The sequence below is a fragment of the Cryptomeria japonica genome, chromosome 6, assembly GCF_030272615.1.
Source record: "Cryptomeria japonica chromosome 6, Sugi_1.0, whole genome shotgun sequence".
Lineage (NCBI taxonomy): Eukaryota > Viridiplantae > Streptophyta > Pinopsida > Cupressales > Cupressaceae > Cryptomeria > Cryptomeria japonica.
This window is the reverse complement of record NC_081410.1, coordinates 19,782,156-19,854,244: the sequence shown is the minus strand read 5'-3', so window position 1 is coordinate 19,854,244 and position 72,089 is coordinate 19,782,156. Positions and strand designations below refer to the sequence as shown.

The window sequence follows — 72,089 nt, the reverse complement described above, 5'->3', positions numbered from 1 at the left end:
TAACTTGAAGCTACTGAGTTATTGATAGCCTTTAGCTATTGAGTTCTTGAAATCCTCTAACAAGGTACCCTTAACAGGGTTTAACCCTTAACCTGGTATTGTAGCCATCCCTTAACCAGGTGATCCCTAACAGGATCGGTTCCTAACAGAACCTATTGTATCTGTCTTTAACCGGACAAGGCTTCTAACAGAGCGGACTTCTAAAGAGTTCAAAAACAGCTTGTGGGTATTCATCTCCACCGTGGTTTTTCCCAGTTGGGTTTCCACATGAAAAATGTGTGTGTCATGTGTGATGCTTTCTTCATGTGATGTTATGATTGTTTTTTGATTAAGTGGTGATGCATGTTGATCTTGTTGTAATATGTACATCTTTGATGGTAGATTGTCTGTTCATGCATTAGGGTGAAATGGGAATGAAGAGTTAGATTATATGAGAAGATAAGTGTCAACCGATCTTTGCTTGTCTCAGTTATACTGGGTTTTGCCGGTTGAACTCTGTTGAAGGACCAGTGCTACTGTTTGTCTGTCAATGCATAAGTGTTAGTTGACAAACCGGTTTAAGGTTGAGTTTTTGCTTGTACTGATTCACTCCCCCCCCCCCCTCTCAGTACTGGTTTGGTACTATTCGTTCATCATTAAGTTATCATTGACTAGCCTTGTTTGGAATTGGGACATGTTAATGTAATGGCCTTTAGTCATCCTAGATGGTTTGGAGGAGAAAACAAAGCATGTAAGGAAAAAATACATTTTTTGGCAAAAGTTGTCAAAGTTGTTTGACAACTTTTTGCATTTTTGAGCAAAGGATTGGTTAGGAAACCGATGGAGAGTTAGTTAGGCCAAAAATGGCATATAAATGCTCTGAGAATGAATGTAATGAGGTTGTTGAACGACTGGAGTAGATTGCAATACAAATTGGAGACCATTTTTTTTTAGTTTTACCTTGCATTTTTCAAGAATTAGAGCAACAATCCGTACTTAATGGATTGATTGCATTGTTGTTCTTTGCTTGTTGTTTTGTACATGTTTTTGTAGTGCTCATGAAGCATTTTGGTTAGTTGTATTGCAGGCTTGAATTGAGTTTTCAATTTTGCAAGCTCTCGGCCTAAGCAAGGGTTTGAGAGGCCCAAACATGGTTCCAACTTGAAGTCCTTTGAGTTTTTCTCAATAACCCTTGGGACTCGAGCCATGGAACCTTTGTATAGTGTACATAGCTTTTATTTTCCTTTGGAGGTTGTTGAAAGGCCAATGAGCATCATTTCCTAGGTGAGCTCAGTCATAGCTCGGTTAGGAAATAAATGAGATTATGCAAGTGTTTGTAGGGATGAGCAGGGTTGGAGTTGCAGAGTGTTTGGATTAAACAAGTGGGGTGTGGCAGAGAATATGTGTGAGTTTGGAGGTGAGGCAGATCAAGGAAGACACCTAACCCTAGGAAAAAGACCAAAACAAGCCTAAAACCCTCTAAAACAAGCATTTCTCGGGTTTCGTACCTGTATGGTCAGACTAAGATTCCTGACTTCATAAATTGGAAAGTACTTCCAAAAGGGTATTTTGATCTTCAAAGAGTTTGTGTGGGTCTTTGGGGAAATTGTGAGTAAATCCACAAAAAACGGTTAGGTAGGGCTAATTGGGGCTCTAGGGCTATTAGGCCTAGAAAACAGGGAAAGGAAGGAGAGATGGGGAAGTAAATCAAACCCATGCTCAAAATAAGATGATTACCTTTGGATAACATCACAAACACCTAATATAAACTCTGCAAGCATTTGTTAGGAGTTTGAGACAGTGAGGTTGGATTTACCCTTGTGAATCTCAACCAAGCCCGAGTAGCCAGTGAGCACATCTTGATTAGGAGCACTCCTAGAGATTTGAGATGTCTAAAATGATTAGTAGACCAGATGAATAATGAAGGGAGCCCACTAGGACAACACTTGACTGCCCTTAGACAAGGAATTAACTCTCTTTGAGTATACCTCCCCATCACATAGTTTGGTCCCATTCAGGAACCCCTGAAGCTTCCCGAAATGTTCGTGGATCAGAAGTGGTAGCAATGTATGCATGTGGAAGGTCCTGATGCTGTGATCGAGTTCTCTGTGTATCTGAAAGATCCCCAACAAGAGAACCTGATGAATCAAGTGTCCGTCGAGCCCAACGAGGTCTAGGTGGAGGTGGAGAATGAGGCTCCTGAATTGCAAGGGGACCCTACAGAGGTGTAACCTTGCGAGTCAGAGTTGAAAGAGTCTCGTCATCTGAATCACTGGCATCACTATCCACAAAGGAGGGAGGTGAAGCAGGTAGAGAGGCTAAGCTAGGAGAGCTTTCCTTAAAATGAACACTCCTCTCAATGAACACCTCATGTGTCTCACGATCCATCAATCGATATGCCTTAACACCCTCAGGATATCCAACAAAAAGACAAGGCCTACTTTGAGGTTCCAATGCCTTGTGTTTCTGCGAAGGAATGCGAGCCCATGTTGGGCACCCAAAGACTCTAAAATGTCTCACAATCGGTTTCCTACCAGCCCAAGCCTCAAAAGGAGTAATACCTATCAAAGCTTTGTGAGGAACCCAATTTTGGATGTGTTTGGCACAACTGATAGCCTCTGCCCAAAAGGCGGGATCAAGAGAACATGCATGTATCATACAACTAGCCATTTCTTTGAGAGTTCTATTCTTGGGCTCTGCAACTCCGTTCTACTGTGGAGTGTAAGCAACGAAATATTGAAGATCAATCCCCTCAAATGTACAAAAATCCTCAAGTCTTTTGTTCACACATTCCCTTCCATTATCTGTGCGAAGAATCTTGACCACTTTCTCGAATTGCTTCTCCACATGAGCCTTGAAGTCTAGAAATTTGTCAAACAGTTCACTCTTATGAATAAGAAAGTAGACCCAAGTGAAGCGGGAGTAGTCATCAATGAAGGTGATGGAAATGGACCTGCTACATCGTCGTGAACAAGTTGAAGAACTTACAAAGCTCTCCAAGCTTTCCCCTTATCAAACTTATGTGCGGGATGCTTGCCCATGGAACACCCTGAACATACACCCTTTGAAAAACTGATTCGAGGTAGACTCGTGACCATATCTTTAGTGCTGAGCTGTTGAAGATAGCGGTAGTTGAGGTGACCAAATCGCTCATGCCATAGCTTACTTTTTGAATTTGAATGAGTAAGAAAGGCCCTAGAAGGGGAACTTGGCACAAATTGGGAGAATGAGTAAAGCCTTGAGTTGTCATTGATTTGTCCCACTGCTACCAAGGCATCATTATCAATTTCCTTTACCACAACTGAATCGGGTGTAAACTCAAATTTTTCCCATTCCCATAGAGAGTGATTTGGTAGATAGAGAGAAGATTGGTAGACAAGTTAGGAACATAAAGAACATTCTCAAATGCTCCATCATCCATGTCAATCAAACCTTTCCCTTCAACCTCAACTTTTTTATCATCTCTTATGTAAATGTGAGGTACCTTTGATGGCTTCAATGAAGAAAACTGCTCCTTTGTAGAACCCATGTGATAAGAGGCACCCAAGTCAAGTATCCATTGCTGTGAAGAACTTGTTGTAGCCACAAATGCTTTTCCTTTTCCCTTAGACTGTAAGGAAGAGGAAGGAGTTGAATCCTTCTTGTTGTAGGCAGATGACAAGTTGATGTTATTTTTCTTAAGAAGATTTGTCAACTCATCAACATGCTTGGCGTGGCATCAATGCTCATCATGACCATACTTCTTGCAATAAGCACAAGTTGGTCTATCCTTCTTAGGTGGATTCCCCTTTTTGGAAGAGGATGAAAAATCGCCTTGTGATGGAGAGGATGATTGTCCTTTTTCCTGCTCTGGCTTTGACTTAGATTGCTTCTTCTTCTTATTGGAATCTTTGCCTTGACTCCCTTGATTAGCCACCAAAGCCTTGGACTTTGAAGACTTGAGAAGCCCCATGTTCAACGACTTAGATTGTTCCAATATCAACATTTCTGTGAAAGCATCAAATGTAGGCATAGTGTAGGAATCCCCCCACTGCCAAATGATGAGATTGGAAGCTAGAAACAAATGTTGCATATTCAGGTGCAAGCTTGTCCAACAAGTTGAATATCAACTGAGCATCCTTTTTGTCAATTCCACAATCCTTAAGCTTAGCTCTTAGCTAATTGTCAATCTTGTAACCTCTGATTTCATCAACTTGACCATACAATTTCTGAAACATTTCCCAAGCCTCTTTGATTGTAGAACACTTCTCAATGTGAAAAATGAGGTCATCTGATACATACTTATGCAAAGTTCCAAGAGCCATGCAATTATTAGTGAGTCATTCTAACCGAGCATTAAGACCAGCCTTAGGGTCAGGTGGTGTTGCTATTGTTCCATCTATGTAATGCGTGAGTCCTTTTTCCCTTAATTTGCTCCATGTTTTAATTTTCCAAGATGCATAATTATGTGGAGTTTGAGGTAGAAATTTATGAGGACTCATAGCAACAAAAATGAAAGAGCACAAGGAAAGAGAGGCACAATCACACAAGACACCCCCCGAAAATTCATTCAATCAAAGAACCCCCCCCCCCCAAAAAAAAAGATGATTTGGCACTTTATACTTAGTGCATGTACAATGGGCCACTTGCAAAAAATGGCAAAGTGGACTTTTGATTTCATCTTTACAACTGCCTCAAAGAGGCCAAAGGAAACTCAAACTGACAATGCAAGAGATCTAAACTAAGATCCAAGCAAATTACAAGTACCAAGTAGGCCAAAGAAGACCAATATCTGAAAGTACAATATCCACTCAAAATATCTGAAAAATGATCATAGATTATGAAAGTAGAGAAAAAAATATGCACTTTAAAAAAAATGGCACCTGAAAAGGATGTCATATGAGCTCAAACGAAATCTTTGAAGTTGCAAAATCAAGGATTGGACAGGTACAACTAAGAGAATCTGAAAATCCTGAAAAAATTGTGCACCAAAATTAGAAAATAACCACACCACTATGGAGAGCACAAAAAATTAGGCCAAATAAAAAAAAAATTGCACCCAAAAAGGATCAAAATTGAGCAAGTTATGAGCCTTCAAAGTTGACCCAAAAAACCAAACTACTCAACGAAGAAGGGTCTAAAATTTTCAAAAAGATGTTGACGCAAGTTGACGTCAACAAAACACTGTGTTAAATTTGACGGCCATCTAACCGTCAAAATGGTTGTCGCACCCCCAAGTTGACCATACGGAAAAGGCTGACTGAGCGGATGACGTGTCAGTTTTTCCACGGGCCAGTGGCCTCTTGCCATGTGGCGGGCGTGGATTCATCGAGGGAATTCATTGATGGGGCCGATGGGAGGCCAATTACCGAGGGGTTGTGTTGGAGCCGGTTGTCGGGGAAGGCTCGATCACCCGTGGCTGGTCAGGCTGCGGGTCTGACGACGCGGTCTGGTGCCGGGCTCACGACGGGTCCCTATGGATGAAGCTGGTTGGTTGACGGGAGAGTTCGTCGGTGATAGAGGAGTCAACGCCGCCTGCTGGGGACGGTACTCTGCTTGCTAGAGGACGACGCTGCCTGCCATGGACGGTACCGTAATGCCCAAATTGGGCAAAATTTTTCTCCAACACCCAAAATCCGACTTTCGCCAAAATAGGTCGAGTTTATATTCGATTTTTATGGAAATGACCTCCCGGACGCAATGGTGAGGTCGAAAACACTCTAGGATGCATCCAAAATGCACATTACCTATTAAATTTATATATTTACTTTTAAATATAATTATTATTTAATAAACTACATCAATAAAATCTCCTTTCATATCTTATTAAAATCATTATAGTTTCCCTATACTTTCTTTCCAAATACTATACAACACTCAATAACCATGAACCATGTAGTGAGGTCCACTTGCACCATTATATTGTGAATATGTATTAATCACATGGTGTAGCGAAGTACCCCTCCCCCCACCCCCCCCCCCCCCCCCCCCCCTCTCTCTCTCTCTCTCTCTCTATTGCAGTATCTTTGCATTGACATCTATGTTAGTTTTTTTAATGATAATCCTAACCTTGAAGTTTGCCTTACATGACACAAAATCACAAAGGTATTTCATTTGCCACATATAAATATATGCTCCATGTCATAATATATATCACATATACAATTTTTTTAATAAGTGCTTGGCAAACTTTTTAAAGTGTCCAACGACATTAGCATGACACACCCTCTGGCCCCACGTGAAACAATTTTGACTAGGAGCTATAAACTAGCGAGGTCACAAACTGGAGACCTCATCCCCATTTATCAAAGCTTAGGCTCAAACTTGTGAGCACCATGGATCGACAAAGGCAAAGGCCTACGATCACAATGACCCAATGGGGGTTTAGACCTTGGTGGCCACAAAAACACCACCACTTAACCAATACATTATGGGAAGAATCCCATATATCACACATACATTAACCATTATGTGAATTCTATATATTTTACATTTCATTTACATAACACACATTTCACCATCACAACTTTCCCTAATCATTCTATTTTCCAATATAATATGAACACATATATGCATTATTTTTTTAATAATATAAATTTTATATATTAATTATAAAATATAAAAGTTATACACTTTAAATTATGATATAGCAAATGCCAGTAAAATTCTAATTCTATCAAGAAAACATATTACAATTTCTTTATCCATATAAAACCTACTCTCATGTTATACCAATTTTTTTATTTTGTTGCACACAATATTATGTGAATGATTTTGAAGGGCATTGAAGGAAGTTAATTCATTACATGTTCACCCCTCTTCTCCATTTACGTGGACACAAAACATCATTCCAAAATGTTTTAGGTTAGAAAATCTAATTTTCTCTAATACACAAAAATAACCCTAAAAAATGTAAATAGATAAGGGAGGGGCCTAATTACAACCCATATTCCATTAATGGTTTACTCCATGTTCACCTAATTGCCCTGTAGTGTCCCTCCTCGATTCATCTTTTGATTTATGCATCGATAGACTTATTTAGACTCTTTGATGTTGTTTTGTTTGATACTTATGACTCTATTAGCATCTCAGATGTTTATCGATGATGCTAGACATTTCATATGAATATTTGACATATGATGATCTATGTGGATGATGACATATCCTAGACTATTATGATGGATGGATTTGTAGTTGATGATTCATATTCACTCATTATTCATGGATGGACTATATTGGTTATGTGATTTTGATGGCATCTTGATTATGCTAACTATGATTGATTGTGACTATCTTATTACTGTATTCATGATAGAGACGATGTCATATCACTCATTGCAAGCATGATATGACATTGCGATTCTCTATCACTTGCTTGATCATTTATAATGTATATTATTGTATATGTTATTTCATGGTTACTGGTGGTTGCAGGATTGCAGGTACTAGACATCGACTCCACCTAGTATCGCAGGTCTAAGCATGTCTTTATCCCAATGGCAAGTTGATTGGAGATGGCATGAGTTCCTTCTACACACTCTAGGCTTGACTTGTCATCCTTGTCAGTTTGAGAGTCTTGTCGTGGGTTGTCATGTTGGTATCTTGTTATGTGATGTTCGACCCTATGATGGCTTGCCTTGTGGCGTCGTGAGTATTTAATTATTCAATTAATTAATATTTGATTCACATAGTTTGTTAATGCTAAATTAAATTGATTTATAGTTTTATTGGATGATTTATTAATATTTATTATGTTATTGCGATTAATGTTTATTAAGCCTTGATTTATTGGTTTATATTTATTTATCGATTTAATGATTTATTATTTATTGTTTAATTATCATTTCTAATGTTGCTATTTATGGTTTTTCATTTCATTGTGGCATTTATTTATAATGCCTTTGATTTATTTTATTGGGCTTTTGATTTATTATTTATTAATTATCGAGTATCTATATTATTATATATTCCCTTGTTACCTTGTGGGGTTAATTAAATATTATAAATCTTACCTACCCTATCATGCTATTGGTTGGAAGATTTGGAGTAAGTAAATAATATTGTATTTTTGGATTATTTTTCCTAAGCTGACATATTCTATGGTTTTGAATGAAATATATTTATTGAGTTTTCTAGGCATTTTGTCGGGTTAGCCTTTCTAGAAAAAAAAATTCCTGCATGATTGAAGATTTCATTTGTGCTTGGAGCATGGATTGATTCAGCTTGGTTGGATTTTGGATTTGGGCTTGCTCTTCTTCGAATTTGCATTACCATAACTTCTAGTTCCAAGTTGGTTGTATTTTTACCTTCTAAAATTTGTTTCTGGAAAGAATTGTTTTCCCATGTCTGCAAAAGTTTGTCTGTGGGGGTGTTGGGAAATGGTTGTGATACATTATTTATTAGTGCATATAATTTTTTTGGGGGAAATATGATATAGTTATATGAAATTTATTTGCTAAGTGTTGCCGTAAATGGTTGAATTAAAGTTGTGTTGCTACGAGTTCCTGTGCGCCTGACTATGACTACTTTTGGGGTTTTTGGGTTTTGTTGGTCCCTACTGTCTATATATCTTGACTTGAATATCATATCATTATAGCCTTGATGTTGCTGTGAGCATCAAAATTTCTTGGCCATTGCTATTGTGAGTTGTTGTTCTCTGTGTGTCATCAAGCTGGGAGTAGCATAATTGTATGCTTGATCAAATCTTTGTTTTTGTGTTATTAGTTCTCCTTGAGTTTATGTTGGTATTGCACCTCTTTTTGGGTTGATTGGTGTCAGGAAGGAGATCTTAAACTCTTTTAAATCGAATCGTAAGTTATCCTTTTTGTTTTCAGAGTCTTTACCTTGTATGCGCTAATTCGTTGTGTGAAAGCGCTAAAACAATGAATGCATTGATCTGCTTTAGGTAAGCGCTAATTTTTCTTGTAAAAGCGCCATGGTATCATGCATATGCGCTAATACAATCTGTAAAGGCATTGTTAAAACCATCATATGCACTATTTCACCAGGCAAGAGCGTTGCAGGAATTAATGGAGGCGTTGTAGGATTAGCTATATGCACTAAACAGTTCGTCAAAAGCATTGTACTGCTCTACATAAGCACTAAATTGCACTGCTTTCATGTCTGTGATCATTTTGAGAATAATGAGTTGATTTTTCAAGTTTGTTTTTTTTACCAGAGGCATTTGTTGATATTCTTGTGTTTCTCAAATATGATTATTGATTAGTATTGGCTATTTTATTGTTGTTTTAGCTCTGACAAGGTGGGTAATACCTTGCTATTGAGGGATGTTTATATATGTTGTTATAGCTCCAACAAGAAGGGGAATGCCTTGTTGTAGAGGATGGATACATGATGTCTCCAGTGAGAAGGTTGTGCCTCGCTATTGAGGATTGCTATTGTTCATGGCAGAGTAAGAGGGATATATACCTTACTCTTGTTTATTAATGTCATGTTTTTTTGTAGAGGCTCTCGATTTACTTTGTTGGCTTTGTTGCATTGGCCCTGCTAATGTTACTTATGCATATGTGGATACTTTCATGATGCTATTTTTGAGCCTCCTTGTTATCTTTATGTATTGTTATGTTCACCCTAAGGTCTCAGAACATGGTTAGGGAGAGTGGGCTTCCATGTGAGGGTTGGGGTCATGAGAGAATAGGCTTTCAAGAGGATTCTTGTAAGGATGCTTGGAGTTTAGACCATTAGGAATCACATTGGAGGTTTTCATGATTTTTAAACAAATGATAACCATAATAATTAATTAATTGGGATGGGTAATTAGGACTCACTTAAATAAGATAATTAAATGGATTTGTTGCCCCACCTCATAGCCCTTGAGTGGAGACTCGGGATGAGCTTGGGAAGACTGTGGAGATGGTAAGTCGAACTCCCTTGACTCTCTCATAGGTTGAGACGGCTCCACATGTCTATCAAAGGAGTGAGTGGAGATCCCACAGTGCCAGGTGGAGATCTCAATGTTATATATATGTGCCCTTCTTTGTGAGGATAACATGTGATGACACTTTTCCCTACATGTGCCCGTGTTCCTTATTCCATGGTTGTTGATACACCTCTGAGAGTTTATGCTTTCAATTTAGCCATGTGATGTGATTTGGCATATTGTTTATGTGGATGCTTTTCAATTGAGATTTTGGCATTGTTGTATCTCTTTGGTTGTTAGGTGTCACCCTAGGTCTAAAGTGTGTGTGGGACCTTGTGTCATCTCCTAGCACGAATGTTGGTTCCTTTGGTTCCACATGGTTGGGTGGTTTGATGCCTTCTTCCATTGGGATGTTCATCGTTGGATGCTTTCATGCGTGGACATGGATTCTTATCTCTTCATCTTATGGATGGATCTTTGTAGTAGATTGATGTATATGATTCATATGGCATGTGTATTTGTAGAATTCATGATATATTTGTATTTGTAGATGAGAGCTATGCTCCTTGATGTAAAATGGAAAATGTATTCATATGTAATGGTAGATGATGTATTAGGTTATGGTTATAATTCTTGTTGTATCATGGACATTGTTTACTTATAGAAACGAGGAGTTAGAGTATATGTTGTGGTTGGAAAGAAGTTATTTCCTATTTGAGTTTACTTCATGGAATGGATGTGTATTTAGAGCTATGTGAATGTCCTTTGTGTTAAAGGAAATGAATTAGTTATGTGATAGATAATATTGGAATGGAGTAATGATGTTAATATAATGAATAAGAGATTTGGGATTAGGAATATTTAGATTGATGTTATTAAAATGAACTTTAAGGGGGGTTTAATGGCGTTGCATGAATGTATTCATGATAGTTAGATTAGTGAATGATCTTATATATATGCATGGAAAGAGGAAATGTTAGATGTGTTAGAACGCATTGGATTATGGTAGTAATCTTGTTGTTATGTTTATGCTGATATGTTATTGGTGATGTTATAAGTAATGACATTGAGATACCCTAGGGAAGGATAATTGTTGAGTTGTATTTATTTCTGCTTGCGTAATTTGTTCTTAAGATTATGTTTAATTGATTAGATGTGTATGTAGAAGATAAATGTTTATTGTATTTGGATATGGAATTATATATATGTGTTACATGAGTAGATGATTTGTTTTTATCTCTATTTGTGTATTAGATGGTTAATTTCTCTAGGGTATTTTGGCGGGCATTACATGACCAATCACTATCTTTAAAAAAAGCTAATACATGATAATTAAAAAGCCAACAAAATATTTTGCATATACCAATGGCTACTTGCTTGTACCCTTAATAGTTAAAATTTTAATATTTAATTGGAGGAGTTGTCTAGCTTTATTGGTACCCATAGTGCATGATTATTGGGACATTTGTGCATAAGTTTTGGTCAAAACAATTTCTAGAAGAATATGTATTAGATTAATTGTGCAAGTTTTTGAGGTGGTTGTAGCACACGATTATTGGAGAGTCTATAAATACATATCAGATGTCACCTCTACATGACTACTTGTTGACCTTTGTGCACATAATGAACCCTCATGCATTCTTCGTAACTACCCAAAAGCTGAAACAATAGTTTTAAGCTCTTAAGTCAAATATGAAGAAACATAAAAAAAATCATCAAAATTTGATGCCATGTTTAGGAGCTTAGGGAGTGCAAAATTAAGGTGGGTGGCTACTTGTACCCTTCTCCCAGGCATGAATTGAGTGTTTTTTCTAGCTATTCTCTTCCTATTGAATCACATTTGCCCTTCATGTCTTAACCATTAATTTCACAAGTTACCTCCTTGTTGCATACTCAAAAGAAGCAAAAAAGAAAATTTGCCATGTGAAATGGAAAAAAAATGACAAAAATAATAACATACGAACATCCATAAAATAAATAAATAAATACATAAACAAATTAGATGTTTCCAATCGTCTTGCATCTTTCTAACCATTGATTTCATAAGTAGGGGATGCGTACTAGTAGCCGTTATAGCTAACTTCATGTACCCACAAATTCTAAACGGTACATCAGATTTCAATGATTATTTTTGGTTGTCTTCGCATGTAACTTAACTCTTATAGCTATTGTTTTGGCTTCTAAGTAGTGACGATGCACGCCGTGGTATTCGTTATGTGCGCAAGGGTCAAAAAGTACACTTTTCAAAGTGTCACCCGATACCTGCTTAAAGATGCCCCAATAACTGTGCACTTAAAATCACCAATACTAATGAACAAGTGCTCTAGTAGTCGTGTGGTATGGGTACCAATACAAGTGCAGAAATGGGCCAATTATGGTCCAAAAAGGCTAAAAAATGAGCAACGATTGATACACGTGTAATTTATTAACGAACTTTTAGTTATTTGTTTTTTGGTTTTTTTGAAAGTTAGTAATTGGGGGGTTGGGTTTGCAAGGAGTGAACGGTAACTGGTGCTCTTCCCTTAGCTCTCTTTTCACATAGTATCATAATGGTTTTGACTATGGGACCGAAAGAATGCATTGACCCCTTAGTGTATTTATAAGTCTAGACTTATAAATACACTATGAAGCCGATGCATACTTATAAACACACTATGGAACTAGTGCATTCTTTCGGCCCCGCTTACGCCGCCTATTGTAACAACCAACCACAATTATATATGCAAAAATGAAAAATCTAAAGTTGAATCTCCATTTCCTTAAAAAAGAATTTAGGTAACCATTTCCCAAGAACAACTCACCCTAACACAGAGAGATCTTAACTACCAATAATGGAGTTGTTGGGCAAAAGCATATGTTATTTACATTCAACAACTTCAAACCTTCACCCAGCCCCAAAATATTTGCTTGAATCACCCCTACATTCCCAACATATGTACCTAGATGCCCAAAAGTACAGACCCAATATGTACAATTGGGGCCCTCACAAATATAGTTTTATTTTTTGCTCTTTCGGGGTCCGGTCCACGCTCACGATCCCATATTTTAACATTACACCATACGAAAGCAAACACGCAACATCGATCCAAGATACGTGTAAAGACAGCATTGGCCCGCCGTCCCACAACTTTTATTCGATGCTTTTGTCTTTAATTTTACTAAAGCCTGGGAAATAAAACCAGACAAATCGATAATAATTTTTTCTCAAAGCGTTATTGCAGAATTTGTGCAAAGCTTGCGCAGCCTGGGCTCCTGAATAATTTCCGAGGATAAAATTTGTGCGGTTTTAGTTTTAAAAGCTGAATTCTGAGCTATCAAAGAGACATTTATTTATTTATTTTATTCGGTCACGGAGGGTTTCGATCCACAGACGTCTGGTTGATTAATTGAGTTTTCAGACAGGGTTTGCTTTTTTCGTTTCAAGGGAGAGGGTTTAATTTTCTGTTGGAGGAAGTACAGATCTTTTGTTATTTGTTCTGTAAATATACAGAAAGAATTATGGCGGCCGCTCTCGTTGATAGAGCGACGAATGATATGTTGATTGGCCCGGATTGGGCGATGAATATTGAGATCTGCGACATCATTAACCACGATCCAGGGTACGTACAATATTATTTGTTTTTCTTTTTCGTTTTGAAAATTTGTCATATTCATCTCGATGTAATTTTAATCATGATATTGACATTTATTTAGTTTGTTTACTAAATGAATTCACCCGTCTTTAGATTTTTTTAAATTGTGTACGTGAATCACACTTGCCGCTTTACACCATGGAATGGTTGACCTTGTTTATTTAAATTTGTTTCTTAAATCATCCCTGCCTCTCTGACACCTTGAATTTGGAGTTTTCAAATCCGTGTTTCAGCCTTTCTGTATTTCCATTACATATTTGCTTCACATGTGTTACTTATATGTATGGACGATAATGTTTGTATTGGCCTTAATTAAATGGAAAATTCCCTTATGGATAGTCAGCCGACTTAGAAGCGACCACCAAGGTCCATCAATTTCTTTTTAATTGGTCAAATCCTTCTTACTTGGATCCCTTCGCTTAGATGCCACAATTGAGCCTCCTTAAATTCTCACAATGCTTGTACCTGGTTTCCTGTGGTGTGGTTAGCCACACCTGGAGTTGGATGTGGTATTTTTATCTAGTTTAAACACTCGATAGCAATTGCATCCAGCATTGCCTGTTGGCTTTGTCACATCCACACTTGGATGCAGTAGTTTACCCAATTTATGATTCAACAACACTTACACCTGTCCTTGTCTGTTGTGATTTGCCACACGAAGAATTGGATTTGGTATTTAACAAATTTTAAACGCTCCTTCTCCTTAATTGGATGCAGTATTATACATAATTTAAACACTCCTCCTCCCTTGGTAAACTCCACACCTAGAATTGGATGTGATAGTTAGCTGTTTCAAACACTGAACACCACTTGCAGTTATCCTCGTCCTCTGGGGTTCACCACACCCAGAACTGTATATTGCAGTCTACTGATTTGTTCATTCCACAGCACTCTTACCTGGTCTTGACTGTCGGGGTTTGCTTATCAAATGTTGTAGTTTACTTGATTTAAGCAGATAACAGCACTTGCACTTGGCCTTGTTCATCAGGATTTGCCACACCCAAAATTGGATGTAGTCGTTTACCTCATTTATACACTCAACAGAGCTTGCACCTGTATTTTTTGTTTGGGTGGGCCACTTTAAGAATTGAGTGTGTTATTTAATCTGATTCAAATTTTAATCATTCAACATTTGTACGTATTAGCTTCTAACATGTTTTGAACTTCTGTGTGAATTTGAACACGGTTCTTGTCAACGAAACCCTGATGTTCTACCATTTGGGTTTATCCCATTCGGGCTCAACCCATTTGACTTTGTTTTGGCCTGATATAATTGAATATGTTACATTTGAATTGCCTGGCACCTGCCCTTGTCTATTTGACCCAGCGTACTATCTTTTGATCAATTTTGAATACTATACATTGTCTTGTTGGAATTTGAAGCCAGGGTTGACTTTGAAAGTTCCAATACTTTTACCACTTGAGCTCAACTTGTCTGACTTAGAATGATACAGTAAGCATTAGAGCAGAGCCTATAAAGAACATTGGGGTAGGCTTGGGCTTTAGTGCGTAGTTATTAGTTCTTGATAAAATGTTCTGTGAATAAAAGCTGAGTTAATTACTTTTTGTAATGATTTTTGATGGCTGTTACTTTTAAACTATAGGTTCTCAATATTTCATACAAATTGTGCTTGCTCTCGGCTATATATTTAGTAAATCTAAAATTTATGCAAGTTTCTAATTTTTAACAAAATTTACATCCATCATCTATAAGTTTCAGAAATTTTGTTGAATAAATTCTGCCTCGTTAAATAGTTTTTCTTCTTAAAATTTATGCATATATTTAAATTTTATTCCTTTAAAAAAAAAAAAGGATTCCAATGACCTTGTCTGTTGGGATAGGCTTGGGTTACATTAATTAGTTCTTGATAAAATGTTTTCCAAGTAAAATTTAAAACTGAGTTATTTTTTTTTATTTACTTATTGTAATGATTTTTGATGGCTATTACCTTTAAAGTTTAGTTTTTTCAATATTTTATATGACCGGTGCTTGCTTCCTGGTTATATATTTAGTAAATCTAAAATATGCTAATTTGACCCCGTGCCTGCTTCTTGGTTATATATATTTAGTAAATCTAGAATATGCCCCCTTTTATAATTTTTATTAAATTTCAATCTGTTGTTACTCTCTTGAATCATGGCTGACTCATGGGTAAATATTTGTTCAAATTAAAATTTATGCCTGTTTCTAGTCCTATTTCAAATGATTCCAATGGTCCATTATCTTAAATTCTGGATATTTGATTTTTGGTTTGGAATCATCGCTTCCTTAAATTATATATCTAACATGTAATTCATTTAATTTTTTTGACAGAATATCCACTGACCAATAGCTAATTTAGGCTCCTGCAAGTGTTTCTAGGCTTACTTCATTGCCTTAAAAAATATTAATGAATGCAATTTATGGAAAAAATTTGAATTATCATAATTTTTAAAATTTTTATCTGGTCATACTAGATCCTCTTGATCATATATACTTAATATGCTGAAAATAAATACAAAATTTTGAGATTTGAATGTTTTGTTTGAATCATTCCTGCATCTTATTTATATGTAAAATTTTGAAGCCTATATGTTTGTTTTGATTTTGGTAACCTTCAACTTTGTTGCCAAGATCAAGGGGTATCTCATCTTGTCTGTTAAATTCACCTAGGACTTGCACCTGGCCCCTTCTGTCTCCTTCCTTCAGGGAATGCAATACCTTTGAAGTTGCATGTGACATTTACTGAATTTTAGCACTTTATTATATCTCCCCTGTTTTTGACATGGGACTTTACTGGGGAATACCCATGATTCCTAATGCGTAAACTCATCGTATTTGACACCCATTGGTTAAGCTTTTATGAATTCTAAATGTCGGAGAATTTGTATCCATCAATACCTTAACACTTGGATCTTTAAATTTGCACTCGAATCAAACTGCTTTTAGGCTATTATTATATTACCATTCACTCTAAAAAGTTTTTTATGGCTTTGGTGCTTAGCTTTTGCTGCTTTAAATGTTAATAATCAAAGCTTTTATTTTCTTCTAGTTAATTGAATATTTTTATTCAAACATTTTTGGATTTTGCCAAGAGTTGTTTTTAGAATTTGTTGTTTTCATGATCAGAATTAAATTAAGCAGAAATCGATCAATTATTGAACAATTGACACAGCAATATACCCTGGGAAAACCCTCCCACTTGAAGGGAATAACCCAGCAACGATATTTCTTATATATATTGAAACAATTTGATTACAATGTGGCCAAACACAAGGCCAATAATGAGATCAGTTACCAGATTGATCTGCAACTAATACAAGAGCACCTCTTTATTAACCAGAGCAAGTATTAATCTCCTTGAACAGGTATTCAAACTGCTGTGTATGAAGCGAACTGAAGAATGTATGTGTGTGTTCGATGCAAGTGAATGAGCCAGCCTTATGTATAAATATGTGGATCGTACCCCTTCTTGAATAGTTGGCCTCCAATAGAGGCAATCATTCAAATGTGAAGAGAGACGTCTCTTTAATAAATTAATAGAGGTGACTCCTCCTTGAGTCAACATTAAGAGATACGTCTTCTTAATAACAGAATAAACATTATTTAAAGTGGGTGGCGATTCTTAATGAGCATCAGCCTCTCAAGGAAATTAGGAATATATCTCCCGCCGCTACATACTTCAACAGAATTAAGGTTCAAACTACTATTATCTTAATTCTTATTGAAGTCTACATAACCTCGCCCATCTCAACTTTCTACTAAAGTTTATGCAAGATCTTATTTCTCTGAATTTACTTTAGTTGAAAATTGGAGATTGGAGAAATTACTTTTAATATGACTGAGATGATTCATATGGTGGACATTATGAATTATACCTTTATATTTCCTTTGAAGGTATCGTGATTATTTATCAATAGTTTTACATGATCATGTGCTGATATATTGTTGTTACTTAACAAATAGTTAGACAGCACATGAATGCACATACAGGTCCTATTGATTAATGCTATGGTTAAATGCAAATTATGATTACATTTCTTCCTTCATGTTTTTTTTTCTCATTTCTTGATCATGGTTTACTGGTAGAAATTCGTAAGCTACTGTTTCTTGAATTTTATCTTGTTTTGCCCAAATTTTTGATTGAAATAGGTTGGAGAAATTTTTTGGCACATGACATTTTGACAATATATGTGTGTTGCATGGAACCCTACCTATACTTGAAGGCATGACTATCGGACATAGCCCAATGCAATTTTTTATGTTTTGCTTTTTAGAAGTTGAGTATGGATTTGGGTATGGCAGCTCCTATTAGGTTCAGAGGACCTTCATGGTACATGCTGTTTTTCATAATTTACCACTTTTAACCAAGCTCTAAATCTTTCAAAAAATGGACTTTTAGGGTTAGCTTTTATTTCATTTTTTGTTTGAAACAAAAATGCAATTTATAGTTAGTAATTTTTCTTCTCTCTTAAAAATTCTTTTTTATTGAAAGTTTGCAGGTTCTCCCCAAGCATGGCCCCATCTTGAACATTCTGTCTTGGTATGTTGAATGGACAGGCCAGGGCCATACATGGATTGGAATTAAAACCTGGCCTGGACCAGTCTGGGTTCATTCATGATACATGGTAATCCCGGTAGTAGAGCTAATTTATAACACAGAAGTGTTGTAGAGACAAATGATGCTACACAAATGGCCCCATCTTGAACATTCTGTCTTGGTATGTTGAATGGACAGGCCAGTGCCATACATGTATTGGAATTAAAACCTGGCCTGGACCAGTCTGGGTTCATCCAGGATACATGGTAATCCCAGTAGTAGAGCTAATTTATAACACAGAAGTGTTGTAGAGACAAATGATGCTACACAAATGTAACAAATCAACAAGATGCTTGCTCAAACCCTCATCAGGATCTACTCTAAACAGTTTTAATGCCTTGCACCTCGGGGTAGCAGGACTCATGGAAACTCGAGAAACAATCACTACCTTCTTGCAGCATCTTATATGTTCTTCCAATGCTACTCTGCATTTCAAACTTTTCTTATTTATGAATGGACAATTTATATCAATTTGTGCCCTATCGTCACATTGTTTTCCTCTAAGATTTTCACCACTGCGTGCACTTTTTAATGGGCACTCTATCTCTTCCACATGGAGGTTGATGCAAGACAGAAAATACTCCCCGTCTGATAACCTTAAAACTCAAAACATAAATGCAGAAACGGAGATTCTCTGTTCTTTAACAGCACATAGTTTACAACAAGAAACAACTTTTATTCCATCAAATACTTCAACAACATACAACAAAATTAGCTTTCTCTGCGCACTCTCTTAATGCTCTTCTTCTCTGCAATTTAATTTGTTTTTGGTTTCAATCTGCAAACCAAGGTAATCCCAATCTGCGAACCCTGGTATTCTTCTTACACGCACACACACTTTGTAATCTTCTACTCAACAAACAGTACCTTCTCCCCTGCATAGCCTCCTTTTTGCAGGCCCCACACTTCTCTGTTATGTTCTACACAGCCGTCGTCTTTCTCTGTATTTGGCCGACTCCACCGTCTTGATCGATTCCCAACTCCCTTACTTGGTCGACTCCCCCTTTGTTTGCCTGCATGCTCTCTTTCTTATATTCTCTTTGCCACAGGCTTTTCAACTTCTTTTACTAATGCTTCACTTTTATTTATTAGTTTATAATTTACAATGCAGCCTTCTTGCGCAGGTGTTTTCTTACATTCTTGTTGCCTTTTCATCTGCAAAGGTTTTCCTTGTTTCATATTGCCCTTCGATGCCTATTCATATTCTTCATGGTTTGATTGTGCCATTTGTTTCATTTGTGGCGTTTTTAAAACCTCTGTTATTTTATTCACCGCCTCTTGCATTTTAGTTTCTCTTGATTTACTTTTGCCATCGACCCTGAGCCTTTTGTCTTCTCATCTTATGCACCCCCTTAGTCTTCAAATCACAGCCAATTCACATTACTATGCAATAGCTTGAAGCCCAATTTGGTTTCTCTCCTACACACATGATCAAAATCTTACACAACATATTTCCTTGTCCATGCTATCTTCTCTGTTTTGTTTGTGCAGGGCTGTTTCTGTTCCACCGTTTACACTTCACATTCCAATCTTTTTGTTTGGTTTTTCCCATGATGCCTCCACACGCTCCACTTATCCCTTCATCACATGAGAAAAGGAAGCTGATCAGTACCTGTCATTTGTATTTGAACAAAAATTTCTGAGCTTTTCCAACAAATACATTTTAGTTTTACACCTGTTATTTGTCTGGAAGTTTCTAAGGCTTGGTTCCAAGGCTCCCATTTTGGCACATGTTTGATGGATGCTGGCAAAGGTTGCTGTGTTTGGCTTTGATGGATGCTGGTTGTATTTGTTTGAACCAGCCAATTGTATTTGTTTGAAAGTAATTAAAACCTTGTCAAACAGTTCACGTACCAAGTTTTTGCTTCCACATTTCATATACATGTCTACCAAGGCAGTCACAACTACAACTTGTGGTAAAATTCTTTATGAATTGATGCATGTCCATGCACTTGTTAAATTTTGGATCAGAATTCAATTTTCAGAATTTCAGAATAATATTTCTTTGAAATATATCAATTCTGAAGTAATATGTTTTATATTCTGAGGATGTAGATTGGTTTGAAAGTTTTTTTTTAGTCTGTTGACTTCTAGCAAAAAAAAACCTCAGTGTATATATTCAAGTTATATCTGAATGTGCACAGCATATATACATATATATATATATATATATCAATGATCCACACATTAGATCTGTTTCGACAGTATTACATGAATGTGCACAGCAAGGGATACACAGGGATCGCAGCATATGAACAGCAAATAACCCCTGAAGATAATACAGAATATTCACAGCTATATCTCCACGAACATCACACATATATACAACAAATTCCTATCAAGTATTATATGAATCTTTATGCAGTATATACTTCGACCATGATATATCTTCTAAAGCTTGGATCGAACACATGATATACCCGTCCAAGACAAATGAAGGGACATGACCCCAATTGGGGTACCCTGTCAACCAAAGGGTGCAATAAGGATAGATAAATCCGATCAACACTCTTTCAATACTAATTAAATATTAGTTAAAGAAGTTAATACTAACTAATACATTAACATGAGGAAAAACAAATAGAAAAGAAATCGTAGATGAAGGTCAGCAATAAGGAGGTTATTAAACAAAGTATTATTGATGATGAATGCGGCAGTCAGGAGAAAGATATCTCTTGCTGCTAATATGAACAACACTGTTCCAAGCTTCCACTTCAGAGAGTAGTGGTTTTATTTTAACTTGCTTATCACAGCTAGCCAAATAGAGAGATGCCGACCAGAACTGAAAACCAAACCAAACCAAATCAAATGAACATGAAATGTTTTTGGTTGGTGCTGATTGCCAGTCTGCCTGCATGCTCCTGCACCAGAGGTCTTTTTCAATGGGCAGGCTCTTTTTACCAACCACTGGGGAAGCAACTGTAGAATTGAGATTCTCTGCATAGTGTATCTTCAGAAGCAGAACCTTCTCAAAGACCTAAATTCTGACCTTAACTCTTACTTCGGTGAAATCTTCTCATCTTAAACTCTTCATTATCAAACCCAAATTCATTACATGGAGATTTTGTGCATGGTGAATCTTCACTAGCATGAGAACCCTCTCATGGCTTAAATCCCAACCTTGACTCTTTCTTCAGTGAAATCTCCTCCTTTATCAAACCCAAATTCATTTAAAAATTCTCCATGGAGTTTCTCTGGTCAAAGGTAAACACATTATAAGAAATTCCATGCTGAGCTAATCTACAACAGCAGAAGTTAGAAACCTCTCAAGAGACTTAGACCCCACTCCTGACCCTGTGGCTTGCAAAATCCCCTCATCTGAAACTCCTATTCATCAAACCCAGATCCATTTCACAAATTCTCCAGAAAGATTTTCTGCTCAAAGATAAGCACATTATAATCCCACCTCTACATTTTCAGCAGAGAAGTATCTTTTCAACAATCTCCCCTGTTTGCCCTTTACTCCTTGCCCCACTTTCCATCACTGCTTTTGTGAAGAATGCTCTTTAAAATGGTCAAAGTAGAACTAGGATGGTTGAGTGCCTTGATATAATACTTGTGGTTCCTTCATCAAGAGTTTCAAAGCTACCCCAGCTAGTAGGTATCCTTTATTTGCCCCAAAGAGACTGAAACTACATTATCCATCAGTTTAAGTACTTATTAGATTTCTTTTTTTAATCTCATGAACAAATTATGTGATTTTAATTAATGTTTCCCAGATTTCCATGTTTCTCCCTATCTTAGCATGTCTTTCATTCTGCAATTAGACAATTTTCCTTTTGCATTTTGAGCCTAGTTTTCTCTCGTAATTTATGTTAATTATTTTAGAAATGTTTGATTGTATCTTTATATGATTTGATTTGATTCCTTTTTTATTGGTTTCTTTGTACTTTAAAAAAATAAAAGATCAAACAAAGCATTCTCTTAAACATATTGTGATATTCTTGAGCTGTAGTTCCTATTGTAAATTATATAAGATCACTTACAATTGTGATGGCTTTTTTTCGTTATAAACAGACAAGCAAAGGATGTAGTCAAAGCAGTGAAGAAGCGCCTTGGGAACAAGAACCCTAAAATACAACTTCTTTCTCTCACGGTATGTAATTTAGAAAAATTTAACATGGCAAATTAGGCAAAACTTTTGGTAGTTTACGTTGGATTTTTAATAAAAACAGTATAGATTTTGTTAAGATAGCCAATAGAGTTCACAAAGAATTACAAGAGCAACACTAGGAGAAGCTTCTTATAAAGTAAAGAAAAATAATGTTACCAAACTTGAATATAATGCACTGTACTTATCATAAAGACCAACTACCATATGAGATATCAGAAATATAAATTAAAAACCTGAATGCTTTATACTCAAATGTTTGTATCCACTAGATTTTGATTTGATCTATCTTCATTTGTGTTGTTGGAGCTGATGTGCAAATCTGTGCATGTTTTCCTAAGATGTCATTTTGGACATCATAAAAGAAACTCCTAATGGAAATCAGGCCAAAATTAATGATGGGACATGATGGAGTCATGCACAGTTTTTGAGCAGTAATGAAAATGTGAACTTTTTGTAGGGGTGACTTTATAGACAACCAATCTCGATTCACTGTCAGCTTCTTTAATATACGTTCTTTGAGCCCTTTGAAATTGCCATTGCAACCTTCTGTTCCAAGGCCCCAAATTTCACACCACTATTATAAGGCTAAAATAGTTTTGTAAGCACTGAAACAAAAGGGATAAAAAACATAAAAGAGCAGCAGTATGCTCTTGTTCGATGATCCTGTTGCCTCTGGAACACCACCATTGCATTCATTGTCATATTAAACTTGCGTCCTTCAAAGTGCTTCCATGAGAACACTTCTTTGATCATATTAGCCTTGGTCTTCCCCTTCTTTGGACTTGCTTGGGGATGTGCTTGGTCTTCCCCTAATTTTGGACTTGCTTGGGGATGTGCCTTTTTCTTTTTTTGTTCCCACGTGTGTATGACTAATGTCTAGGGCCTTTTTTTACCCTGGTTCATTGCTATTGTACCTGCTGTATGTTTCAGTCCCATTGATCTCTTTTTGGTCATTTGTGGACATTAATATATTTTCTTTCTTTGTCACATTGGATGTTTAGGAACATATTTCTGACATGGCTGCTTATACAAATTGGATATAAAAACTTATAACAGGGGTAGTGTTAATTTTAAGATCAGACTGATAACAGTAAGCAGAAAATAACAAAGGAAACATACATAACGCAGCAGTACCTTAAGAAAACCTCCCTCTTGGAGGTGAAAAACACTTAACTCAGACATCAGTATAAGTCTTACAACTTCACTTCACACATGAAGTGGTATAATCCTAAGTTACCGGTACTTCAGGTTTTGCCCCCGAATCCGGATACGATACGTATCGGATTCGGATTCGCCTCGGAATCCCTGTGGATTCGGACAGGGTACTGATTTTTGCCTCCTGAAACGCATCCGTTTTTGGAGTCCCGATTCCAGACGCATCCGGTGTAGACGTGGCGATTCCATAAGGTTTTTTTGACGAATCCGCATCGGACACAAATTTCGAGGGTTTTTTTACGGGTCGAATCATGTCTTTTCACGTTTTAAACCTAAAGCAAAGCTAAAATTAAAAAACGCGAAATCATTATTCCACGCGAAACAGTGAGAGGAAAATCGAAAAATGCAGGTTTGAGAGGAGGCGCAACGACAGAGGTGAGAGGAGGCGCTAGGGCAGGAGGCGCAACGGAGGCGCGACGGCACAGAGGCTTCGACGGAGGCGCTCGGGCAGGAGGCGCAACGGAGGCGCGACGACGGCACAGAGGCGCGACGCCACAAAGGCACGACGGAGGCACGAGGACGGCACAGAGAGGCGAGACGGGAGGTGCCAGGCAGGAGGGCGACGGCTGACAACCAGCGCAGGTTTTAAATTTTAAATTTTTTTTAAGTTTGTTAAAATAATGATCATAGTTTGTTAAAAAATTAAATTTTATTATAGTTTTTAAAAAAATTTATTAGTTTGTAAAATTTTATTATAGTTTTTAAAAAAATTTATTAGTTTGTAAAATTTTATTATAGTTTATTTAATAATTTATATAAAATTTAAAAATTAAATTTAATAATTTATTTAAAATGAAAGTAATTAAATTTTAATTTTTAATTACACAAATTATTATAAACTATAGTTTGTTTAATAAACTATTAAACAAACTATAGTCTATAATAATTTGTGTAATTAAAAATTAAAATTTAATTACTTTCATTTTAAATAAATTATTAAATTTAATTTTATATATTTAACATTTAGAATCTATTGTTTACTATTAATTTATTAAATATTAATAATTATTTTTTAATTTGTTGTAGAAATCATAATGGCAACGACTACTAGCTCTACTCCTCAACGGACTTTCAAAACTGACCCAAATTCACCTTTATGGAAATATGTCAAAATAATAGACCAAGTAAAAGGTGGTGGAACATTTTTATGGATATGCAACTTCTGTAGTACGAAAAAAACTAGCTCCTACAGTCGTGTCAAAGCCCATTTTTGTGCCATTCCCCAACAAGGAATCAAACCATGTCTAGGAAAGAATGGAAATGGGATGTCACCTCAAGAAATAGCAGGATATATTAGAGAGCAAGAGGAAGCAGATGCAAGAGTTGGTCGTGCCTCAAACCATCCTTTGTTGACAGGAAGAGGAAGTAAATCAAAGAGGCCCCCTACTTCTCCATCTTATAGCGATTTTCCTGATATCGTGGTAGAGAGCCACCCATTCTTGGACCCAATTAGTGAAGAACCTGTTATTGTGAAGAGAAGCAAGGGACCATTAGAGAGAGCATTTAAGAATGATGCTAGAGAGATTGCAGATCAATCCGTTGGAAGATGTCTATATGCAAACGGTTTGTCATTTAATGTGGTACGATCACCATATTGGCAGGATATGTTGAAAAAGGTAAATGAGGCTCCACAAGGGTACACAGGGCCAGGTTATGAGAAGGTGCGTAGCACCTTACTAGCAAAGGAGGTAAAAAACATAGACAATGCATTGGCTCCCATTAGAAATTCATGGAAACAAACAGGGGTGTCCATCATTTCAGATGGATGGAAGGATACCAAAAATCGGCCATTAATTAATGTAATTGCAGTGTGCCCTAAAGGGGCAATGTTTCTGAAAGCTGTGGATTGTGAGGGACAGATGAAGGATGCACAATTTATTGCTAACATCCTTATACAATGCATTCAGGATGTGGGACCTCAAAATGTTGTCCAAGTAATAACGGACAATGCAAAGAATTGTAGAGCTGCAGGTATGTTGATTGAGACACGGTTTGAACACATATTTTGGACACCTTGTGCTGTCCACTCTCTCAACCTCATGCTACAAAAGATAGGCAGGAAAATAGATTGGATCAAACAAATTTATGTTGAGGCTGAAGAGATCCAAATGTTCATCACAAACCATAACATGTCACAGGCCATTTTCAGATCATTTTCACAGTTGGAGTTGCTAAAGGTAATTGAAACACTTCAATTTTTAAAATCTACATTTCACTTTGATGGTTACTTAATTTTTATTTTTTTATCATGTCTTCTTTGTATTCTAATTTTTATTTTTAATTTTTGAATAGGTTGCCGAGACCCGATTTGCATCCAACACAATCGTCTTGAGGCGACTTGTGAAGGTGCGACAGCCACTTGCTAGCATGGTAATTAGTCAAAGTTGGTCCCTATGGAGGCAATCCAATACTGAAAGGGCAGCAAATGTAAAGCGCATGATCCTAGATGACACTTGGTGGGATCGAGTGGAATATCTTTTGAGTTTCACTGAGCCCATCATGAGTATGATCCGTTATACTGACATGGATCACCCATGTTTGGGAGAGGTATATGATGGCATTGACTCGATGATTGAGAAAATGAAAGCCATCATCAATGCAAAAGAGCAAGATCCCGAAGAAACTTTCTTCAAAGAGGTTCAATCAATTTGTGTTGAGCGGTGGAACAAAATGACCACCCCACTACATCTTCTTGCATTTGCATTGACTCCCAAATTTTATAGTGATGAAATGCTTGCTAAGCCATCAAGGGTACCACCATATAGAGATTCAGAAGTCAGTGAAGGGTGTAGGACAGCACTTACTAAACTCTTCCCAGATTCTGAAATGGAGGATTTAATGACAAGTGAGTTTGCTGATTTTGTAGCCTCCAATGGTCAAAGTGTTTCCGCTCTCCGTGACAAGTATAAAAAGGATTCTCATGCTTGGTGGTACCTCAATGGCCATACATCACCAAACCTTCAAACTCTTGCAATCAAAGTTTTATCGCAAGTAAGTTTCATAATTTTTATTGCTCTCTAAATTTAGATTTTTTACTATTTTATAATTGTCACCCTCTCACTTTGTGTCAATTATTCAATAGGTTGCTAGTTCCTCTTCATCTGAGCGAAATTGGAGCACATACTCCTTTATCCACTCAGTGAAACGCAACCGACTGGCAGCAAGTAAGGCAGAAGAGCTCGTTTATGTGCATTCAAACTTGCGCCTTCTTACTCATAAACAAAATGAGTATAAGGATGGGAGCACAAAGTTTTGGGATGTAGATCCAGAGCGAACTGATTTGGATTTTTCAGCTGCCACACAATCTTTACTTTCTGGGGAGTCTGATAGCCAATGTGCTGCTAGTGCAAGTGGTAGTGAGGCTGCATGTGGTTCCAGTACTCTACCTACATCATCTAATGTCAATGATGATGTTGATCTTGATCTTCCTAGTGACCCATATGATGCTATTGCTGATTATTAGTTGTGTCATTTTATTGTTGAACGGTTGAGCCAGTGAACAATGAATTCGATATCTATCATAACATTCAAAGTTTGTAATTTTGTTATAGACTTATAGTTATATCAATATGAATCATATATGATAGTTCCAAGTTTTGTTTAGCATATGGATGATATGTGGGATTCTAAATTTAATTTTTGTTTCTACTTATTAGAGTGTATATATGTATATATTTATGATTTTTACCTTTTTTTGTACGGACGTACCCATACGTACCCAGGCCCCCCCTAAAAAAAATGCCGTACCAGCGTACCGTACCCACGTACCCGTACCCGTACCGGCAACTTAGGTATAATCAGCAGATAACCCGAATTAGGGCACACAGCAGAATGAACAACACTTATCTGAGAAATTCACAATCTGATGCAGAATATTCTCTAGGTCTGAAGGTGACACACAGCTCTTAGAACAAGTTTGCTTCCCTGTGTGTGGATTCGCCAGCCCTAGCAGCAGTTTGCTGATCTCAGAGATGTATTCGCCAGCTGTAGATGAAACCTTGAATGAGTTTGCTGATTAGAAGAACAAATTTGCTGTGGATGAGCAGTAGTAATTTGCTGATCATGAGAGGATGATTTTGTGACCGTGTATATGATGCTTGTAAATGACTTTGTATATATATGTGACAAACTAACCTAGAAGCCTTAGGTCGGCCTTGCTAATTGAATTCATAATAATCTAAGGTTGGCGCCCAATAGAGGGTCAGACCAATAATCATTTACAAGTTACATTTATATAGGGCCTGTCCTATCCACAAGTTACATTATATATAGGTCTTGCCCAATATTCATAGCAAGATATAATTACAAGTTACATGTATTTGATTTGCAAGGTAATCCGAACTAGCTATTATTTCAACAGGTAGTACTACTACAAGATCTCACAAACTTACTAAGCATTCTCCAATCACAATACTGAAAAATAAATTGAATGAATGATTCAATAATCGGATGATTACATTGAACGATATACACATGTATATATAGAGGTTACAAGACGATGTTCTATAATTAGAACATAACCTTAAAGTAAAAGATTAAAGAGCTAAACGATAAATTAAGCGTAAAAGCTAAATTAAGCTTAAAAGCTAATTAACTAAAAAGAAAAAGCTAAATTTTAAATAAAGCTTGAAAGCTAATTAACTAAAAAGAAAAAGCTAAATGCTAAATAAAGCTTAAAAGCTAATTAACTAAAAAGCTAAATGATTATTAAACAAGGAACTAAATATAGGTGATTAAAATATAATTAAATATTCTAATACCCTCCTTCAATGGTCATGCTATCTATCACACCAAGCTGCCCTCTAAATTTGAGAAACTTTGCCGGGCTCAAGGACTTGGTGAGGATATCTGCAGTCGGATCTTCTATAGGAATGTATTGTAGTATCACTGATCCATCTTCAACATATTGGCGGATGAAATGACAATGAAGCTCCACATGCTTTGTCCGCTCATGGAAGATTGGATTTTTGGCTAACTTTAGAACCTCTTGATTATCACAAAACAAGGGAGTAGGTCCTGGTTGAGACATTTGCATGTCTGCAAGCGCATCCTACGTAGCCAAATTGCCTCACATGCTGCCTTAATAGTTCCCCGATACTTTGCTTTGGTCGAGGAAAGAGCTTTTGCCTGTTGCTTCTTGCTGGTCCAAGTGACTGCACCTGTACCCAAGCTGAAAACATACCCAGAAGTTGACTTTCTGTCACCAACACAACCTGCCCAATCTTAGCTTGTGAAACCAACCAGCGTAGGATCTTTGCTTCTGCTGTACAGAATGCCAAAATCAGGAGTGCCCTTTACATATCTAAGCACACGCTTCGTTGCAACCCAATGTTCAACTTTTGGGGCTGATATGAAGCGAGAAATATAGCTCACAGCATAACTGATGTCAGGTCTAGTGGTGGTGAGATAGATGAGGCTGCCCACTAGTTGCTTGAATGAAGACTCATCCATTACAGGTGAATCTGATTTGGCTGATAATTTGAGCCCTATCTCCATAGGTGTAGATGCAAGTTTACAATCTTGCATTCGAAACTTATCTAGTAGGCTCTTGGCATACTTTGATTGAGAAATGAATATGTGGCTATCAGACTGCCAAACCTCTACACCGAGACAATAATGGAGAAGTCCCAAATCTGTCATATCAAAATGCTGACACAAATTCTGTTTGACTTGCATGATCAGATGTGCTGCATTGCCAGTAATGATGAGATCATCAACATAGACTACTAGAAATAGAATATCATCACTAGTATGTTTGACATACAAATTGGGATTTGAAGGACTCCTTTGAAAGCCTTGATCAATCAAGTACTTATCAATTTTGATGTACCATGCACGAGGAGCCTGTTTGAGGCCATAGAGTGCTTTGACTAGTCTACATACCTGGTGTTCCTTACCGGCAACCTTGAAACCTGGAGGTTGCGTCATGTAGACTTCTTCGTACTCATCTTGGCTGTGGGAGCAAATGTCTCCTCATAGTTGATGCCCTCCTTCTGTGAAAACCCTTTTGCCACCAACCGAGCCTTGTACTTATCAAGACTTCCATCAGCTTTATACTTGACTTTAAACACCCATTTCCAGCCAATGGGCTTCTTTCCTGGAGGAAGATCGGACAATACCCAAGTGTTGTTTTTCAGAAGACTATGTTGCTCGGCTGCCATAGCCTTTTCCCATTCAGGTACACCTTTAGCCTCTGTATATCTTTGAGGCTCATAAATACTGTGAAGGTTGGCCATAAGAGCAAAATTAATTGTGTGTTGCTGGCTCTTACCTCTAACAGATCTACCCTCAATGAGCTCATCATCATGAAGATCACCAATGGGCTTGGCCCACCACTTAGGTCGAAGAGTAGAAGTACCAACATCTGCTGCAGGATGAAGAGTGCTTGGAATATCTGGAGCAAGCTCCTCTGGATGTGGATCGAGAAGATCCTGAGGAAATTCAGGGGGTGCAATGTCATGCCTGGGAGACCCCACAACTTTAGAGTCAACTAAATCCCTCCCATCAAGTGGAGCTAAGGGAAGACGAACACCCATACTTACATCCTTTGGAGGGTGATCCTCAATGCTCAAATCAGGAGAGGAAGGCTGAAAAGGCCCTCTTTCTTCATCAAATACTACATCTCGATTGAATATGAGGTGATTAGTGTCTATATCAACCAGCCGATATGCCTTGTGGTTGTCACTGTAGCCGATGAACATCAATTTCTGACTCTTTGGATCCAGTTTGGTGCGCGTGGCATCTGGAATCCAAACATAAGCTGTAGAGCCAAAAACTTTCAAATGACTGATTTTGGGCTTCCTGCCAGACCAAGCTTCCTCTGGAGTCATCTTCTTAATGACTTTTGTGGGAGATCGGTTCAGAAGGTAGACTGCAGTGAAGACCGCTTCTGCCCAAAAGTGTTTTGGAACATTTCTATGCTCCAACATAGACCAAGCCATCTTAGTGATTGTACGGTTCCTGCGCTCAACAACGGGGTGTAAGGTGTGGCAAGCTGATGCTTAATGCCATGTGATGCACAAAAGTTGGTGAACTCTGTAGAACAAAATTCCCCTCCATTGTCGGACCAAAGAGTGACTATCTGATAGCTAGACTCTTTTTCCACTAAGGCCTTAAACGTTTGAAACATGGTGAACACCTCTGATTTCTGCTTAAGAAAATAAACCCACATGCGTCTACTGAAATCATCAACAAATAATAGAAAATACTTGCATCCGGTGATGGATGGAGTGTTCATGGGACCACAGATGTCTGCATCAATGAGCTGCAGGACCTTGGATGCTCTCCAAGCGTCTCCATCTGAAAACGGAGTCCTATGCTGCTTTCCAACTTGACACACTCCGCAAACTCCATGATTCTGAGTTTGAATCTCAGGTAATCCTACAACTAGATCCTCTCGAACCAACTGAGAGAGATAGTGGACATTGAGATGCCCATATCGCTGATGCCAAAGAGTTCTGATGGAAGTACTCCTAGCGGCCATGGCGAGCTCCTGAGAACCAGTAGAATCAACAAGTCTATAAAGACCATGATCCTCAATACCAACTGCAACTGTAGTGCGAGTTTCCCTATCAACAATGCTGCACTTGTGCAACCCGAAGACGACATCCAGCTGTGGTGAATGCTGCATAATTTGACTGACTGACAGTAGATTGAGCTTTATACCAGGTACAAAGTATACATTGAGGAATATTAAATCCCTCCCACAAGTTGAAATTTGAATGTTGCCCTTGCCGACAACAGTATACTCTTCACCTCCACCAAAGATCACTGAATCAATGAAAGGCACGTACTCTGTAAACCAATCTCGACGATGTGTGAAATGTCGAGAGGCTCCAGAGTCAATGTACCAAGCTGATGATTGAACATCATCAAAGGAGGTTTGGGCCATGAACGCATAGAAGGCAGATTCCTTTTGATCAGGATGCGTGGCAGAATTGGCTTTCTGCTTGGACCCTCCCTGTTTGGATTGCTGGGATGCTATCAATTTCCGGCAATCTTTCACCAAATGGCCATATATATGACAATAGGAACATTGTAAGCTCTTCTTTTTTAAGATTGCTGAGGTTGACCTTGACCTTGTCCTTTCTGCTGGAAGGACGGAGCTTTACCCTTGTACTTATGCGAAGCCGAGGCTTTGAAAGCCTGTTCAGTGGATGAACTAGCGCTGCTTCCAAATTGTTGCTTCCATCGATCCTGTTGTAGCTGCTTGTTGCAAAGATTAGGAAACTTCAAATCAGCACTAGTAGAGGAGATATTGAGCGTATCAATGAAATGCTCGTAGGATTTGGGAAGGCTTTTCAGCGTGATCACTACCATATCCTCTTCCACCATGGTTTGGCCTATAGCTTCTAACTGATCACGGATGTCCTTGATCTTTGTAAGATGTGCCTGGATAGATGATTTCTCATCCATCGTGATAGAAAACAACATATTCTTCAGAAAGAAAGCTCGGCTCTTGTCGGACGTTTCATGAAGATCCTTCAAAAGATCTCAGATCTCTTTTGCTGTTTTACCTGAAGGCACCTATGGGAGTTGATCATCTGTGACAGAGAGTTTGATAAGCATGACAACCTCTCGATTCTTCACATCATGTTTGTCTTGATTGTCACCTGCTGTTGTAGGACGAGATTCCTTGCCAAAAACAAGCTGATCAAGGCAACGATACTCAAAGATGGTAAGCATACGCTGTTTCCAGGTGTTGTAGTTGCGGCCGTTGAACTTCTGACTGTGTTCCAACATGATGTTGGTTAATGATGCCATCACAGAAATGGAGGTTGATCGAGGTCAACTAAGTGAAAGCAAGAGATAGAAGAATTTGATTTAAAAAAAAATCAGAATAGAAGCAGGTGCTGAAAAAACCGAAACCCTATAGGAGAATTTTGGCATGAATTCCAAGGCACGAATTTCGAGGTTTGGAAGAAACCCAAAAATTAAAATTTTCTGCACACTTAAAACAGCATAAATGGTGCCCAAAAAACAACAAAAATCCCAACGTCCACAGAAATAGCAGAAATTGTGAACTGTTTAAATTCCAAGGCAAATTTGCTGGCACAAATTTTGAGGTGTGGAAAACGAGGCACCCAGAGAAATCTGAGACCAACCCAGAAAAGCTGTCGAAAAACCCACCAAAAATCTGAAAACAGAATGCAAATCCGATTGCTCAAAAATTGAGGCACGGAAAACGATGCACCCAGAAAAATCTAATGATGACCCAGTTGAGGTCTCAAAAAACCCACCAAGAATCTCCAACCAGAATAAAATTTCGACTTGAACTAAAGGGTCAAAACCCTAGTCGAAAATTGCAGAACCCTAGGAAAAATTTCAACCTGCAAAAAAAAATCTGCCCAGGAAGAGAAAAAGAATTTGCTCTTTTAAAAAAAAACAGTTTAAAAAAAATCTCCTCAATAAAAACTTAGAAAAATTTTAATAACAAAAATTTTCGAAATTTTTAATTTCCATGTTCTGATACCATGAAAAATAAATTGAATGAATGATTCAATAATCGGATGATTACATTGAACGATATACACACGTATATATAGAGGTTACAAGACGATGTTCTATAATTAGAACATAACGTTAAAGTAAAAGATTAAAGAGCTAAATGCTAAATTAAGCGCAAAAGCTAAATTAAGCTTAAAAGCTAATTAACTAAAAAGAAAAAGCTAAATTCTAAATAAAGCTTAAAAGCTAATAGCCCATAAGTACAGGGTAGTAAGAACATGGCTTTAATACCTTTGTATGAAAATGTATAAACCTCTGATTAATCGTCTCCATTTTACAAAGACACATTTCAACACATTTATACCATTGATTTTGTCCCTTTACATATATAGAGGTATTTAAATAATTGTGCCTTCGAATTCTCAATACTCATGTCCCAACTTACTCATTTATTACTTACATGTTTTGTCTTTTAGTAGATTTTGCCCTAACATATATATCTTATTTGTTGAAAATAGTAGCTAGCTTGGATACCTGACTATTGCATTTTAATGTTGTCAATGACAATTAAAATCAACATGTTTTATCTCTCATGTAATTCAAACTGTTTAGGGCTGGGCCCAAACACATGTAACGTGAAGGCAAATGATGTAACTTAGGGCTGGGCCCTGATACATGTAACGTGAAGGCAAATGATGTAACTTATAAATGGCAATGTAATATAAATAAATTATTATGCAAGCGGACTTGGGTGATTGGCGCCAAAGGATGGATATAAAACAAACATCAAATGAAGTCATTAATCATCATCTTATGCAAATGTAATCTGCTCTCCAAACAGCGATCTCTCCTTCACTTGTGCGAACTTGTTCAAGTCAATTGGGTGAATTTATTAAGGTGAATAGTGGAGTGAATTTTTGAAGATCATCATGCGAATTTGATGAAGACTCTTCTTGTGCAAATCTGGTCTTCATTGAAGGGAATCATAAAGATATCCATGCGAATCTGAGAGAACTCTCATGCAAAGGCTGGAACATGTGAATTGGCCTACATTGTATGTTGATCTTCCTTTAGCCACTTGCTGTTGATCTTCCTTTAGCCACTTGCTGTTGATAAGGGCCGCAATCTACATTGTTATTCTGATCTGCTTCCTCACTGATTGGACAACAATCTGAGATAAGTTCATTGCCTTGTACTTGCCTACGTTTGAGATAATACATATTGAATTTTGAGGCTGAGTTTTTCACCTCCAAGAGGGAGGTTTTCTCAGGGTATTGGTGTGTTTTTGTCTTGTGTTTTCATTGCAGTTATTGTTTATCTACAGTTTGTTATAATCTGATTGTTAAAATTAACATGGTATCAGAGCTTTAGGTTCATTCTAAATAATGAGATTATTAGTTGTCCTTCAATTTCAGTTTGCTTTTAGTTTTGCAAGATGGTTGCAGGTCTGAAAGTAGAGGACAGACTTGAAGGTGCCCTCAATTTTACATCATGAAGAATTAGAGCTGTTACTGTTTGTGGAAGACAAGGATCTGATTGAGCCTTCGGATCCGGATGAGCTAAAGCAATTCAAGAAGAATGCTCTCAAGGCAAAGAAGTTCCTTATTGATTCCGCGAAGGATCATCTTGTTCTAGTTATCTGCAAATTGAAGACAGCCTGAGAGATTTTTAAACATCTAGAAGGGATGTAGGAGATCAACAACATCAGCCAGACACTTACATTGAGGCAACAACTTCTTCAAGTCAAGATGAGCAAAGGAGATTTAGTCATGTGCTTCATGAAAATTTCAGAATTGAAGGACCAACTCAGCACCATTGGAAGCGAAGTTGTGGACAAAGATATTGTCATGATTGCTTTGAATGGTCTTCCTGACTCTTGGGATCCATTCATTCAAAGCATAAGTGGAAGAGCTGAATTTCCTTCCTTCGATCGCCTCCCGTCAGATTGCATTCAAGAGGAGTCATGCCTTGCCGCCAGAGGAATGCATAAAGGCACTCATGGAGGAGATTAACATGTACTTGCATCTCAACATGTTAAAAGAAAGGGTGGCCATTGGAAGAAGAACAACTTCAAAAGAGATAGAGACTTCAGATCTCCTGCTGCTTACGATTCAAGGAAGAAGCCAAGGGATCTTTCACGTGTCGGTTGCTTCAGATGTGACAAGTTTGCACAGTATGCTAAAGAATGTCAGAATCCGCCCAGGCAAGGAGAGGCCAACCAGAATGAAGTTGCAAATTTAGAGGATAATGAAGGCTATCTCTTCATTTCTACCTTGTCCAACAATGTGCCAACCGATTGCAACACTTGGTTGATAATCAGTGGTGCATCTAGACACATCACGGGATATCAAGAGCATCTCTCAAACTTGATGGAGAAAGAGTCCAACCTTCATGTGGTAATTGGTGATGATGCTTAGTATTCGGTAAGAGGTTTTGGTAACACTTCTCTAAATTTAGAATTCAGCATGTCCTTGCATCTTAGTGATATTTTATTTGTTCTTGGAATTAAGAGGAATATAATTTCTATTTTTGCCCTAGAAGATAAAGGTTATCAAATAGCATTTTTTGAGGGTAAAGTACTTGCATGGCCTAAGAAATCTAGTATTAAATCTGCTCGTGTTATTGGAAATAGATATGATAGTTTGTATAAGCTTTCAGCTAACCCCATTCGAGCACTCATTCATGAAGCTTTTGAATCTAGCGAGCCATGGCATAGAAGGCTAGACCATCTTCACCATCAGGCACTTCCTTCACTTGAAAAAATGGTTAAAGGTATGCCTAAACTTAGTCAATTTCATGATGATACTTGCAAAGGTTGTGCATTAGGTAAGAACACTAAAAACACATTTCATAAAAGTGAAAGTAGAGCTAAGGAAAAATTAGCACTTGTTCATTTTGATTTATGTAGACCCATTCATTTTGATTTATGTAGACCCATGTCCGTTCCTTCACCTAGCGGATTTCTATACTATGTTACATTTATGGATGATTTTTCTAGAAAGAATTGGATTTACTTTCTAAAATTTAAAGAATTTGATGAAGTGCTAAGTAGGTTTAAAGAATTTAAAGCCCTAGCTGAAAATATGTCTAGTAAAAAGATTAAAGTGTTAAGATCTGACAATGGAGGTGAATACACCTCAAGTGGCTTCAATGACTTTTGTTTAGAGACAGGAATTAAGAGGGAGTTCTGCGTCCCCTACAATCCTCAACAAAATGGTGTAGTTGAATGAAAGAATAGAACCATTGTTGAAGCAGCCAAAGCTATGATTCACATCAGGACCTGCAAACATTCTTATGGGCTAAATCTTCCAAGATTGCAGCGTACATTCATAATAGATGCCCTCACCATGTCTTGATGAACATAACTCCTGAGGAAGCTTTCACTAGAGTCAAACTAGATATCAACCACCTAAGGATCTTTGGAAGTCCTGTCTATGTTCATGTACCAAAGGAAAAGAGGACTAAGATAGAGCCTTCCGAGAAGAAGGGTATTCTTGTTGGATATAGTGAATCTTCCAAGGCTTTTTGCATCTACATTCTCGGTTAAAGGTATATTGAGGTAAGTAGGGATGTCACCTTTGAAAAAAATATTGGTTTCAATCATAGTTTTAAAACTCGTGGACTCGCCACGGACTCGCGAGTCCATGGGAGCCACGAGTCGACTCGCCAAGGACTCGCGAGGCGAGTCCATATGAAGGACTCGCGAGTCTTTTGCATGGACTCGTGAGTCTTTCAGATGGACTCGCGCGACCCAGAAAAAAAGCCATGCAAGCTTTAAAATTGAGTTTAACATGTGAAAAAATTTGGTCTCTCCGTCAGGATTTATGTATGGAATATAACATTTCCTTATATCTTTCTTCTTTCTTATACTTTAAGTTATATTCCATATATACTGTCAGGATGTTTGAGAGTGGTTTCGGACCTCCATGAGTTATAATGCAAAATCTAGTTTTTGGAGGATTCTTCAATTTTCCAGACTTAGTCAAATTTCAGGATCCTTCGGCGATGCCCCTTGACCCCAACTTGGGGGCGCTGCCCCCAAACCCCTGTCGAAAAATATAGGGGGAAATTGTGTAGATGGAAGTAGGGAAAATTTAACCTTTGAGTCTGATTAGGCTCCATATAAAAGCATAATTAGCATTGAAGAAATCTTGGTATTATACATTTTAGAGTTGAAAGTTTGAAACTATGGGTATGTGACGTGTAATGTTTCAATTATGGCTCTTATGTTCTCTAAATGCATTAATTTCTTTATTTTTTTTGTAAAACTACGGTTTTTTTTTTTTGCCTAGTCCTTGCTGAGTCTTTCACGAGTCCGAGTCCAAATTTTTGGTTTGCCGAGTCCGTGGCGAGTCCGAGTTTTTCAACTATGGTTTCAATAAATCTATAGGTTCTCTTATTGATAATGATAAAGAAGTTAATGATAATCAAAATATGGATATTGATACTAACCTTGAGATTCAGAGGGAGTCTATTGAGCCTCTCGAACCTATTGAGCATGATGATTCCCCTGAGCCTCTGGTTCTAACAAATGGACCTAGAGATATTGCAGTTAGCAAGAAAAGACCACTTTCGGTTAGGAGCACAATTCAAGATGTAGAAAAGTTTGCAGCTCCTAGTGGCACTTTCAGAGAAAGTAAGAGACCTCAAAAGTTCTCCAACTATGTTGCAATGATGTGCAACATCATTGAGGTTGAACCATCCAGCATAGAAGAAGCTATGAACCAGCAAGCATGGAAATTAGCTATGGACGAAGAGTATCAATCCATCATCAAAAATGATGTTTGGGATATTGTGCTTAGACCTAAAGGTAAGTCTATTGTTTCTTCCAAATAGTTGTTTAAAATTAAACATGCTGCTGATGGTAGTATAGAGAAATATAAAGCTAGATTTGTAGCTTGTGGTTTTTCTCAAAATGAAGGCATATATTATGAAGAAACATTTGCTCTTGTTGCTAGATATACTTCGATTAGAATTATTATAACTATTGTTGTAGCCAAGGTTGGAAGTTACATCAGATGGATGTAAAGACTGCTTTCCTTAATGTTGTTATTGAGGAAGAAGTCTATATTGAACAACCTGAAGGTTATGAGATTCATAATAGAGAAACTCATGTGTGCAGACTGAAGAAAACTCTCTACGGCCTCAAGCAAGCTCCTCGAGCTTGGTATGAAAGAATTGATAAGTACTTGGTTAGTTTAGGTTTTTGTAAGAATGATGCTGATCCTAACATTTACTTTAAAGTATTTAATGGTGAAATGCTAATTCTGGTTTTATATGTGGATGATTTATTCCTAATTGGTGAAAATAGTCTCATCATTAGGTGTAAGAAAGAATTAGCTATTGAATTTGAAATGAAGGATCTAGGTCTAACGCATTACTTTCTAGGGTTAGAAGTGTGGCAAAGACCTAATGAAATTATTCCATGTCAAGGAAAATATACTATTGATATATTGAAAAGATTTGGTATGATGGATTGTAAATCTATGTCTACTCCTATGGAAACTAACTTGAAGAAGTTGAGTATTTCTGTAGCTAATTCTGATTTTGCAGATCCTTTAGAGTACAGGCAGTTGATTGGATCCTTGATGTATCTAGTTAACGCTAGACCAGATATTTGCTATGTAGTGAGTGCACTTTAGCCAATTCATGAACCAGCCAAAGCATGTTCACTTGGTGGCAACCAAGCACATCCTAAGATACTTGTGTGGAACAGTTAGCTATGGGCTAAAGTATCCAATCAACATTGTGATTAATTTGGAAGGCTACTCTGATTTTGACTGGGCTGGAAGTGTTATTGACAAGAAAAGCACTTCAGGAATTTGTTTCAGCTTGGGTTCCACTATGATCTCTTGGGCCAGTAGGAAACAGTCCTCAGTTGCATTGAGTACTGCAGAAGCTGAATACATTGCTTCAAGTGTGGCAACTAGAGAAGCAGTTTGGCTTCGCAAGCTTCTTGCAGGGTTGTTTGGACAACTTTGGGAATCCACTGTTATTTATTGTGATAATCAGAGTTGTATTAAAATGTCTAATAATCTCGTTTTTTCATGACAAGTCAAAACACGTGGAAACTCATTATCACTATGTTCGTGATATGGCACAAAGAGGTGCCATTCAGCTGAAGCCTGAAATATATCAGCACTGATGAATAGGTTTCAGATGTTCTCACCAAGCCTCTAGCTCGAGTGAAGTTTGAGTACTTTAGAGAGAAGCTTGGAATTGTGGAGAACACAACATTGATTGAGAGGGAGTCTCAATCTTAGTGATGCAATTTAGTTTGCATCCTCCACCCTCTGCGGGCAATGTAAGGTGGAGTCACCCTTTGTGGACAATGCAAGGTGACATTGTATCCTTCTCTGGGAGAAGGCTGAGGTGTAAGACCTCTTCCACCCTCTGCGGCCAATGCAAGGTGGATCCATCCTCTGCGGGCAATGCAAGATGGACATCATGAAATGAGTTCATGATATTTATTTGTTTTATTGCAGGTATACTCTATGGATCTTATACATTCATCCATGTGGGCAATGCAAGATGAAGGTCATGAATGGATCATGACAAGTGGTATATATCCTCCCTAGCTAAGAGGGAGTGTTGAATATAGTAGCTAGCTCGGATACCTGACTATTGCATTTTAATGTTGTCAATGACAATTAAAATCAACATGTATTATCTCTCATGTAATTCAAACTATTTAGGGCTGGGCCCAAACACATGTAACGTGAAGGCAAATGATGTAACTTAGGGCTAGGCCCAAACACATGTAATGTGAAGGCAAATGATGTAACTTATAAATGGCAATGTAATATAAATAAATTAATATGCAAGTCGACTTGGGTGATTGGTGCCAAAGGATGGATATAAAACAAACATCAAATGAAGTCATTAATCATCATCTTATGCAAATGTAATCTGCTCTCCAAACAACAATCTCTCCTTCACTTGTGCGAACTTGTTCAAGTCAATTGGGTGAATTTATTAAGGCGAATAGTGGAGCGAATTTATCAAGATCATCATGCAAATTTGATGAAGACTCTTCTTGTGCAAATCTGGTCTTCCTTGAAGGGAATCATAAAGATATCCATGCGAATCTGAGAGAACTCTCATGCAAAGGTTGGAACATGTGAATTAGCCTACATTGTATGTTGATCTTCCTTTAGCCACCTGCTGTTGACAAGCGCTGCAATCTACATTGTTATTCTGATCTGCTTCCTCACTGATTGGACAGCAATATGAGATAAGTTCATTGCCTTGTACTCGCCTACATTTGAGATAATACATATTGAATTTTGAGGTTGGGTTTTTCACCTCCAAGAGGGAGGTTTTCTCAGGGTATTGGTGTGTTTTTGTCTTGTGTTTTCATTGCAGTTACTGTTTATCTATAGTCTGTTATAATTTGATTGTTAAAATTAACATTATTTAATCAGATTCTCATTTTGAGAAACTTATCAAACAAGGTCCACATAGTGGTGAGTAGTTGCCTTAATAGTACTGTAATAAAAGTCCCGAACGTTAGATGAGTTGGCTTGGGCCGTGGGTTTGCTCCCCATTGGTCTTGGGTTCAACTCCTGCCAGGCTTGCCTGGTGTTTGGAGCTTGCGAGCGGTCTCCACACCTCCAGTGGACTAGTCTCACCTCAGCTCGCCTTTCCTTGAACCCCAACTTGGCATCCATAAGACCAAGGTAAGGCGAGGGGAGACGCTGGGCTGGGTCGCGAGGATACCACTGGGGTACAAAAAAAAATAGTATTGTAATAAAAACATTTATTGTAATTCTTAATTATTGTAATTTTGAATTATTGTTATTTTAAAATTATATTATTTTAATAATATATATGTAATGTTAACTATTACTCTCACTTCAATAAAATAGTATTAATAATTATAATATAATAAAACATTAAAGTGAAAATATACATTTTTTCTTAAAAATATAATCTGTAATGTCCCCCTTTTGAATCACCTTATATTTTGCGCACAAGAGATTAGAGTATCACAGTTTAGGTCTAATCTGATTGCTTTATGAGAGCTCCTGTTATGGTTCGATGTCCTTATCAAATGAAACCTTCTCCCTTTATATCTTCCAATGTGAGCGAGGGTCACACCTCTTGATCATGCCTGCCCTTGACAATCACCACCCTTCAAAAGAGTCACAACCCTTCATCATTTATGCCCATTGAAAGAGTCTCAACCTTTCGTAATTATGCCCTTTGAAAGAGTCACAACCTTTCACAATTACAACCCTTTCAAAAGAGTCACAACCTTTTATAATTTATGCCATCCTTTGGAAGAGTCACTTCCTTATTTACTTCCTATTCCTTCTTTATTCTGTTGATTCTTCCTTGATTCATATGCTCCGTTATTTCTTTTTCCTCCTCGCTCTCCCCTCTCAAATGAGGTTCTCTTCTCTGTTTTATATCTCATGTTTGAGGGAGACAACTTTTCATTTCATGCCTTTTGACCATTCATTATTGCGTATGTCTACTGGAGCTCAAGGCAGAGACTTGCATGTCAATTGCGACTCCTTTCTTTTTAGTGCTTAATTTAGATAGGTTTATTTACTAGAAAGTAGGACAAGAAACTCTATAAATTGGAGATTTTGATTCATTGTTAAGGGTCCACAAATTGATGATTTGAGGCCCATTTAGAGATTTTAGATTACTTTTATGCAGATTGCTATGAATTGGAGTAGTTTTTGTGATACATTCTTTGGCATTAATACAAGAAGCAACTTCTAGATTTCCTAATATATGCGTATGTCTACTATAATAAGAAAAGTGAAATTAACGTTTAAAAATATTGAAGATTTTTTGGCCATATCATAGGATTTAATTTTATTATTAAATCCTATTTCAAAGTGGGGACATTACAGTCCACTCCACCCATGATTGGTTGTCCTCAAGCAATGATCATGGAGTGTTGAAACAATTCCCAATATGAAATGACTTTGTAAATACACATGGAATAAACTTGCTGAAAACACATCAAACATGATGTGAAGCATATTCAAGAAATAAGGCCTGATGCACACATAGAGTAGACATTTTGGAAACACATCAGGTATGAACCAAACACGGAGCATACACTTAAAACACGGAGCATGCACATGAAAACACGGAGGATACACATGAATGCATGTAGAGATAGTGAACAGGCAGATTACAATAAAATTTATGAGTAGCTAATTAACCTATAACTAATCATTGCTTAGTTCGGTAGGAACTCGAAATGGCAATAGTAAACGCCCAACCCAACTAAGCCCCAAAGCACGTCACATCCAAATTGTGGCCATTCGCCTCATATGCCACAAGAGGCAGGAATGTCCAACTATGACTAGTTCCATCCCTTTGGCTAATCAATTCATCACTTGGCCCACAAGAGGCAGGAACGTCCAACTATGTCCAGTTCCATCCCTTGGGGTAATCTAACTTGCTTCTTATTTTAGTCATAGGACTGTCACTACTCATTACTCTTCCATGTAGGGTTAATTGAAATTCTCAAAACCCTTGTCCCTCTTGTGGCCTCTTCTTGGTTTAAAAAGCCACGAATGTCTCATTTTGGACTGTCATACCTTCATCCATGCAATACAGGGTTGGCCTTTCTCTATCATGTTCTATGAACTGTCATCTTATCTTTAAACTCTGCATCTGCGACTATGTTCTTGAAGTTTTCCATATAGACCAAATCCTTGGATTGTTCCAATAATTTTAGGGCGTTTTAGAATTGACACTTGATAGTTGCCACTAATTAGACCTGCTAGAGATTGTCCTAATGATCTTTATTCACTGTAATAACTAATATGTCTCCTGTTTAATTGTTATTGCAGCATGAGCTCATGTTTAAAATTTATACATTCACTATTGTCACAGTTTTTAAACTTGGTGTGCCAACTGAGCATTAATTTCTGGAGACACCAATCCCCACTACTGAGCACCTGCTCTGGAAGAGACACCAATCTCTTGAAAAATGAGGCACCAACTTCCAAAGAAATAAAAGATTAAATAATTGATCTCCTTCTTCAATCAGTTCTGAAACTCTGTACCAGTTTGCTCAAAAAAATTGCTTCTTAAATCTGCTTATACTCTACCCAAAGGTCTGTACATATTCACCCTTAAGATCTGTAACAAAACACCTTCAAAATCTGCTCAATGTTCTTCAAAAATTTCTGCTCAAGAGGTCTGATACAATCTGCTCACAAAGTCTGAAATAATTTGCTTATTAAACCTTCAAAGTGGGGACATTACAGTCCCCTCCCAAATTTGCCCTAGAATTTACCCACAAGAGTAGTTGTTAGGATTATACAATGCTGGAAAAAACAGATCTGGAAAGAGTATAAGTTTGCTGCTCTCAAGCCTGATCTGAATGTTATCCACCATTGGTAATATTTAGTTATTTGCTGATGGAATTATGAAGGTTTGATCTTAAGTTTATTTGCTTCCTTAAATTGGAATGCCTTTCCTCTTGATCGATTGTGGTAATTCCTTCTCCTCTCTGCTGCTCGACGATCTCCAATAATCTGCTAAGAAGTCTGCTTGAGGTCTGTGATGTAATCTGCTTCAGACCTACTGCTTTTCTCTGCTCTTCATTCAGGAGAATATGCCCCAAAAAATATATATCGAAATGTCCCCCTTTTGAATCACCTTATATTTTGCCCACAAGAGATTAGAGTGTCACAGTTCAGGTCTGATCTGATTGCTTTATGAGAGCTCCTGCTATGCTTTGGTGTCCTCCTCATATGAAACCTTCTCCCTTTATATCTTCCAATGTGAGGGAGGGTCACACCTCTTCATCATGTCTGCCCTTGTAAAGGTCACAACCCTTCATCATTTATGCCCATCGAAAGAGTCCCAACCTTCTGTAATTATTCCCTTTGAAAGAGTCACAACCTTTTATAATTATCATTCTTTCGAAAGAGTCACAACCCTTAATCATTTTATACCCTTTGAAAGAGTCATAACCTTTCATTATTTCTGACATCCTTTGGAAGAGTCACTTCCTTATTTACTTTCCATTCATTCTTTCTTTCATTGATTCTTCCTTGATTCACATCCTCCATTATTTCTTTTCCTCCTCCCTCTGCACTCTCAAATGAGGTTCTCATCTCCCTTTTATATCTCATGTTTGAGGGAGTCACAACTTTTCATTTCATGCCTTTTGACCATTCATTAACTTAATTAAATTTTAATTATATTTAATTTTATTCTTTTATATTTTAATATTACTATTAAATCCTATTTCAAAGTAAGGACATTACATGATCCTAATCTAATCAAAAAAATCTATACAATAAAATAATCTTAAATTTAATTATTAACTATTATTTTAATTATATTTATGTACTATATAGTTATAACTAATCTTAATAAAATAAATATTAATAATTATAATATCGTATGATATAAACATTAGAGTGAAAATAGGCTTTTTTTAATGAGTAAATGAAAAATATTTAAATTTATTAATAAAAGATTAAATTATTTTGTATATATTAAGAGAATGAAAAATAAAATTATGATTTTCAAAAAGTACTAAAAAATAGAATGATTTCAAAAAATTATACAAAATTATAATTTGAATGAATACATAATAGTTTAATTTTTCATTTTATTTAGTTTAATTAAATAGTGTGAATCAAATCCCTATAAAATAGTTAATTGGTTCTATTATTTATAAGAAATAAAAAATTATTAAAATTTATATATCTGTATAGAAAAATCAGTTTATTTAAAATATTATAAATAAATTTAAAATAGATATTTATTTTTTAATATAAAGAAATAAGAAAAACCTAAAAAATCTATCATTCTTACATATCCTCTCCTAACCAATCATAATGTAGATAAATAATTGCTACAATATAGTAAGTAAAAATATAAATCTCTACCAAAAATTGTAAATTAAATGAGATAGGTGTGTACGTCGGGTTAGGTTGTGTGGTTAGGTTAGGCTGACTTCAGTAGATTTATGAAGCCATGCTTTAAAAGAAACGAAAAATGGTAAATTAAAAGAAATTAGTCTGAAAGAAACCCAAAACTGAATGGTTTTTCTTGATATAAAGGGACGTTTTTGTATCCATCGATCAGACTTTCCTTTTCTTAAACTGTATCTAGTCGGTTGAAAAATAAAATCTAAACTATGATGGCTGTGTGATTAGATTAGGTTGATTTTAGTAGATTAATGTTAATTATGCCTGGAGATGTTTTTCTGTGGCAGCAAAATATGGAGTTCTATGTTGCGGCTTTGTACATAAAAAAATAAAACACAGCCAACATATATTTATAAAATAAACTAAAAATATAAAATAACTTCAGAGTAAATAATCTAAACTAAAATAATTCTCAAGTAAATAAAATAGCTCTTATGGAAATTAAATTAAAATAATCTTTAAATTGTTCTAAAATAAAATAGAATAACTCTTAAGTAAATAAAAATAAAATAATTCTTGAATAGTTCTAAAATAAAATAAAATAATAATAAAAAATCTTAAATAAAATAAAATAAAATAAGTAAAGTAAATAAAATAACTCTTAATTAAATAAAAATAAATCTTCAATTAAAAATAAAGTAATTCTTAAATAGTTCTAAAGCAAAATAAAATAGTGTAAAAGTGATATCTCTCTTGGCATCTTTTATAGAGACGCATTTTACATAATGTTACTAGTTTTATAATTTGCGTAAATCTATATTTATCATAACAGTTTAAAGGTTTCAATTGGCTGTTTTTGTGAAAGCCTTTGTTGTGTATTATCATCTAAAAAAGTTGGATGTTTTTAATCATCCTAATATAGAAAAATGAGTACAAATGTTTCTTCTTCCAATTGTTACTCTATTTCTTTAGAGAATAACTGATTTTAAAACTTAAAAGTTAAAACTCTGTGTGATATAGCCTTGAAAAAGTAAAACTGTAATATAATCAACACTGTTGACTAAACCATTTACACAATCTGGGATAAACTCTGATATCGTTAGTAACATTTAGACCATAATTTTTAGTTCTATTATGTTGCTAATCTGCTTATGAATAAATCTACTTCAATACTGCTTAAAGATATCGAATCTCAAACAAGAATACATATGGCACTGCTTGAGATTTACAATAGCCCTATTTCAGCAAGGAGATGAAGATGAAAATCTGATGTTTAGGATATATATTTGTGTAAGATCTTGAAGGCAAAAGTTTAAGTCTGCAACAAAATCTTCATATTTCCTATATTTAAAATGTCAAACTGTGAAGAAGCAAAGTTGTCTGGACAATAATTATATCTATCACCACCATTCATTCAAGTTGTAGAATAATTCATATTAGCATCAGACTCCCTCAAGTAATCACCACCCACCTCATTTGCCATGCCGTTTCTCAAATTTTTCAAACGGTGATTCTCAAATGTTTTTATGTATTCCTTTCATTTTATTGGCTCATTTTAACCTTAGGAGAAGTAAAATGAGCAGATGAGAAGATGGGAAACTTTAAGTTTAGGGTTCAGGCTAGGGCGTTGTAATTTTTCAAGTTTACTTTGAATAGATAAATATTTGGGCTAAACTTTTAAACACTAATGAAGGTTTTTCATTTAATTACACCCTAATTAGGGTAGAACATTGGGTTACACCTAAATTAGTAGGGTGTGTTCAATGACAGTAGCATTTTCCTACAAATTTGGGACCAAATGTTACGTAAACCCTCAAATGTAAAATTAAAATAACTGTTTTTAAGAATCCAATGTTTTTAATAATTGGGTTTTTTAAATGTCTTATGTTTATTTCCAATCTCTATGCATGGCATTTGACAGGAAATAACAATATCAATAATTGAATTCCATTTACACTTTTGCCACACTTTATCAAAAAGGATTAATGGTAGTAACAAAATATGGGTTGTAGCTAACAACCAAAAAGTTGCAAATTTTATGTAAAATGTTCCTCAAACTATTCAAGTTGGCACCATTTATCATTACCCAACATAAATTTTGAAGGATTATTTTATTTCTGCCACAAAGTATAATTCTCACATTTGAGCTATTTTATTTTTTATCTTCCTTCTTAGCTGTTGGAGACGTTAATAAAGAATTGCGGGGAGTATGTACACATGCAAGTTGCTGACCGGGATGTGCTGCATGAGATGGTGAAGTTAGTTAAGAAGAAAAATGTCAGTAGTCTTATCTCGAACATCCTATGCATTGTTGGATATATCTTTATATGCATTATTTGTATTTTCATTTATGGTTGATCTCTTTTTGCTTTTGCATTTATTTTTATCTTATTTTTATTTTAAGTCATAATCGTAGGTTTTGTATATTTTATTTGCAGGCAGATTTGCATGTCAAAGATAAGATATTAGTTCTGATAGATACATGGCAAGATGCCTTTGGTGGAACCATGGGAAGATATCCTCAATACTATGCTGCATACCACGAGTTAGTGGTAACTACTTTACTTCCCCTAACTTTTTGAGATCACATTAGTTGTCAAGGAGTGCATTTGGTTGCAAAAGCTCATAAAGGTCTACATGGCATGGATGTTTCTCTTTTTTATAGGATTTTTTGTTGCTTACATTTTGAAAACAGCCAAGACTACATAGTATATACCATAAACATTGCCATGTTCTATACAATTAAATTGTAATTTTGAAATATAATGTATGTAATAAGTGACCTGCTAAAACATGGTAATTGTAGCTCAAAAAATTAAATCCAAAGTACAAAAGAAGGTAAATGAGCAAGTTGGAAGGCATAAACTTTGAAATCCTTTATGCTCTTTGTAAAACAAAAACTGTTAATGGTTAAAAAAATGTTTCAAGTTTTAAAATGGTAATTATATTGAGCTCCCGATCCTTCATGGTGCAGAAAAGACTGTAAGAGGTTGGATAATGAAAGCAAGACACATTGGACAAGATGATATATGATGGCGTAGACAGAAAAGGAATATTCTAAAGTAATGTTTGATTACATGAAGGAAACTGATGCAAAGCTCCTCTTGAGATTTCCCTCTGTTTTTGCTGATTAATATTGTGTTGAACAAAAGGAATCGGATAAACAAATCCAACTGGGCATACCCTTTGAGACTGCTTGGACCAGATATGCTAGCAACTGTTGGCCGTGGATGGCCAGGGATGGTGGGGCATGTTTATTCGTAATTCAATAATTCATATAATGTATGAAAAGAAATAGCAGCAATTATGTTCATTGATTAAAGTTTACCACCAAAAAAATATAAATATAAAACCTCATAATATTTGATTTCAGTGTTTCATTGTTCAATATCAAATTGAAAATGTCAAAATGCACAACTATGCCTCATTTGGGCTATCACTATCGAAAGACACATCTGATGTTTATTCACATCTGGGTTCTACTTATACTTAGGAGTTTGTTGATCTTCAGTTGCAAGCTACTCTAAATTATCAACGTACCTGATTATCCCCACAACATGTGATATAATAGAATAAATATATCTGCAAGCATCATTTAGAAAATCAAAATTAATAATTAGAAAAACAATATTATAAAAACAAAAGGTAAATCTGAATGCTAATTATTTTAAAAAGTATCAAATTGAAATGACATCATCAGAAATTAAATTTTCAAATAAAAAGCAACTTAGTAAACATTTTAATTTTTTTTATCTTGTAGTGGTCCACCAAAAATCATCAAGCATTTTTTTGTCTCACCTTCTTTTCTTCTGATCTTGATTTGGTCCACTTTTTTCCTCCCTTCACAAACCACCTTGGGTTGTAAAGCCTTTCGTGTCTCCAACATTATCTCCAACAAAATGAAATAGCTATCATATCTAGTCTCAATTGGCTTGATGAGTTTTTTCTTTTTTTCTTTTTTGAAAAAAGACCTAAATAATCCAAGTGATGTGTGGTGGTTACATCATTGAAATTTGATACATCTCTAGTTTTAGCCACCAATGTCTTCATCTAGTCTATTTTCTTGATGTCTTTTAAAGCATGAAGACAACATGGGATCCAAAAAATATATTTGTTAGCGCTTTCAACCATCAAATTAGCTAACTTGCAATTGTGTGATGAATCAGTCACCAATTGCACAACATTAGAATATCTAATATCCTTTGTGGTCTCCTTAAAGATCTGAAGATAGATTGTATACCTAGAGCAATTAATAGCTCTAAGAAAGTAGGAGCCAACTATACACGTAACAATAATATTAATGAGTGTCTGTTGTTGAATATCAGTTGACCCATCCTTAAAAACGAAACAACTTATTTTAATCCACGTTTGTCTCATGTTCTCCATTAACATGTTCACTTTTGAATATTATTTAGTGAATTGTGGGGATGCATTCCCCCCTCATGCTTTCGGGATGGGGACAGGGCATCCCCCGTCTTCCCACCACCGCCATCGAGATGTTTGGAGATGTCGGGGACATCCAAATGTCTCCAAGATGTCCTGGGGACTCTTAGGAGTATCCTTGCCGTCTCAAGGATGCCTAGGAGTCTCCCATAGCCCCCACTTAGAAATTTGAATCCTAAGCGAAAATGGTGGAAAGTTTGTGAAAATGGCATCCTTGTCTTCAAGTCATTCTCATTCTCTTCGTTAGATTTATACATGAAATATAACATTTAAATATTATACTTTAAGTCATAGTTTGCAGATTCGTTGGACTCGCCTAGACTCACGAGTCTGTTGGCGAGTTTGTGCCAAGGTCTCACACGAGTCTACTGTTGGGACTCGCAAGTTCGATGAAAAGACTTGCGTCGCAGTGAAACACGCCCAACCAAGGTTTAAAAGTGTTTTTTTTTAATCTCACTCATTTGGCATTTGCATTTGCTCAAAACAAGTCTGTAGGGTTTGAAGGAGAGAAACAAGATAATTTCCTGAGTTTTTGCCGAGTTTGAGTCCGAGTCCAATTTTTGGGCTGCCGTGTCCGTGGTGAGTCTGAGTCCTCAAACTTTTGTTTAAGTTATATTTCATGTATATATTGGCAGGATGTTTGAGAGTGGTTTCAGATCTCTAGGAGCTATAATGCATATTCTTGGTTTTAGAAGATTTAAAAGTTTTCAGACAGTCAAATTTCAGTAATCAGCAACCTCCTATCAGCATTCTCTTGCTTTCTCTATCTCACTGTCTTTATCTCCCTTGAACTCTAGGCCTCTCTCTACCTATCTCTCTTCCTCTATCCCCTCTCTTTGGGGCTTCGACCCTCCTTGGCTCTATCGGGATTGAGATTGATCGTCTTCATCTCCATCTCCTCCCTTCCAGACAGAAGTTGAACAGATTCATCAGGGACTACATTTACAAACAATACATTCATACCACTTGGGTCAACCCCCATGGCGGTCTTCGCCCCAAGATGGCATTCTATGCGGAGCACTTTCTCGAGATGCAGGACGGACTCATTGTTCGTCCCTCTTACATTTCATGCTATTGGTCTCATTCCCTCCGGATCCCCCTTGGTTCTTTCAGAGTGGGGTCCCACTGGCTCTGGGTCGAGGTTGATCACCAATTGGACAGGATAGAGAGAGTTTGCTAGCTTTGTGACATCTGTGAGATTGAAACGGAGGAGCAATTTATCTTCTGATGTCCTATTTACTATGAGATTAGAGGGAGGTTCTACTGCCTTTTTAGAGAGACTCGAACTCTCTCCACTTTCTTCAGATTTGCTGACCAGAGATGCCCTGGTCTCTACTTTCAGGAGACTCTTAGACTCCAAGATCATTCATTGCAGCGCCCCATGTCCTCCATCTTGCTAGCTCATCACCTCCTTCTTCGGGCTTCACCCCACACGCGGTACCAAAAGACAGTTGGTTACCTCTCCCAGCCACTCCAGATTGGTGAAGCCCCGCAGAGCGACCATACATCGATCCCCTTCTTCTAGTCAGACTCGGATCACTCAGAGGCATCACCCTACGGCTTATCCCTCGGTCTTGAGGTTTTTCTCCTATGCTACGACTCCCTAGGGTTTGCTTGGCTGGTCTTTGGCCTCAGTGTTGTGGTTGTTTAGTTTCTTGCGGGCACTGTTTGGTGCCCTTGCTGGTGGCAGCCCCTCCTCGTTTGTAACCTCCAGTCCCTTTGATTTGTTTGTGGTCATTTGTTGGACATTAATAAATTTATCTTTATTTTTATCTTTATCTTTATCCACCTCTCTCTATCTCATTCTCTTCTCTCTCTCTCAAGATCTAGACCTATCTCTACATCTCTCTCTCTTACCTAGACCTTTGCTAGGGGTGCTACCCTTAACCTTGTTTTGGTGTTGGCCCCCAAACCCATCAAACTATAATTTTAAGCAAGTAATAAGCCAATGATGAATCATGATCATAAATCATATTTTCAATATAATAGAAATCTCCAATTTGACATGAGTTTATCATCGAGAAGCTTAACAGGTCTCCTGACAGAGTTGTTTTGAGGCCTTGTTGAAGGTTCACATAGTCTGCTTCATTTTTAAAGCTAATACTAAGATTGTAGTGTAACATCAAGTAAACTTCTGTTCTCACCTGAATCATAATTGTGGCTCTTGCTTGCCATTCCATCAAACTTAAGGAAAAAAGGGAGTGAGGATTGGTTTTTCTACATACATGTGTATATAGTTTTCTCTTTGTTTTGCTCATTAGTAGGAGTAAGGTTTATGTTTGTGGTTCTGGAGTGTTGAGACATGGACCAGCTAGGACTCGAACCTAGGACCTTCCATACACTGCTGGAGTGCTCTTCCACTGAGCTACTGGCCCCTCTTGGACCAGTCCATTCTTTGGTCCGAGTGTGGCTTATTTCTAACACCAACACCCCCCCTTAAGCCACACCTCTCGTGTGCTTGGGGCTCCTAGCCTGGACTTGGCTCTGATACCATGTTGAGACATGGACCAGCTAGGACTCGAACCTAGGACCTTCCATATGCTGCTGGAGTGCTCTACCACTGAGCTACTGGCCCCTCTTGGACCAGCCCATCGTTGGTCCGGGTGTGGCTTGTTTCTAACACCTACATGGAGGGACAAACAACCAGAAGTTTGCAGGGAGTGACTGCATTAGGTCTTTTGATGTCAAACTCTCTGGTTCTGGTGTAGTTTGCAAGTCACTGTTTTCAGGTGTCTAATGTGGTTCATACATTGTGCTAATTTCACTTGGTGCTGACATGCTAAATTACTTTTTAAATTTTTTTTTTTGATCGGTAAGGGGCCGAAGCCATTAACGCTCTTGACTGGAGCTATGAACTAGTGAGGCCACTTTTTTGAGGGACCTCTCCTCAGAGATGTTTTTGCCATTGTGCGTGCATGGCATCTCCACCTTATCACTCCGTTTCATGCGCATGGCAGCTCACCCTTATATCTCCTCTGTCTCACACAAACACAACCTTATCTCTTCATCACCGCACGCAGCCGTCACCTTATCTCTCCATCGTCTGTGTGCAGGTATCTCCTTATCTCTCCACGGTGACAGTGCCTTCTCCTTATAACTCCTGTCCATCACACACTGCCTCTGCCAGCGGCTCCTTCCACGTCATCGTCTGTGCCTCCTTGCCGCCAGCCTGAGCATTGTCGGGGCTCCTGTGGGATGAAAGGCACGAGTTTTGAACTTGTGACCGCCCTATCAACAGGGCTCGTGACTTACTGTCACACTGCGGGGTCTTCCCTAATTGCTTGTTTAATTTTATTAATGGAAGACAATATCATATTAGAATCAGCAAAAAAATAAATTAAATCACAGTAATCTACCAGCTTTCCAGCTCAAAAGAGCATGCTATGTACTATGGTTTATACACTAGAAAATGTGAGGTAGTTTAAGTTGGCACAATATCCAGAATAAATTTAATCAAAACAAGAAACTATACCTACCATCTAAACATTGCATAGTATCATAATAACTAAATTTTGATTCGCCAAGTTCAGTCCTACCATAAATTCGCCAGCAACATAAAAAAATACGAGTCACATCAATCATTAGGGGCATACTCTATCGTCTAAAAGATCAAAAACTGATTGAGCCTATCCAACAGAAACAGAAATTTAAAATCATTATGATGTGTGGAGGAATGGGAGACACAACTGCACCATCATTGGCCTGAATTTGTACAGTCAGACTGCGTAATTGCTCTGGACCAAGCCATGGGCTCTCCTTGCTTACTAATTGCCCCATTAGTAAATTTGTGAATAGCCTTGACTGGAAATTACTCACAGACTCCTCATCTTGAGAGCTACAGCTGATAATATCATAGAATACATGAAAGTCTGAACGGCAGAAACTGTCAAACCTTCTTTTGCCTCAAAGTCCAACATATGGGCATCCTGGATATTATACAAAGTATCAAATTCTTCTGCTCCCTTCTTACAGACAGAGCCATTGTTGTTTGAGGAGACAATGAAGGAGTTGATCTGGTCTTGCTGTTTCACAGGGAGAGCCTTATGTTTCTCTATCTCCTTGCAAGATTTATCAGTATCCATCCTCGGGATGAAGCCTGGTCCAACAGAAAGCTGGGCAATACCATCTTCATCTTACTGAAGCAGGGTATGAACAACATTTGTAACAAAAGCAGTGGTGAGCAAAGAGTTTACATTTGATAGAGAAAATTTCATCATGTAGGGGTCTGACCTCTTCCTTTAGAGATTTCTTGGGATGGTAAGGTGGTTCAAATGTTGACATTTATTAATGGTTTTTCAAATTTGCTGATGACAATTGCATCAATATAGATGGAGAATGAATGAGTGGACAATAGTAGAGCAAGTGATATTTTCAGTCAGAGATGAGCATTAAGGATCTCAACATGCTTTAGGAATTGAGTAGGTTATAATATTTCCGGCATTATATTTGGCTTTGTGAGTCCAAAGAAACTTACACCCAAGAAATTTCTGTTTAACCAGGCAAGAAACCACACCAAAAATGAAAAAACATAGCAATTTTCTGAATGTGAAATTGAGCAGGACCAAGGGAGCCAAGAGAAATACTTTACTCTATTGGAATATTAGATGCAAAGGTTGGAATCCTTATTTGGTTGCATACTCACAGACCAAAAAAAGGACCCACTGCCAATAAAAATCTACGAGACAACTCATTAATATCTTTTTCTCAGTCCAGACTCCAGGCAAGTAAAAGTGTCTGTTATGGAGAGAATCATGGAATCCCTGCATTCAAACAGGCTGCTCACAGGAAGAGGACAAGAAGACATCATAATGACCTCCATCTCAGTGACATTCTCATGAAATATATGAACACAAGTTTTCTAAGCCACAAAATTACATTCTCAATGCAGGATCCAGTGCATGTAGATAGACAGTTAATGAAGGGAAAAAAGAGATCAGAAGCAGGGTGGTAAGACATCTCAAACTGGTTTGACATCACCCATCATCTCAACAAATGATTATGCATATAAGATGCAAGAAAATTTTGTTGGGATCAAAAAGTTCTTTTTAAGCCTCTCCGCAGGCCTCAATAATTAGACCACAGTTCTTTAAGTACACTACATTGATTAATAATCTAATGAAGTTTCACTTCAATGGATGAAAGAGCGTCTATCAGTGACATTAATAGTATCTTGGCCCCTAGGATGGGTGGTGTTAAAAGTTAATATGCTTTTTTTTTCTCTTCATCTATTATTGTGTACAGGCATGCTCTAAGATTGGATGAGGATTTACCTTGAGGTTCCCAAATATGCTCTAAGAGGATGAGCATGCCAAGAAAATCAGCTGCTCTGTTCTTACCTTTTGGGGCATATTCCACCATACAGGTGTTGCGACCAGGCATCAAAATTTCCAATGGCATATTTCAGGGGAAGAGTTCAAGCTGATAGCAAGGACTTTGGAATAGGATTCCACACAAATCCGAGCCATAGTCAAACCAAGCCATATTGCCAGTGCCTTACCATCTGGCCTTGTCCAAGGCCTCTATTAGTGCTAAGCAGAAGGTCTGAGCTTTTTGCTTGAAGCTCTATCTATATTTAATGTTATCCAATTTACTGGTGGTAGGTACCAAGATTATGGATGAATATCCATCTTAGCAACCTTGTCATTGGGTCCATTATGTTTACAATTCATCATGTTGAAATTTCTTTAAATGTGAAAGAGATTGACAAAGCCAAGGTAATTTATAAGCCGTGTTCCACAGCAATGCATCCCTGGTCCTCAAACTCCCATCCTTGTCCTAAATGGCGTCTTGGGTATGGCAGGGGACATCACTAAAAATTGTGAAGTCTTTGAAACATGTCTGAAATGTGTTGCAGAAATAGGAATGCTGTGGGGATATTTGGCCGTCCCCAAGATGGCTGGGGATGTCTGAGATGTCCCTTGACCACTCCGGGGATGGTAGACATTCCTGACAGCAAGGCAAGCTTTTTATAATGTTTTAAAAAAACAAATCATTCATGACTTAATAAAAGGCTTTCAAGTATATCACGACATAATAATAACAGTAGCAATAAATATATCATGACAGCAGTATAAGAGCAATAAAATTAATCATGACAGCAGTAGAAGAGCAATAAAATTAATCATGATAGCAGCAACAATATTATAACAGCATTAAATATACCATGATTCAGATTTACAACTAATGATATAAGTTATATTATATATGTTTATAACAGTAAACACTAACAGAAACGATTTGAATTTCTGATTTTGTTTTTCAAACTTTAAACTCAACTTCTCAAACTTCAAAATGTCTGATATGGAATTAGAGTCTGTTATTATTGTCAGTTGCAAAAGAGCATAAAAATGCCTTGGCCATGGTCTGATTCAGTGTGGTATTGTATGAGAAGTGCAGTTAAACAATGTTTTTGGGAATTCGGTTGGCATGCAGGATTCTATAGACACCGTCCAGCATCATTTTAGCAGTGTCATGTTATATGGCTGCTGTTATGCTTTTGTCCATTAATTTGTAGAAATTTGAGCCTCTCTCTCTCTCTCTCTCTCTCTCTCTCTCTCTCTATAAAATGTGTCCCCTACCTTCTTGCCGTCCCTGTCCTTGTTCCTGTCCCTGCAATGCTGTGGAACATAGCGTATAACAGTATAAGTAAAAAAACCAAGAGCCAACTGGTATGACGTGGTGAGTTGGTGTGTTTCATAGACCATATATACAGTATTATTTGTCAACGATAAACATGAATGCATTGATTATATTCCAAAAGTATGTAGATTGAACCACACGATGACAAACTGTATCAGGCAATGAAGATATCTATGTAACTTTAGCTCAATAATATACTTGATAATAAAATTGCCATCGAAATGTAATGTTTATGTATGGGTTTGTGTCTAGAATAACAAACTAGTGTCAGGTAAATTATCTGTTATTTTGTAATTTGGCTGTCCAAAACTAATGCGTTTTAAAAGTTATGAGCTTGCAAAAGTAATAATGTGATGTTAAATGGTTTATTTATGGGTTTGTGTCTAGAATAACGAACTAGTGTCAGGTAAATTATCTGTTATTTTGTAATTTGGCTGTCCAAAACTAATGCGTTTTAAAAGTTATGAGCTTGCAAAAGTAATAATGTGATGTTAAATGGTCAAGTGAAATTATTTGTCAAGAAGACAAACTCATCATTTCATGTAGAAAATAGAGATGACGATTGGTCATCTGACAACGCTTTGATAAAGTAAGTTATCTTCATAGTTTTAACGATGCTCTTTATAAAGCAAGTTATCTATTCAGTATTAAATTATGAAGAAAATTCTAACTAGGTCCAGATGATTTCATGTGTACTCATGGTTCAGTAAATTGAATATTAACGGATTTTTACCTTCATGGTTGTGACAATGGTCTGTATAGTGCAACTTTTCTATTCAGTATGAAACTCTGAAGAAATTCTAATTAGCCTTGGATGATTTCATGTTACTCAGGTTTGGTAAATTGAGTACCTAGTACTAGCAGGCATCATTAACTTTTAAGTAACTGAGTAATTGAATTCTTCTTATTTAGAACCCAAACAACTCTTGCAATAAAAATGTTCATAGAGTCCGTCTTTTAGACTGATCTACTATGTCAGCAATTTTAAGCATGATCTTGAGGGAAAAGTGAAATTGACATGGGAATTTCTGATGTAATCATGAACCTATTTGCTATATGTATATAATACCGTCTTGTAATGAATGATACCTTCACTTATGGTGGTTGAGTTCAAAATACATTTCCCCTTCTCTTTATAAGTTGGGGGCTGAAACAAATGTGAAAAGTAAAAATCTAATTGCACAGATAACAAGTGGTTGCTTAATAACATTGCCATAACGTTCTCGTTTGAGGAGTTAATATTCTCAACTTCCATTCATATTCGAATTCAAATTGTATACACTGTAATAATTGCTAAAAGTTTTCATAAGCATCCTACATTTCAGATTCTGAAGTATGATCTATAATGCAATCTAATGAGAGTTGTAACATAATACAGCAACAAGTCTGTAAGTATGGCCACAAGTCACAGATATATCATATAACTTGTTTGTTTGAAAAAGTTATACTTTCTGTATTCTTCATCAAAATTTAATGAATACAATGCATTGATGTTTTACATCTAGTCTTTAATGCTGAAATTTTTACTCAAATATCTGAAGTTAAGTTTCAAATAAGTCCTTGAAAGGTTATTTGGATTGGCTGTTTACTGACGATAGTTTGCTGTATTTTAACAGCGTGCAGGGGTAAGATTCCCCCAGAGAGCAGAAAGTTCTGCCCCAATCTTCACTCCTCCACAAACCCAGCCAATTGCACGATATCCTCAGTCATATGATTCATCAGATTCCAGGGTTGAAGCAGTTCAATCAACCACAAATTCTGATCTTCCACCCTTGAGGTACATGTACTGTAATTATTTGTATTTGTTTAGTTATTCAAATGCAACTAAATTTCAAGAAAAAGTAATATAGTCATTCAGATGCAACTAATCAACTAATTTATTTTTGAAGTGCCGGGTAAACTTTCTAATTTGATTGGTGATGTTGGCATGACATGCCCTATGGTACCACATGAAATGCTTTTAGCCTGGAGCTATGAACCTGTGAGGTCACAAACGAGGGACCTCATCCCATTTAACAAAGCTGTGGCTCAAACCTGCGAGCACATTGAATCAGCCAAGACACAAGCCTATCACAATGGAGAAAACCCGCTTGGACCAAAACCAAAAGATCTTAGAAAATGTAGAAAACCCAACTTTGTGCTTCGACCAAGCTACAAAACCTAGAAGTTAGAAATTTAACAACGAATACTAGATAACAAAGACAAAAGAATAAAATAAATGACAAGATTTGAATGACTAAATGAGAGAAATAGAATGGATAATCACAAGCAAACCTTTGTGCGTTCGAATGCTTCCAATAAACCTACACACAAACAAAAGAGGAAAAATATTTGGGGCTGTTTGGGGACTTGCCTCAATCAAATTTTTGTTTTGGTGTTTCCACCTCCATAGCAGCTAAATAGATAGATAGATCAAAAAGCTAAATAAATAAAATGATCAAATGGATAAGGGATGTGATAAATCCCCAAGATGCTCAAAGATGTGAAAAAGATGTTACCAGATAGGTGTGTGAAAGCCAAGAGAGCCGAGCTTAAGATTGCTGTAACAAATTAGAGACTGCTGTAGCAAGTGAGAGAGAGCAAGAGAAAGTTGGGAGAGTCCAGAGAACAAGAGAGATTTTTTGAGAGAACCAAGAGAGCTTGCATGAAATGAAATGATAGATTTTAAATGAGAGAATAGGAGGGAAAGAAGGGCTGTCGAGCTGTTTGGAAAGATTCCAAGCCGTTTCCATCGACCTGGGTAGGTGACAAGTGTCAAAATACTCAAAATCGACATTTGAATCTTAAGATATCATGGGATGTTTGCACGGTGCACTAGCATCCAGATACATCATGCTCAAAAATGACGGGTGACAAAAGAATCACATGGTCAACATGATATTGACACTGAAAGGTAGTTGCTGAAAAGGTGTCTTGAGCATCTTAAGAGGGAAAACATTGATGCAAGGGCCAAAATGAGCCTAATTAGATGCTAGGGGAACAAACATTAAAGTGGTTACAAAAGTGTAGGTTAAATTGCAAATGAGTGTGCAATTTTCAACCCTACATAAATAAGTTTGGATCTGTTTTTAAGTATTGTTGATAGGATGAACCCTGTTCATGTGTTGCCCAAGTGTCATGTACCTCTTTGCTCTCATGTGTCATAACGTCCCTTTTGTGTATTGCTGGGTATATTGAAAGGATGGCTTCAAAATGGCAAGCATATCGAGAGGTTCAGTGCATTGGTCTTTGAAGATATAGAATTGAAAAATTATTGGAGTGATAAGGAACTAATCCATCTCTGTTTGATATTAAAAGGCATTAGTTGTTGTGAATTAAATTGTCATTGAGAATTACTAGTGGAACCTAACTTGAACTTTTGCATAACATGTGTAATCATGTCCAGTAAATGCTATCCTTGTGAATAAATGCCGATAAAAAACACAAAGTGTGAAGATAATATCAGAATGTTGGCATCAATACAAGCCCCTGTTTATGCATTTTAGCAATCAATACGAGATGTTGCAGGAAGAAATCAATGTGTTGCAAGATCAAACACTAAATGCCTCAGTAGAGAAGAAAGATACTGCAAACAATGATGCGCTTCAAGCAGTTCACCTTAAAAGGCTGGTTAAGAGAAAAAGTCCTTGAAAAGTGTTAAAGCCCATTCATGCGTGATAGATAGATTAGTGTTTGTGGTAGTATTTACAGTGATATTATCATTGATCTAGCAGTAGAGAAGGATGGAACATGGAGAATTTTGATTGAATACCATTCTTGAAGCAAAATTATTGTCAACAATGCATAACCACTTCCATATGTTGATGGCTACTTGATTACCTTAGAGCTATGTTACTGGGTACGCCCTTAAGGCTTCTTGCACCCATATTGGGTATGTTTGGGTATGGGTTCGCCTATGGTACGTACCGGGTGTATCTAAAGGCATTGAGCACCAAAAAGTAACAAAGAAAGACATTTGACTTTTTTTTTTGCATCCAAAAACCCTAAAATGCACCTAAAAGCATCATTTCGCCCACTACAAAGATCATTTTGCTCTCTTCACTCTCTTTTCTCTCGTTTTCTCTAATTTTGTTTTTGGGTCATTTTGCTCTCTTCACTCTCTTTTCTCTCGTTTTCTCTAATTTTTTTTTGGGTCATTTTGCTCTCTTCACTCTTTTTTCTCTTATTTTCTCTAAATTTTTTTTTGGGGACATAGCCCTTGAACTTCCACATTTGGTCCGTTCTCTTGCACCCCTCTATTGTTGGCTTTTTGTCACATCTAACACCTTGTGCAGTTTATCATTGTCATTGTTGTCCCTCAAACCCATTAGGGTCTCCACTTCGAAACCCCCACTAGTTATTGGGATCTCTTGTCAATAATGAAATTTGATTACAATGAGTGGATCTCTTTCCTTCAGTAATAGATAAGCAATTTTACCATTACATCTTTTTATGCAATACATTCCTCTAGGTAGAGCACTCCATGCTGGATGACCAATGTGCCTACCACTTGGAGCCAAGAGGGTGAGTGTCCGCTCTTGGGTTTAGTGTGAAGATTGCTTCAGGCCAATCCTATCATGCTCCTTCATTCAAACTCTATTGTGGTTAGACCCATCTAATGAATTATGATACTTATATGTATTTGTACTTATATGTGTGATTACTAACCCTAATGAAAATAATTGATATATATATATATATATATATTTTAATAGGGTTGCAGGACTTAAATAAGGGTTTATCTTGTTAAAAGGCATTTTAAATGGTAAAGTTATACCTCTAACTATCTTACATTTCTTATTTGAATGGAATTTGTGATTTTAGGGCAAGATTTAGGGCAATCCCAAAAGGGGGACATTACAGATACAGCTACTAGGGACTACAATTGATTGCATGAAGAATATTGTATATGCTATTATAGTTTGTACAGTGTGCTACATAATTGATTGCGGAAGATTATAGTTGAAAATCTAGACTTGAATTTGGCTATAAGGCCACTCAAGTGAATAATGAACAACCAATAAATGAAGGCCCGATTAACGTGATTCCCTTTTCAAATGTACTACAGCTTAAGAGAGTTATTGTCAGTGTTCCACGGGCGTTGGGGACGGGGGGACGGGGGGATGAGGGGGACGCGTTTCCGGGACGGGGGGACCAAGGGCCTAAATTTGGGGACGGCGGGGGGACGGCGGCGAGGGGGTGGCGGGGTGGTGGTGCTCATATATATACATATAGTACTTGAAAAACTAGTTTTGAAAAGATGTATAACAGTATAACAGTATAAGAATTAGATTTCAAATGAAACTATAGGAAATACCAAGATTACTTAGATTAGTGATACGTAACTAATTGCTAAAAGTAAATAAAATTTGACAAATGAAATTGTCAAATTGGAGATTTCTCATTTCTATCATATGAATATCGAAAAAGGAAAACGAAAAATATGAATATCTGATGCCATTGCAAAGTCTATAATAATAAAGATGATTACATGATTCATCATTACAATGAGTAGCCAAATACAAATACGTGTAGCAATAGCATTACAAAAGAGACGAGTCAAATACAAAATGACAAAACTGAAAACTCAAACTGTAGCTAATGGAGGCCTCTAATCATCTGCGAACTCCTCCTCACTGGAACTGCTGGACTCTTGAGGATCAAGGTCCCTCAAGCTCACACCAACTAGCCCTGCATCTGAAGTGGTAGGATCATCCTCATCAATCTGTGAAGGCTCCTCTGGCTCTACATCCCATCTTGCCGCTGGACTCTCCTTGTACATAAGTGTCTTGCGGTCAATGAGACGCAAAGCACTGTGTACAGCCACAAGCTTCTCTGCTGTCTTAGAGGTAAGTCTGTTCCTCTTAAGAGAGTGGATGAAGCTATATGTAGACCAGTTCCTCTCAGCAGCTGAAGAACTAGAAACCTGGGATAGCAGACGGATGGCTAGAGTGGTGGTCAAAGATTTCGGGCCATGACAAGTCCACCACAAAAGTGGGTCCTCCTGTGCCATAGTGTCTATATCCATCTTTGCCGCATCTGAATAACCTCTAAGAGTGGCAAATCTTCCCCACTCAGTGCGCATTGTGCTGGCATCTCTAGAATCAAACATCTTCTCTATGCACCTAAAGAAACCCGCCTTCACCTCATCATCCTCAATCGGTGTCATTCTAAGTAATCTTGGAGACGTTTGGGCGTCTCCGTGGGAGACCCCTGGGCGTCTCCCCGTCCCTCGAGAGACGCCTGGACGTCTCTTGAGGGACGGGGAGACGCCCAGGCGTCTCCCACGGAGACGCCCAGACGTCCCCCAGGAGACGCGCCCAAAAAGGGGGGGGACGCGTCCCCGTGGTTCACTGGTTATTGTAGCATCTATATTTGTAGTCTTCAAACTCATTAAAGTAGTGTTTCCTTTCAGAATACACTATGACCAAAGAAAAGACAATTTTCTTAACTATTCACACCATCCTCATGTTTTGTCTTGTACGACCCCCCTTTGGAAACATATCACATCCAATATGTACAATGGCTCTTTTTTAAAGTATAAGCTAAGTTGCTGGTATGGGTATGAGAACTCGGTATGTGGGTATGGGCAATTTTTTTAGCCTTGGGTACGTGGGTTTGGGTCCGTACACACACATGGGCACACACACGCAGTATTGTAAAACTAAATACATACAGTATGATACTTCATCGTTGATCAATGCCAAAATGGTAGTGATAAAGATAAATATTAAATGCCTATTGATAGTTTAATATCTAATATTTATCTTTATTTAATGGAATTTAATAGTGATAATTTTAGTTGTCTAAGTTCTTGATTCTGGTCTCCACTCCCAGACCCCCTCATTGTAATCAAATTTCTTATATGACGAGATCCTACTAACTAGTGGGAGTTTGGGAGTGGAGACTCTAATGGGCTCAAGGAGCAGAAATGATCTTTGTATTGGGTGAAATGAGAAGAGAGTGAGTGGAAGAGCAAAATGATCTTTGTATTGGGTGAAATGATGCTTCACAAGGTTCAAATTCGAATTTGAATTCGACAGCCATGAAATTCGGATGAAATTCGACAAGGGAAAAATTGGCAAAAAAAATCGGATAAATTTCGGCTTATATAATTTTGTTTATTTTTAAATATATGTATACTTCTTATAAACTATCAAAATAGCTTAACATTGCTAAATAGATTTGAAGTTATTATAAAAAGATGGCACATTTATAAAATATAAACCATAAGAAACATGTGAAATCATTAAACAAAACATTACATAATCATTATATAATTGCTTAACATTATAAATACATTAAACAAGACATTATATTGTCATTATGTAATTGCTTAACATTGCTTAACATTATAGATTTGAAGTCATTATATTGTTAGGCAATACTGAATAGGGATTATATGAATACTGAATACGGATTATATGAATACCAAAACATTAAACAAAACATTAAACATTAAAAATTGGGGCAAACCAAAACATTATATGAATATTGAATACGGATTATATGACTACCATTGGGCAAACCAAAACATTAATAATTGAAGAAGCCTTCCTGAACACGGCTGTTGGCAATGATGGAGGAGGTATGCACGGCAACGATGGAGGAGGTATGCACGACAGCAACAACAAACACAGAGATAACCCGTCACAAACACAAAGAACCCGCCGTAGACACAGAGAACCCGCCGTAGACTCAGAAACCCTAAAAAAATGCTTTTCAGATTTTTCCTTAAGTAGAAAAAAATGCTGTCCTTGTCCATATGAATTAATGGTCGAATTTGAACGATTTTTTTATAAATGTTTGAAATTCGATTAAATTTGAACCTCATCCATGAAAATCACCGTATTCTGTGACTTAGCTTTTAGGGGCATTTAAAGGTTTTTGGATACAAAAAAGAGTCAAAAAATGTCTTTTTTTTGATACTTTTCAGCACTCAGCGCCTTTGGGTATGCTTGATACGTATCTTGGGTGTACCCAGATGCCCGGGTACGTACCCAGGTTTACCACTGGGTGAACCCATACCCAGACATATGTGGTACAGGTGCGAGATGCCTGAAGGGCATACCCAGTAACATAGAGTATAAGGCAGTCCAAAATTTAATAGCTCAACAATAATATATCCAAGCTGTGGCAAGTTAAGGAGATGATACAATCCAAAGTTGAAATAAATATATCTTTCAAGCTACACGGCTGGGGTTAGTAGCTGGTATGACCATCATAGGATGAATGGCCAAATTAATATGTAAACATTTGCCACTAGTTTCATACAAAATATTACACTTGGGAATGAGCCGCAGCTAATAATAGTTAATAAATATGAAATTTATTAACTCATTGGAATTTCAATCACTAAGCTAGAACTAGATAAATAACTGCAACTTCAACACATCTTACAGTTTTTTGTATGTGGCTAACTCATTGGAATTTCTACATGGTTGAAGTTTGTTGTATCTTTATCCAATATCAATATTACAGACCTTGAGATCTCAAAAATATACAGTAAATATAGTATCCATATACAAATTGTACTCTTTGTTCTTGTGTAATATAATGCTATCCAATGATTCATGGTTCATTTAACTACAGTTTGGCACATATCTCTATGCTACAATCGTTTCTGTTAGTTGCTTCCCCGTTACAATACATCGCAACTGCTGAATTAGATTTTTGTCCACAAGGTTTATCCCTGGGCTCTCAATTGCTTGATTGAGGTAACTTGGCAGGCTGATCCAGTGAATCTTACCTATTGTCCCTTATAGTGTCTCACAAGTTCTTGGGTTTGCTAAATTCTACTGCTATTTTGTCTCTAAATTTTATCATATTGCTTGGCTTGTTGACAAAATTTGCCTCATTGCGTCAATGATTTTCATGTGAACTACAATAGAAAGCTTTGGTTATTTTTGATAAAGACATTATTTTGTTCAAGTTCTTGCTTTATGTGATCCCCATAACATTTTGAGATGAGTCAAACACCTTTGAATTTTCTCTCAAGGCAGCGTTGACCCTAAATGGGCATTCATTGCCTATCCTTTTGAGAGCCTAGCCTTTTGAGAGCGTTAGTGACACCATTTGCAGCTATTCAATGCATGATTATCATCTGTACATGATGATTGTTCATGTTTTGTTACAAATGGAGCCACTATATTTTTGTTAAGGTGACAATTACCACTTGGACCATAAAACTTAGCAGTTATTTGAGTTAGAGAGCAAGAAGCAAATTGCGTACCAACTGAAATAATTATCATTTGCTAGATAAGTAATACTTTACCTTTTATAAATTTGTCTACTCAATTTCTTGCATGTCAATTTTTAACTTTATATGTCAAAAAGGCTGTCCATGTAAGCACATCTATAGCAATATAATTTCAGATGGTTATATAAGTGTTTATTTCTTTGCTAGCTTGGTTGCATTGTTTTTGTATTTGCTCTATCTTGGAAAGGACATTTTTTCTCAAGTGATTGATTCAGTCATCAGTGCCAATTCAAGCAGTCATAGAGGCTTTAATGAACATAGAAACTACCAATTTTGATGGTTTAACTTTATAATGTTTTGTGAGCTCTCTATTTCTTAATGTTGTATATGCAATTCCTCATAATCATTTTTTGGACTTAGTGGGATTCTTTTCTCATGTCCACTCATTTCTATCTTGTCTATTTATACCTCACATGTTAAAACAAGGTTGGCATGCAAACAAATCTGTACCTATAGAAACTCACATTGTTGTATACGTGCTTATTTCACTGCTAGTTTGCTTACATTGTTTTGTATACCTTACTCCAGTGATTCTTTTGATGCCAATCTAAGCCAACAAAATTCTAGTTACTAGAGGTGCTTGCTTTCAAATGCTTATCTATTTATATGAAACTAACCATGCAACTCATCATTATTGTCAATTAAAGACTAATTTTAAGTGCTAGTTTGTTGTTAAAAATTTGATAATAAGTTATTTGGATTATTTAGTGATAACTAATTCTAAGCATTTTTAAGAAATTACTGAGTGGATTAAAATAACAAATAGTAGATCAATCAGCATTTAAAACTCAGTAATTGTAATGTATCTCTTGTTTGTATATAGATTATTAATTTTTTTTCTATAGATCTATATAATCTCAATAAAGTTTGCTTCTATGAAATTCGTAAATTGTCTATATGAATGAAGAAAACAATGACCATGAATATTTACTAGGAAATAATACATTTTTGTTTTTGTATGTCAGCATTACAGAGATTAGAAATGCTCGTGGCCTCATGGATGTTCTCATGGAAATGCTAAATGCTTTGGATCCAAAGTCCAGAGAGGTAATTTACAATTGCTTTTGATTGTATAGTTGTTGTTTGGGCATGTTTAGTATTATGATGTTTACTCGAATGTATTGACTATTCTTGTCGGAGATGCCTTTTTTCAATGTATGGGAGGATTGTAGGATGACAACTAAAGATAATACAAGAGTCATCTTTGTTAGGGTTATAAAAACAATGAGTTTTTGTTTTGATTAAAAGTCTTGGAAATATGTTTGCTTGTTTAGCAATTTAGTTTAAAGGCTTTGGTCAGGTGAGATTTCTTGATCAATATGATAAATATCATAGATATGAATTGCCTATGGGTTATGAGAGTAACACGTGAAGGTAAAGGTCTATGTGGGTAGCTTTTCTAAAGGTATGATGGAATTGCCAAATTTTCTAATGAGTCAAATGTCTGTGAAAGGGAGTTGGTTATTGTTTTCATTTTCTTTGGTAAACTTGATTCAATTAAAAGTGTTGTTAAGTTTTGGAATTCTTCTAGTTTTTCAAGACCATGGGGCCAATATATGATAGTTTCATTTAAGTGGGGAGGAATTAAGAGTAGTCTCTTCAAAATGCTCCATGAAAAGTTGGTCACAATGGTGTTGGTGTGAATAAGGTATTTTACAGTGTTCCACGGGGACGCGTCCCCCCCCTCCTTTTTGGCCGCGTCTCCAAGATAGGGACGTCTTTGGGACAAGGGGACGGGGATGCGACGTCCCCTGCCGTCCCGCCACCGCCACCCAAGCGTCGCCGGAGACGGGGAGACATCTCTGCGTCTCCCAGAGAGACATGGAGACGCCTCCACGTCTCCTTGGGAGACGTCTGGGCGTCTCCCCGTCCTTCGAGAGACGTGCAAACGTCTCTCAAGGGATGGGGAGACGCCCAAACGTCTCCTATCGCCCCCAACGTATATGCAATGTTTAAAATTAAAATTTAATAAAAAATGACTTTGGACGTGGGCCAATAGAAAAATAGCACCCGATGCCCTTAGAAAATAATAAAAGTATTTTTGGCCTTGCGGGGCACTGCCCCCAAACCCCTGTTGAAAAATATAGGGGGAAACCACGCCGATAGAAGTGGGGAAAATCTAACCTCCGAGTCTGATTAGGCTCCATATAACAACACAACTTAGAAATCTTGGTATTTAGATTTAGCAATTCAAATTTCCTAGTCTCATTTGAAATGTAATTCTTATACTGTAATACTGTCATACATCTTTTCAAAACTAGTTTTTCAAGTACTATATGTATATGTATAACTATATCAGCAGCACCACCCCACCACCCCCCTGCCGTCCCCAAACTTAGGTCCTTGGTCTCCTCGTCCCGTCCCCGCATCCCCCCGTCCCCAACGCCCGTGGAACACTGGTATTTTACCTAACTACTTCACCTAGTAGGTTCTATTCACATGTTACATTTACTTAGGTCCTATTAATCTTTCTAGAAGTCTTAATTGTCGCGAGATGTATCTGGTCCCAAAACCTCTATTTTCATATGTAACACTTGAATTTTGGAGGTTGGAATTTTTTTTTTGGTATTTTGTCAGGGGAGGGGGTTGTATATTTTGTCAGGAAATTTTTTTGTAAGGATTCCGTATACTTGTATGGATCTGTACTCTGAGTGGTACAAGTTGTACACAGGTGGGTTTGCATAGAGGATGGTGTTGGTGTGAATAAGGTGCTTTACCTAATTGGTTCACCTAGTAGGTCCTTGAAATATTCTTCTTATGCGATAGCAATGTAAACAGAGAACAATATGAAGGAAAAACACACAGATTGGATAACCACTTAGAAGGACAGAAAAACCCCCTGGGACATTCAAAACAGAATTCTATATATATTCAACATTTCCAGATGTAACTAATCCATGCATTGCTCAATTAAAGGTATATTCAGATTCTATCTTTCAGAATATACAAAATAGAGATGGACATACTTATTTTTCCTGTATTCTGATATGGATAGCTATTGTTACTGGCTGGGACTGATTAGACGACCTTCATCATACTACACACTTCTGAAAATATGGATTATGCCTATCAACTCTTGGTCCTCCTTCCTGACAATACTGATTAGGGCTTATCACTGAGGTGCTTCTGCCAATCGTCTGGAGGTCTGTCTTTGCTTGTTGAAGACATGGCAAAGATGCTAATCGAGTAGAGATTGCATACGTCCCTAGAGGGCTTGGGTTGGATGAATATAACACCTGTAGGAGATGCCAGTGAGTTGCTGAAGGGGACAATTGCCCTGGTCCCATTCGTGGCTGCCTTGTCCACTTATGTGCCTTTCGTAGTGAATGTTCTCTACAAACAAAGTATTGTAAAGATTAGCAGAGATGAGAGCTAGCTTGGTAATTTTGATTTGTAAGGTTGAGGTTTGCGTCCCACTTTACTGGAAAAACTGAGATTGCCATCCCAGTCTCCTTTGTGCAGAGAGGCAAAACGATCCAATTCCAAGCATGCCCGATCAGCAGAAGGACTCACAAATAAGAGGCATTCTGTGCCGTGTTAAAGCAACCGAACCAAGGTCAGCTGGGAACAAAAACTTATTAAATTAAATAAAACAAACCAAAGTCGGCTCAAACAAATATCAGGAATTCAAACAATTTCATGTGTTTAAAATTTCCATTCTTTATTTAAATAACTAAAAAGCAGAGATAATAAGGGTATTAAACACCGCTGGGCCCCACAGCCCCTCCCCCTCTCCTAAATTGGGTTCACCACTGTCCCATTCTTTAGTTTAGTTTACTTAGGTCCTAGGAATCTTTCTAAAAGTCTTAGTTGTCATGAGATCTTATCTTGTCTTATGTCATTTACTTCTTCCGTCTTAGGTCATTAAATGTTTGTTGTCTAATGCCATAGGATTAAGACACTCATTTAAATCTTGTTTAATCTTATCTTTCACCTTGCCTATATAAGCAAGGCGTCTTGTACACTTTATCATAATGGGGGATGTGCTATCATTGATCCATTGTTAATCATTCTACATCAGTGCATCCATAATCAAGCAGGCTATTCTCTTGCCATACTAACTTGTGAAAGTTTATTTTGGGGTGTGTGAGCTCACTATCAATTTCTACGGGTGGGAGACAAGGGAACTGTTATGCCTTGAATACACACCCTTTTATTTTTGATAAGGCAAAATGGGGACCCCCTTCATTCCTTTGTTTTCTTTTCTTTTTTTTTCTCTGGGTATTCCTTGTTTTCTCTTTGTTCTCCCAGGTCTTTTTTTCCCTTTTTGATTCCTTTATTTCAATTTCCTTTTAATGCTTTCATAACTTTATTTTCACCAAGTAAAAGTTTCATAAAAATTCTATTTGCTCATAATTTTTGGCAAATTATTGAAAATGGAAGTCACCACTTTATAGATGAATGATGTGTATTTTTATAATTTATATCTATTAATAGTAAGGCTTAAGGAAACTTTAACCTTTGTTGTGCAGGGTGTCAAGCAGGAAGTAATTGTAGATCTTGTTGAACAGTGCCGTTCTTACAAGCAGCAAGTGGTGCAACTTGTGAATACAACATCGTATGAGATCCTTTCCATTTTCTGGATTCAGTAGATTTGTCGTAGTATGAACTGCTTTGTCAAGTGTAAACAGTGATGACTCATTCTAAGCCTTGGTTTTCAAATGATTCCTAGCCACAAATGACAGGGATTTAAGATTTGCTTTATCATGCTTTTTGGACAAGTAATACACACTCAAATTTCTGGAATGCATATTTTAATTATTTATACATTAAGATCTGAAATCCCATAATTTGCAAAAATATTTATTCAGGGATGAAGAACTTCTTGGTCAAGGCCTATCTTTGAATGATGATCTTGAGCGTGTTCTTGCTAAGCATGATGCAATTGCTTTTGGATTATCTGTTCCACCAGATAAGAAAAAGTCTCCGGCACCCCTAGTTGATGTTAATCATGAGGAAGTTGAACAAGAAGATGATGTAGAACAGCTTGCTCGGAGGTAGGGTAGACGGACTTAAAAATTTGCCTGTAGAAATTTAAATTATTTCAACATTTTATTTTTTGTTCTTTGCTGGATGAATTGACATAGTTGTGGCTTTGCAGAGCCTCCTCAAAAGCTCGTGTTAGTGCAAAAGACCAGCCTGCTAGTCAGCAGTTGTTACTTCTTCCACCACCTGGCATGCAGGTGAATGCTTCAACATCACGGGTGGACACTAGTATAGATCTTCTGAGCGGTGATGAATACAAGTCACCAACTGCCGAGACTTCACCACCACTTATTCCAGCCAGTGGGCAAAACATACAAAGTTCACAATCAACTTTCACTCAGCAAGCTACTACAAATTCATTGGATTCACTATCAGGTCCTGAAGGTATCTTAGCACTACAACAACATTCTTCTCCACTTGAAATGCAACAGCAGCCCTATTTGTCTCCCAATGGAAATATTCCAGTACAGGTGCAGCCCTCAGTTCAACAGGGACAGTTTCAATCTCAAGGGACATTTGTAAATCATGTCAATCATGCGTTGCAGTGGTCAAATCCAGCTGGGCAATCCCTCAGTCCACAACAGCAAGCTCTTGTATATGGCTCAGATCCGACCAACATGCATGCACAGGCTCAGAGAAGCCCACAAAGTCTTCCACCTGCTCCTTGGGATATTCAAGATATGGAGAATGTACCACAGACAGGAAACAGATGGCAGGGACCTGTGTCGTATCAAAACAATATTCCTCCAGGACAGCAATTCTATCAGCAACAACAAATTTTGGCATCTGGTCAGTACAAGCCAGCCTATTCTGTAGTTTCACAGGATCAACTAATAAGAGGGACACACAACCTTTCGCTTTATGATGCAAGGTACAACACTTCCTATCAAATGACTACTGATCCATATCAAAATATTTCCCCTTATTCTCAACAACCTTCAGTTCCCAATAAGCCAGTTAAGGCCGAAGATAGGCTTTTCTCAGATTTGGTTGACCTGGCCAAATCCAAAAATAAAGCAACATCTAGTAATGTAGGAAGTTTGTAAAATAAAGAATTTCTTGTGGAAGTTTTTCAGCCATGCATCTTGTAGATTGGTTCTTATGATATTTTTCTGTACAAGCATCAGTTAGTGAAGATGCTGTACAGTTTTATTTTTTTTACTTTCAATTTTGTTTGAGCATCATTGAGATGTCTTGTAATATGAAAAATTCCTTCATTTGTTTGAGCTTTCTGCATATTGTGTTTGGCTGTGAAATATCTCATTTAGCTTGGACACATGCACTTCACCACATGTTTCTAGTTAATCCTTTCTCTAAAATCTTCGGCAAATTGATTTTGATTTTCCAATTAATGCTGAAGGCTTTTTTGTTGGATTCTTATGTTAGGATTCTGTAAAGAGTTATGCCAATATTCTCAAGCTTTTCTGTACTTAGAAGAATTCAATTGATTTTAGGAGCTAGCTTGTATATAGAAACTAAAAGCACTAATTGGAGGGGGGTTCTAATTCTGTACGGGCTACATGATCTTCGCAATTTCATACTTTCTGGTTCTGAATTGCATATTTGCTTTGCAATCTGAGTATTGTTTATATTCACTTCTAACCATATCAAAATCATTATCCATGAACGAGTAGCATGGACTTAACAGCAATCAAAATGTCCAATTTTTGGTGATGCAAAAGCTTGTTACCATAATAAATTAGCACTGAACTTTGCAAATAAGTTTGTGCTGTTCTAACAGTCTGTCTCAGCAGTAGAATGGATTAATGGCTGTGTTGGGTGAATGGTACGAAATCTCTCAGCAGAGCAGCCAGTGGGTATCATGAAAAATGATTTATTATTTCAATTTTCATTTTCTTTGCCACATCTCCAATTTGTGTAATATTAATACGAAGAGATCAGAGTTACAAAAAAAATAAAGCCCAAACTACTGACCATCTCAAGCATGACAAACATTTATTTGATCATGAGTGTCAATAAATCTAGTTTGTGACATAGATTATGTCCTGTAAATTAATATTGTTTGTAAGGACTTATTTTAATGAACCATGTAAGCAGTGGAATTTGTTGAAACGGTACATTTGTCCTGTAACTAT

At 37.0% G+C, this 72,089-nt stretch overlaps 2 protein-coding genes across 2 annotated transcripts; both read left to right on the top strand.

Moving 5' to 3' along the window:
* Positions 1–12,999: 12,999 nt before the first annotated feature.
* On the top strand, positions 13,000–71,219 carry LOC131048024 (TOM1-like protein 4). Its single transcript, XM_057981851.2, has 9 exons — positions 13,000–13,437; positions 22,068–22,146; positions 46,863–46,964; positions 47,126–47,239; positions 57,386–57,546; positions 65,973–66,054; positions 69,480–69,565; positions 69,819–70,004; positions 70,109–71,219. The coding sequence occupies exons 1-9, from the start codon at positions 13,337–13,339 to the stop codon at positions 71,037–71,039; spliced, it is 1,842 nt and encodes a 613-aa protein (XP_057837834.2). The 5' UTR covers positions 13,000–13,336; the 3' UTR covers positions 71,040–71,219.
* LOC131060148 (uncharacterized) lies at positions 24,376–27,150 on the top strand. Its single transcript, XM_057993262.2, has 3 exons — positions 24,376–25,556; positions 25,672–26,370; positions 26,462–27,150. The coding sequence occupies exons 1-3, from the start codon at positions 24,414–24,416 to the stop codon at positions 26,840–26,842; spliced, it is 2,223 nt and encodes a 740-aa protein (XP_057849245.2). The 5' UTR covers positions 24,376–24,413; the 3' UTR covers positions 26,843–27,150.
* Positions 71,220–72,089: the final 870 nt, after the last annotated feature.

What these genes read in the sequence shown, in the direction of transcription:
- LOC131048024 (XM_057981851.2), top strand. Translation starts at nt 13,337, where the DNA reads ATGGCGGCCGCTCTCGTTGATAGAGCGACGAATGATATGTTGATTGGC. An exon ending in AGTTAGTTAAGAAGAAAAAT is followed by an intron (nt 46,965 to 47,125) that starts GTCAGTAGTCTT and finishes TTTTATTTGCAG; the next exon opens with GCAGATTTGCATGTCAAAGA. An exon ending in TCTGATCTTCCACCCTTGAG is followed by an intron (nt 57,547 to 65,972) that starts GTACATGTACTG and finishes TTTGTATGTCAG; the next exon opens with CATTACAGAGATTAGAAATG.
- LOC131060148 (XM_057993262.2), top strand. Translation starts at nt 24,414, where the DNA reads ATGGCAACGACTACTAGCTCTACTCCTCAACGGACTTTCAAAACTGAC. An exon ending in CACAGTTGGAGTTGCTAAAG is followed by an intron (nt 25,557 to 25,671) that starts GTAATTGAAACA and finishes ATTTTTGAATAG; the next exon opens with GTTGCCGAGACCCGATTTGC. An exon ending in CAATCAAAGTTTTATCGCAA is followed by an intron (nt 26,371 to 26,461) that starts GTAAGTTTCATA and finishes ATTATTCAATAG; the next exon opens with GTTGCTAGTTCCTCTTCATC.